Source organism: Canis lupus, chromosome 24, assembly GCF_011100685.1.
Source record: "Canis lupus familiaris isolate Mischka breed German Shepherd chromosome 24, alternate assembly UU_Cfam_GSD_1.0, whole genome shotgun sequence".
NCBI classification, from domain to species: domain Eukaryota; kingdom Metazoa; phylum Chordata; class Mammalia; order Carnivora; family Canidae; genus Canis; species Canis lupus.
The window spans coordinates 1244709-1316797 of record NC_049245.1 but is presented as its reverse complement, the minus strand read 5'-3'; the positions used below and the strand labels follow the sequence as shown (position 1 = coordinate 1316797).

Sequence of the window (72089 nt, the reverse complement as noted above, 5' to 3'; positions counted from 1 at the left end):
ATTTTAAAATGTTGCAGAACTCATGATAACATTTTCCTTTTTTTGATGGTTGCTAAAAATACAACTATCTGGGTTTTGACCTTTCAAAAGGTAATAATGTTGAAACTACTAATTTCTCTCTCTCTGCCTCCATTCAGGGGTTCCTGTGAAAAGTCATTAACTCCTGGGGAGTAGATGAAGGTTCTGAAGAAGGTTGCAGAGGAGCTGCTAATTATAATTAGCAAAGGATCGGGTCTGTTAGGAAGTGTTGGGCTTGTTGGGCTCCAAAGGGGATACAGTTTCCACAAAAATCACAGAATGCAACAAAATGCACTTAGAAACATTATATTCGAGGAAGTGAAGTATATAGGACATAAGTTCACAAATATTAAACTATTCCCTTAAGCATGCAGGTCTGACAGATTTCTTTCAAAGCACATCCTGACATCCATTATCATATTTAAATCTGATCAGACTAAGTCTGACCAGAAAATCCATCCGGGATACTTCTGCTTCTGTGACTATTCATGTGTGTGATAGACATTCAGAAAGTGCTACGCAAAAACAGGCCACCCAGAAGTCTTTGGAGTCACACGGATGCTTTGGGGAAGCCACCCAAAACCCTTAATGAGTATGACTTGTATTTTTACAACCTAGTTTTGGAAGTCTGAATGACTGAGTCTGAAATATAGACGTATCTGATAAACAGTGAAACGTCAGAGCATTTACTGGTTAGTTGCAAGGTGACATGCCAGCAATGACATAAACAAGGGGGAAAATCAGTGTCATAATTTGAGAGGATTTTATAGAAGTCTTGGCCTCATAGATTTAGTGATATTTAAGATGCTGGCTCATTAGTTTGTATTCTAGTTCTTTAAATAAGATGATGGGCATCTCCTCTTCCTATTCCACCTCTACATTTCTGCCACTGCCCTGCAGAGGGACCCTTCTTCCTTGGTCAGACAGCCTCCCTGATATGAACCCAGAAGTCATCTGCATCTTCAGAATAGCTTCCTGACTTTTCCTACGAGATCAGCATCTCAGAACCCAGAGGATCAGTTCCATGGTTCTTGTTACCAGATTTGTCCCCTTGTGTCTGCTGTGGACCAAAAAGGACAAGAGAAGTGGCTGCTCACAATTTGTTGAGTACAACTGGACAGCTTTCCCTAGACCTCATCGGAAAAGGGGCTTCCAAAGACCAGAGGATAAAATAATTCTATCTTTGCTTTTCAGTCTTAACAATCTGTTTCCATGGACTATTTTTCAGAAGGCTTTAATAATCCATATCCCTTTTTTTTTCATCCTAACATCCCAGAATAATTAGAAGACTGCAGTCTCTTGACATTTAGTGACCTCAGATTTTTCCTAAATTTGCCAGAAAGATGATTTTATCTGATATATTTTGTAACTTGCCAGAAAGATATTTGGTAAATGATTTCTTTGAACTGAAATTCTTGAAGGCAAAGCATTATTGAAGACATAAATATGCTTTAGGATCCTTTTGCTAGAAGTCATCAGGCCCAACAAATCTAATGGTCTGCCCCATGAGGCACTCAAAGTGTTGATCCTCAGCAATCAGGGAACGTGAACTCACCTGAAAACCAAGAGCAGTCTAAATGTGAACATCCATTGACCGGAATTTGTTGCATGCCTGCTACAAATACAGCTTGTGCTAGGCACCTGATCCTGAGGACTAGTCCTAACTCCTCCGAAGGAGTCAGAACCAGCACACTTGACCACTTAGAGCATTGGTCAAGGGGTCCCAGGATTGTCTTGGATGAAGGAGTGAGACTCTCATCCCAGGAGCTGTAACCTAAGAATTAACAAGAAGTTGATGCTAGAGGATGCTACTTTTGTACTTTTTCCTTTTATGGGGAATCTGAATTTTAGCTCAGCATTTTCTTGGTTTACTGAATGATTATTGGGCTCCTGGAAAGTATAGTATAAGCCAATGTTAAAAGCAAAATGAACGCTGTCCCCAAATTGCAGCTCTGGGGGTGTCCAAGGTGTCAATTGGGAAGAATGTGTCATGACACAGATGTCTACACATCTGGACTACAGGATCCATTTTAAAGTATAACAGGTGTCAGCTTGCACATAGCAGCTCTCAGACTGAGATCTGAGGTTCCCTTGAGCCCACACAGGATCACTTTGTGTTCTCCTTCCCTGACTGGCTGGTGCAAGTGGAGCATGAGGGGAGTGTTGTGCCCTCAGCTCCATGTGGGGCTGCCTGCCCAGGCCCTGCCTGTCTCCTCTCAGCACCATGATGTTGCACACTCCCTGTGAAACACCCCTATTTGCTGGGGGTAGCACCCTCACCTCCTATCTGGCCACAGTCACTTTTCCATGTTAATACATAAAATGCAATTGGCCTTGGTGTTTGTGATTTTGTTTTGCTTTACAGAATCTGGGCGAATGTCCTAGCTTCTTCTCTGTTGTTGGCCATTTCTAGACCCATGTTGAAAAGTCAAATCCTCTTCCCCATCACCTCTGACTTCAGAGGAATTGAGCCCTGTGCAAAAGACCAGCAGTGAGAGACATGCACGGCACATATTCCTGCTGCACTCTCACATGGAGCACTTGGGGCTTCTTGGAAAAGAGGGACATTGTTTCCCATGGAAACAGTCGCTGGCTTATGAACCGCCTCTGGTTTTGGTGCTTAGCACACATCTCTAATTTGCACTGTGTACGAGGTTCCAGCATGACACATCAGGGAACCCCCGGCCACCAGCAGCTCCTGACTCTGTGGATATAGGTAGGCAGCCGGGTTGGCCTTAGACTGCCATTCTCAGAACGGGCCAGGCAGCTCTGTAGCGGAGCCCAGAGGCTCCAAGAGTCCCTACAGTAACACCCCATCAGCTCCCTGGGGTCTCGAACAAACACAGCCTTCTTAGTCAAGGAAATAATGCTCCCCTTGTGATGCAAAGCCCCCCATTGGGACTGTGAGGCACTTCCTGGCCTCACTTTGAGCACAGCTGTCTGCAATTCCTCCTGCAAAGCAGTGGCAAACTGGCGGGCCTGGCTGGGCTCAGGTGGGCAAACAGTCATTTTGAAGAGAGACACACATGGCCAGGGATGTGTATTCACCCCCTCAGGAAGTGTCCAGGTTCCATGCTGCTCTGTGTGGCATAGAGATGCAGATTTCCTCTCAGCCTCCAGGTTTCAAAGCCAGAGCTGGTTGGAGACTTTTCAGAGCTTCACACCTGAGAACAGCTCCTTCCAGAAGGAAAGATTTTCATGGATTCTTCAGGGATGCTGGCTGAACTCTGGCTCTGAGTCTCTTCAAGGAAAGCATCATTTGGGGGTGGGGGTAAATGCGAGGGTCTGAGGCTTTTATGACTCCATCCCAGCAGTGACTATTCTTCTTGACATTCGAGGTGTACTTCCTAATTTCCTCAGTGACAGTGACAGCTTCATTTGAAGAGTTTCGCCTCTACTCCAAGCCCCTTTGCTACATATACTTCTTAAAAGCAAAAGAAAACAAAAACTCTTGCATCACTCCACATGATTTACAAGATCCTGATGTAGCCTTTTATTATGTAAAAACCAAATAGAAATGATTTCCTCAATAACACCTATTCGGCCTGCAGGTCTGAACAGCACGTCTTCAAGGGTCTTCCCACTGTCTGGCCCCAGATAACCATTTCTTCCCATTCTGCAGACACTGCATATTACACAGAGCAGAACCTAGTTGGGTTTGCCTGCTGCTGGTTCCCAATGCCTAACTTAGTGTTACACATAGTAGGCCTTTTGTATTTGAATCCTCCTCTCCTGTAATACACTTTTAGGATCCTCAACAGGAATTTTTCTGCTCCCAGGTTCGCACACATCTTGTGTCCCGGTCTTCCTAGCCAACACTCAGGACCCCTGACCCCTGACCCTGGGTTTCCACTCCAAAGGAGCCATATCTTTGAAATTCAACTTGTCTTTTTCTTTGAAAACTTTTCTATTAATATAGACTATGATATCTTTTTCCATTTTCATATATATTTTTATTGGTTATCGTATTGTACAAATTAGTCCAATTTTTAGTCCAATGTTTTATTTTTTAATGGTCTGTATCAAACAGTTTTCTACTCTGATATCCTGGTGATAAATATTAGAAAAATGTGTAAGTATGCACGTGTATATGACACCAGACACCATATAAGCAAATAGTTGCTGCATTATCTCAAATTTCTTAGTGAATGTGCCAAGTCTATTCAATTGAAATATAACCTCCCAGGGGAGAGAAGTGATGTTTCTTTTGTGACTGTTAGTGCTTAACCTTGTTTCAAGAGTACAACGTACCATAAACTAATGTTTTTGAATATATTTGTGTGTTGGTATTATATGGGAAGAGAGTTTGGTGTTTCCTACCAAGACTCCATATTGACTAGATGTCCGTGATTCTTAGTCTGGATGTGACACAATCTGTCCATGTGATGCTGTTAATATGCTATTATTATGGAAAGGTGATCATTCATTAGTGGCAATCTATGTGAAACTACATTTCCCATGTTCCCTTGCACTTAGATGTGATCATGTGATTGCGTTCCACCAACAATATGTCAGCAGAGTGGATGGCCATCACTTTCATGTAACTCCCTCCTCTTCCTTCCTCTGTGGGTTGGATGTCCACTCTCAGGGTGACCTTGAAAGTCACATGTTGAAGATGACTGAGCCAGTGTGTGGAGCAGAGCACTTTCTGTACTCAACTCCATCTTTCCTCTATCACCTATCAGTATGGCTTGGTTTGGACCTCATGTGAGTGACAATGATCTTCAGTTGCATTATGCCAAGGTCACATCAGCTGGTACTTGTCATAAGTAATACACTGTGGGGACCCTGAGGGCACAGATGCTGGAGAAAGCCTACCATCTTCTAGGCATTGATTTAGAATGTTCAAAATGTCTTTGTGTTTTACATTACCCTATAGAAATCTTTGCCTTTTGGTACCCATGAATGGACAGCATCTCAAGATGTCAGAACTACATACAGGACTTTATGTTTACAGGATGTTGCTGATCATTCAGTCCAATTTGTCATTTTCAGTCTTGAGACAAAACTCTTTTTTTTTTTTTTTTTTTTGAGACAAAACTCTTCCATATGATTTAGTTTGGCTATCAAAAAGAAAAAAAAAGAGAGAGAAATTTTACTTCCTTATTTGACAATTGAAATATTCTTACCTGTAGCTTATGTGATGCTATTTCTAACATTGCCACCTCAGTTCATTTGAACTACTCATTCCTCTCAGCCTCAAATTCTCTGCAGGGACTGAGGGAAAGATCAGAGGGAAGAGGATGTGAGTCTGAGGGGGAGGTTCTATTTTGGCCCTGTGGTTGGTGTCAAAACTTATCATCTGTTGACTTTTGTCCCCAAATAATTTCATGTGACAGATACGTTTTTTTTTTTTGTTGTTGTTGTTGTTGTTGTTTTGCTGGTGCTTGGGGATATAGATTGGCCTCTAAAAGAATTAAATTACTAACTGATCCTTGAAACTTAGTGGAAACTCTAGATAAAATTGTGAATCAACAAACATGCCCCCAGCATCTTGAAAAAGTAAGGCAGGATATTAAGTCCTAAGGGAGTTCAGTCAACGTTGTCAATCAGTCAATGTGATTTCCAGCTCAAAGACACTACAATCAGGCTGAAAGATACACAGGAATAGCCTAAGTGCTGTATCATCCAGTGTTTGCTGTATTAGAAACCAAGCCAAATGTAGAGTTTAAAAACAATAAACATTACTTATTTGTCAGGTTCTCTCAGTTCCTGGGCAGTTTAACCAGTTTAGATAAGCTCAGTTGGAGTTGGGTGGTCTAGGATGGTCTCACTCAAATGTCTGGTTTAATGTCACTTGGAATAATAGCCATGTGTCTCCTATTCTCCAGTAGGACAACCCGGTCTCATGCCTTTGGTGGCAAAAGTATTCTGAGTATCAAAAGAGGCAAAGCTGCATAAAAGGACACAATCAACAGAGTGGAAAGGCAATGTACAGAATATGGACAATGTACAGATTTGCAAATCATGTATCTGATAAGAGATTAATATCCAGGATATATAGAAAACTCTTACAATTAGACAGCCAAAAAGCAACCCAATTAAAAACTGGACAAATGACTTAAATATACATTTCTCCAAAAAAGATATACAAATGTCCAGTATTTAAAGTATGTAAAAAGATGCTTAGCATCACAAATCATTAAAGAAATGCAAATTAAAACTTCCATGAGGTATCACCTCACATCCATTAGTATTGGCTACTATCAAGAAAACAAAACATAGTGAGTGTTGATGAGGATGCAGAAAAAAATTGGGACCTCTGTGCTATAGGTGGGAACATAAAATGGTGCAGCTGTAATGAAAAACAATATGGTGGTTCTTTTCAAAAATTAAAAATCAAAGTAACATGTGATCCTGCAATGCTACTTCTATGTATATTCCCCAAATAATTAAAAGCTGCATCTCTCCCTTTTTTTAAAGGTTTTATTTTTTATTCATAAGAGACACAGAGAAAGAGAGAGGCAGAGACATAGGCGGAGGGGGAAGCAGGCTCCATGCAGGGAGCCCAATGTAGGACTCGATCCTGGGACCACAGGATCATGCCCTGAGCCAAAGGCTGATGCTCAGCCACTGAGCCACCCAGGCCTACCAAAAGTTGGATCTCAAAGAAATATGTGTACACTAATATTCATGGTAGCACTATTCACAAAAACCAAGAGGTGGAAGCAACTCAAATATCCATCAGCGGGTGAATGGATGAACAAAATGTGGTGTATATAGACAAAGGAATATTACTCAACCTTAAAAAGAAATGATATTCTAACACCTGCTGCAACTGGATAAACCTGGAAGACATTATTCAAAATGAGATAGGCCAGTCATGGAGGACAAATAGTGTGAGTCAAACTCATAGAAACAAACAAGCAGAAGGATGATGCCTGGGACTAGGGAAAGGGGAGTGGAAATTACTGTGTAATGGGTACAAAATTGTAGTTATACAAAGGAAAAAGTTCTGGAGATTGGATGCACAACAATGAGAATGTACTTAACACTACTGAACTGTACTTTCAAAATGGTCAAGATGGTTAAGTGTTAATGTGAATGTATTTTACCACAATTAAAAAAAAAAAAAAGAGTCCACAATCCAGGACACAAGCACTTTTCAAGTATCTGTTTATATTACATTTTCTAATACCTCTTTGACCAGAGCCCTTTGCCCAGTCCAGATTCAAGAGGCAGCAAATGGGTTCTGCTTCTTGATGGGAGGAGTTGGGTTGTGATGGGGTATAATCCCTGGGCTGGTGAATTGTGGGGGCTGTCTTTTCAAACCATCTGCCACCTTGCTATGAGTTCATGGAAAGGGGGAGGGCAGGGCAGGGCAGTGAGGAATATGAGCTTTGCTTTGAAGAAGGTTGGCTTTCAACAGAGGGATGGAGTAGAGTGACAGGCAGCCAGGAGCAGCCTAGAAAAGAGATGGTGTCTAGACTGGAAAAGGAGCAACGTCAGTGCCACTGGCAAGAAAGGATGGAGTGAGTAGCAAAGCAGAAAGATGGGAAGATAGGAAAGCAACCCACCTCAGCAGGCTTTCAACATCAGCAAGAGGACATGCAGACTATCTGAAGAACAGCATTTCCCAAACTGCATGCTGTCTGATTTCATTAAGTATTTTAAAAAGGTTTTTGTGATTAAGCACCTTTGGGTATGTGTAGTGACTAAAGGGGTTTCTTCACTGCAGGACTTTGGAAAGACTATATTATTATAATGTGCTTTTGCATATTCCCAAACAAAGTGATGCAGTAGAAGACGTCTACCAGACACACTGGCATGTGTTCCATTGAACACCATTTAGAGAACCCACAGCAGAATCTGGGCACCTGTGAGCCAGAGAATAAGTGACTGTTTTAATATTATGCAAGTTTTTATTAGTTCCCTGAGGGCAGTCTCTTCTGTGTGTCATCCACCACTGTAAGCCCAGGGCCTGCAAAAATGCCTAGTATATAGTAGGTGCTCATGAAAGAGGTCATGTTGCCTGTAGGATGCCTACCTTTCTAGACTCTGTGTAGGTGAAAAATTAGGTTCAGCTTTTCTGCCCCCACTTCAGCTGGTACCTTTCAGGGCATTCTCCCTTGGAAGGTGGGGTTGAGGAGGGACCCACTAAATAAAGTCTTGAGAGCTTTCCCATGTCTGATGGCGATAATATCAGCAGGACAGGATGGATGGGCTTTGCACTTAGATATAATGAGGTGATCCGCCGGTGGCTTTCTCAGAGGTCCAAGTGGGCAGAAGCTGTGGGCTGGAGGATGCAGCTTAGAGGACAGTTTTGCATGTCGATTAGTAATTCTTTTTTAAAAGTTTAAATTCAAGTTAGTTAACATGTAGAATATTATTAGGGTTCAGGGTAGAGTTTAGTAATTCATCAGTTGCATATAACACCCAGTGCTCATTACATAACATGTGCTCCCTCGTGCCCATCACCCAATTGTCCCTTTCTCCACCCACCTTTCCTCCAGCAGCTCTCAGTTTGTTCCCTAGAGTTAAGTCTCTTATGATTTACCTCTTTCTCTATTTTTATATTATTTTATTTTTCCTTCCCTTCTCCTATGTCCATCTGTTTTGTTTTTTAAATTCCACATATGAGTGAAATCCTATGGTATTTATCTTTCTCTGACTGGCTTATTTCACTTAGCATAATACCCTCTAATTCCATCCATGTCATTGCAAATGGCAAGACTTCATTCTTCATATCTTCTTTATCCATTCATCTGTTGATGGACACCTGGGCTCTTTCCATAGTTTGGCTATTATGGACATGGCTGCTATAAACTTTGGGGTGCAGGAGCCCCTTTGAATCACTATGTTTGTACCCTTTGGATGAGTCCCCAGTAGTGCAATTGCTGGGTCATAGGGCAGTTTTATTTTTAACTTTTTAAGGAACCTCCACACAGTTTTCCAGAGTGGCTATACCAGTTCACATTCCCACCAACAATGCAAGAGTGTTCCCCTCTCTCTACACCCTCACCGACATCTGTTGTTTCCTGACTTGTTAATTTTAGCCATTCTCACTGATGTGAGGAGGCATCTCATCATGGTTTTGATTTGTATTTCCCTGATGATGAGTGATGTTGAGCATTTTTTGATATGTCTGTTAGCTATCTGTATGTCATCTTTGGAGAAATGTCTGTTCATGTTTTCTTGACTGGGTGTTGTTGTTTGTTTTTGGGGTGTTGAGTTTGATAAGTTCTTTATAGATCTTGGATACTAGCCCTTTATCTGCTATGTCATTTGCAAAGATCTTCTCCCATTCTGTATGTTGTCTTTTAGTTTTATTGTTTCTTTTGCTGTGCAGAAGCTTTTTATCTTGATGAAGTCCCAATAGTTCATATTTGCTTTTGTTCCTCTTGCCTCTGGAGACGTGTCTAGCAAGAAGTTGCTGCAGCCATGGTCAAAGAGGTTGCTGCCTGTGTTCTTCTCTAGGATTTTGATGGATTCCTGTCTCCCATTTAGGTCTTTCATCCATTTTGAATTTATTTTTATGTATGGTGTAAAAAAGTGATCCAGTTTCATTCTTCTGCATGTGGCTGTCCAGTTTTCCCAACATCGTTTGTTGAAGAGACTGTCTTTTTTCCATTGGATATTCTTTCCTGTTTTGTCAAAGATTAGTTGGCCATATAGTTAGTAATTCTTAAGAACGCTATAGAGGAAATGAAAAGACAAAACGAAATAAGGCATGTTATATATATTAAATAATGGAAGAGTTTCCCTCTCCTCTGTAGACTCTCTAGAAGGCCTGCAGCATCTCACACTTTCCCCTTTCCCTTCTCCATGGTCTGTTTGTGAATCGTGGGAGAATTCATTAGGAAGATGGCAGGACACTCTATCTGGTGAGCGCTCACACACAGGGACTGCCTGGTCCAGCCTGTCCTGAAGGGCTTTATGTCATATTTAGGCAAATTTGAAATAAGTGCCAGGACAGGAGACTTGGATCAGCTCTATGGAATGAATCAGTCTTCTTACAGATTTGGGGGCAAGTAAGGATAAATCCACCAAGAGACAGGAACAGACAGCACACACAGGAGGGAATATAAATAGTCACCACTTACAGGGAAGTGTTTGACCCTCCCAGTTCTTGAGAAATACAAATAAAATCATGAGGAAATATTCTACACAAAATTTAGTTCCAGTAATGGGTGGCTAGGTCACAGATGTTCATAGTTGCGCTGTTTTACCATAGAACAAAAGGTCACATGTAATCTAAACATGTTAAGTTCAGTTAAATTATGGAAACTGTTAAGTAAATTACAGCATTTTTTACTTGGTAGCATATTATCCAACTTTGATAAATAATAAATAAGAACACTTTAACACAAAGTGATGTTATTTCAAAAATAGGGAGGCAGAACAGAAGCTTGTGTAAACAAAATGTCATAGATGACATACATGTACACCTGAAGCTAGGATAAAGCTAGAAATACAAGTCTGGATGCTGGGCCAATGGGAATATGAGCAAACATATTCTATGTTAGGGGTGGTTAAGAAGCAAAAGAAAATTTCTTAAGCACCTTCTGTGTGTCAATTTGCCAGTAAGCTGCACTTAGTCCTCCCAGACCTATGGGTTAGGATATTATGATTTTTCTTTTCATCTTATAATTACATATTATTAACAATAATCATGACACTAATTATTATGGATTGAATTATGTCCCACCCAAATTCATATGTTGAAGTTGGAACTCACAAAACCTCAAAATGTGACCTTACTTGGCAATAGCATCATTGCAGATATAATTAGTTAACTTAAGGTCATACTAGAGTGGGGTGGGCCCCTAAACCAATATGACTGTTTTCCTTATAAAAAGCCAGGACCAGATTCTCCTTCAGAAGGAACCAAGCTTGCCAATACCTTGATCTTGGACTTACAGATTCTAGAACTTCGAGATAATAAATTTCTGTTGCTTATGCCACCTACTCTGTAGTACTTTGTTACAGCAGCTCTAGCAAACCAACACAGTAGTAATCACAATAATAGCACCTAGCATTTACTGCATCATCTGCAATGTCAAGGACATTCAGTGTGCAAATAGTGTCATCCTTGCAGAAAGCCTGGGAGAGGCACTCTCAACTCTGCTTAGGGGTGAGGTGCCCAGGGCTTACAGCTCATTGGTGGTAAAACTATGATTTCAAGGTGGCTCCAGAAACTGTGTAGGGTCTTAAATGTTTCTGAGTCTTGAAAGATAAGCTTATCATCTTACCATCTTATGGGTTGAGAAGCAACCTCTTCAGCTGGCTCTATCTTCCTTTCTGGTTGGGTTTCTTAGAAAGGGATGACCCAGGTAAACTGAGGGTTGCCTCCACGGAGCAAGGGGTGTGGCAAGTCCAGGGTTACCCCAGCACAACATGTAATTCTATCCCATATTCACATCACTGAAACTCTGAGGCCTGTCCATCCCACTGAGAATGACCCACTACAGACAGGTCAGTATGAGGGAAGTTTGTGTCTGTCGAGGCCCTAGCAAGTCACAACCCCTTTGGATTGCTTCTACTTGTTCTGTGCACCCTCCTCCAGTGTCCTAGAACTTTTCCGCATGGCACTGAAGCTCTTCTTCAGAGGACAGCTCTTAGGCCCCCAAAGCTGTGGATGCCATGAGATAGTCTGTGGATCATGTATTTAGTTACATCTCTGTTATGCTAGTCTAGACCACAATCCCAGACCAAGACAATATCTGAACAATGGATTTGCCACAGGAGAGAGGACCCAGGACACCATCTCTCTGTGTCCTCTATACTTATAAATGGCAAAATCAAGTAAGAAAATGATCAAGGCCACCCTGGAGGGGGTGAAAGAGGGGTGATCCACAAGGCAGCATCAGCCAGTGGCAAGGGAAGAGGATGTGAGAAACAGTGGTGCCTAGCAGCCCACTCTGTTCCTTATGTGGCCTGCATCTAAAAGAGCTGCTACCCAGTTAGCTCCCCAGAAGTCTTGCTCAGATATGCCAACCTCTTGAGAGTTCCAGTGGTTACCTCTGTAAAATGGCAAAGCCTGGATTTTTTTTTTAGCTTTATCATCAAAATCCATGGTGGCCTCCACTTAGTTCAGTATCCTTTTCCATGGTTCTTTCTTACACATTAAGTTGTCCCACTGTTTCCAGAAGGAAATGTCCATTTTACATATCCTCCACCATGCTTCTACTCATCTACTTCATCTGCTTAGGAAATCAATAATAACAGTGTATCAGTTAGCTATTGGTACAGATCAAAAAGTCCTAAATTCAGTAGCTTAACATAGCAATCACATGGTACTGCTCATAGGTCTCCTCCACATGTCCACTCTTCAGCTAGTTGATCCAAACTGGGTTTCGCCAGCCATTCTGCTCCAGACTGTCTTGGCTAAAGAGGTGTTGCTTCGGGATCCCTGGGTGGCGCAGCGGTTTGGCGCCTGCCTTTGGCCCAGGGCGTGATCCTGGAGATGCGGGATCGAATCCCACGTCGGGCTACCGGTGCATGGAGCCTGCTTCTCCCTCTGCCTGTGTCTCTGCCTCTCTCTCTCTCACTGTGTGCCTATCATAAATAAATAAAAATTAAAAAAAAAAAAGAGGTGTTGCTTCTCGGTGCTGGTATGTGGGTTGGCAAGTGTAACTCTGTCCCATGTGTGTTCACTGTGGCTGAAGGAGCAGCAGCAACTCAGGGGGAACTCCTCTCATGTCAGTGGCAGAAACATGAAAGTAGAAACGCAGAAGAATCCTTCATCCTGGCTCCAAACTGGAAAACTATTCCCTCTTCTTTCAGGTTCTTGGTCAAACCAAGTTGCATGCTCAAGCTCAAAGCCAAGTGGCAAATGTGTCCCACCTACCTCATCTAGACAAGAGTGCGAATAGGAGTGTGGGAGGGCAGAGGGGAGATTTAGGGACAATGCTATCTGCCACAAGGGGTAAGATGGTAATAATAGCAGCAAAACATAGGACTGCAGGTAGTAACAGATGTTCGTAAATACTTACCACATATCAGCCCCTGGAATTACTGGGTTACATAAATTGTTAATCCTCACTGCTGCCCTACAAGAGAGGAATTCTTGTTCCCACAGAACTGCAGACTAGGCAATGGGGTCACCTAATGGTTCCTAAACTCCCTGAAAGACACATAGTTATTAAATGACAGGGTCTGGATCTGAGCCCAAGATTTGAAATCTGAGGTTTGTTCCGAAGGCCAATCTGTGGCAAAATCCTACCTCCCCTTCAAAAATCTCTGTCAAATTTTGACTTCTCCATGAACCATTTCTTGATCCAGCATTGTTATGCCTGCACACTATGTTACACAATATTGCAGATAAAGATTTTCATTTTAAAATGTGCTCTTTCCTTGTTGGGTGTTTTAATGGAATTCAGTCTAATAGAATTTCCCAACAGGCAGGTGGGTGATACACCAGACTCTACACATGAATACCCCATACTGGAAGTCCAAGAGAGATTCAGTTGCTTTTCACATCTGATGCCATTTGTCAAACAAAGAAGACCTTTCGCACAATTGGAATATGTCCACCATTTTCATCGTCCCGATGTTAGAGGAAAGGGCCTGGGATTGTTAAGAATGAAGTGCTTATCTAAGGTGACTGAGCAATCATCACAAGTACCAAACAATGCTGATGTTCAGCCAAGGGGGCTCCCCTGGACTCCTGGCCACCTGAAACAGAAAATACTTCTTGCAGGCTAGAATACTGGTGCCTTTTGTTTAAGTGAGATCTAAGTCACACCCTTGGGAGAGAACTGGCACAGCCAAAATTTATTGGGCCCACCTGGTGATCCTGAACATTCTATTTGGACAAGTCACTTACTTTTTGAACTTATGCTCTTCAAAAATTCTTTTAGAAATGTCAAGGTGACTGGTGTATTAAAAAAATGAGCCAGAGCAAACAAGGATGACATTCTTTTAATTCTTTTCCTGCTAGGTCATTTTCTCCTTAACATCTAGCTCTGTGTACCATCATCTTCCATAATAGACCTTCAGCCTACTCAAAGGTCCACACTTCAGGGAAATTGTAAAGTAGGTGAGGTTTTTTAATCACTTGACCCAGATACCCCTTCACCTTTTCTCACCAAGCCTCTGGCTGATGTTTAGACTTGAAGACTTAGAAAATGAGAAAGTCATGCTGGCAGCTTACCTGTGCTGCACCTGCTAAAGAACAAGAACAGAAATCACTAATGGTGGCCTCATACACTGGCCACTGGGGTGGCGATATCCAGCTCTTCATTACATCTCACCTGCGACTGCCAGGTCAGCCTCACTCTGTGGCCATGTATTGCCAGATTTGCAGTGTTTGCTAGCTAAGAAATGCCACTTTGAGTTTAGAATCTGGTTTTGGCATATTTTTTCAGTGAGTGTGTCTATGCATCACATCGATGAAGGTGGTGATCTGAGGGTTTTGTCATTAGGTTAAATCATATATATTTGCTATTGTTCGATTATTTTTAGTCTACAGAAATAATTTTTCTGTATGGTTTTACTTAAGGAATTGCTTGCTTTCATGACTCCACAATGAAAAATAGAAAGAAGTATGCATAGCTGACTTTTGAGAAACTATGTTTTCTGGAAAATTCCTAAATCCAATTTCTATATACTGAATGCAATTTCCCTCTCAAGCATAGAAAAATCAGTCACTTCAGAAAACTATTTGCTCCCTAGATATTACAAAATCACACTTAGGAAAGAAATTAACGTAAAAGAAGACTGATAGAAAATCAGGACGCAAACTAATCATCATTTCTGAAACCCTGAACATGAAGCAGAATTTCTAGAAGTGGCAACATAAATGTCTAAGGAAAAACAATTGTTTAATTAAGAAAACCTGTTGCATAGAAATACTACCTTCCTACATATTTATAGGACAAATTGAGGTCTGGGGTATATTCCTGGGTGTCTTCAGATTCAAATGAAAATTTAAAAAATTTCCATTTTAATTTTCCTGATAACACAGAACACATAAGCTGGCATTCCTCCACAACTTCAGAGCTTCACTGGTCATTAAGTCTCTGTCACTGAGTGTGGCCAGAAGCCAGGCTATGGGGGGACAGACAGGCTTGTCAGTGAGACAGAAATGGCTATAACTCAACTGTACTGGCTCATCTATCCCAAAAAGCTGACAGTAGCCGAGGCATATTTGTGGCATGTTTGTGTTTGTTGTTGCTGTTGATTTTTAGCTAATAGCTTTCTCAGACTGTGGCTTTGTATATGTCAACTTGCAACAGATCCCAAGTAGTAATAACATACAGAATATGAGCAAAAACTTGTCATTATATGGTATTTTCTGCTTTTGAGTACTGCATTCTTTAACATGTCATTAGAGTTGATTGATCCATCAAAATAAATAAATTCCTAAAAGAAATAAAAAAGTTGAAAGTGACAATGATGGCATAACAAAAGATGTCCACCATTCTTAATGGCAAACAAGACAGGAAAGCAAATAGTAAATACATCTTTCTACACTTAAATTCAACACGGACAACTTTGTTTCACCCAGATACCATCTATTTTGGTAAATTCATGTGGGTAATTTGAATTTATTCCTCTTAAAGTTTTGGATGTGATAAATGCATAAATTTGTTTGGCTGTTATCCATTGTTATATTCATTTCATAAAAATCTTTTCTTTTTTTTTTTTTAACGAAAACTTTTTCTTTACAAAAGGTTGGTGCTTTTTCCAGGTTTGGTGAGCACTATTGCAGAATTACAGCCTTGAACCAACCTCTGGTTTTTCTGGTGGGTCCTAATACTGAGGAAAGAGCTGGATTGGGGTGATCAGTAGGAGTCACAGAGGAGACAAGGCCAAGATCTCTACCCCAGGGGTGGAGGAACAGGTTCACCTCTTCTGCCTCTGGCGGGCACCAGCACCAGCAGGTTGGGTTTCTGAGAGCTCAAGAAGTGTATTCTTGAGTTTCAGGCTTCCAGAATTGGGCAGGGAGGTGCTATCCCCGGGAAGGGCCGTTGGCCATCTGTCTGGGATGGTCTACAGAAATGCTCCATCTGGATTAACAGGGAGAAGTCAGAGGCCTTACTTCCTGGATGGCCCTTGGCCCCAACCTGTTCTGACTTACACCACTTAGAAACTCTTTCTTTGAAAAAGTGAGCACCTTGTGTCTGTGGCTGTGCAAGGAGTCCACTTTGGAGCTGCGGTCCACATTTAGCAGGCCATACTTTTGGCCTAACACAGCTGGGGATGCAGCCCTTTTGCAGGAAAATATAAATTGCAGAATTTCTTGGTGGGTCAAGCCAAACCCTCAAAGACAAGTTCTGGATAAAGTAATCCATTACATCAGGGGTTGGCAAATTGTGATTCAAGGACCAGTTCCAGTGTACTGCCTGTTTTTCTAAAAAAGTTTTATTGGTACGCAGCCACACCCATTTGTCTTCATTTTGTCTGTGGCTACCTTCCTACTCTAATCACAATTGACTGGTTGCTACAGAGATCTAATCTACGGCCTGCTTAGCGTAAACTGTTTTCTTTCTAGCTCTTTACAGAAACTGTTTGTTGGCCTCCACATTACAGGCATTAAAGGAAAACAGGTCCATGCCAGGAGACCCTGGGAGCATCCCACACAATCACAGTACACGGTACTGTGTACCCTTCCAGCTCTGGCTCCCAGGTTGTGAGACCGTCAAAAGCTCTTTGAGCTCTCCTTGCAAAATAACATCAGACTTTGCAAAAGGAATGAGAGCAACCAAGTGACTGTTTTTTCCTAGAGGTTATGTGGGCTATGGGGCTACTAGACCAAGTTCGAGTGCCTTCTGCCTCGGTTGCTACCTGAGTGAACCCAGGCACTTTCCTGACCCTCCTGCTCTGTGACTTGGTTTCCTTCAGTGTAAGATGAAGAGAAGTAAATGCTTGTCTCATTGCATTTTTATAAAGAGGAAATAAGAAGTTCAGAGTAAGGTATTTAGAAACTAGCCTGACACATATTAAGTATTCAGTAGACTTGAGGATTCCTGAGTTCAAGGGATCCCAGAGGGGGCACTGTCATTACCATCCATTGGAAAAGGGAGTTGCAATCCAGAGATAAGGTGATCCTCTCCATCTGTGAGATAAAACTTTCTTACTCTGATTTTACAGATAGGGAAAACAGAGATAAAACAGCCCAGAGGTTCTGGAGCTCCGACTTGTCCAGCACCTTGTCTGCCCCATGGAAGGCACCAGTGCATGCCCTCCCCTGCTACACGTATTGATCCACTCTGGAGAAATGCAGCACTTTGGGGTCCTACTACTGAGGAGTTCTGGAGGAATTCAAGTAGAAAATGCCTCTGGCACAAATTCTCCCACTGGATTAGTTGATTTAAGCCAGAGCTTCCCTGGCTGGCCCCCTTTTCTTGGGTCTGGTATTGCAATGGGTCCATCTAGTGGTCAAAGGCAAGAATTTCCAACCATCAGGCCTCTGGAAAGCAGCATAGCCAGAGACCCCTTCCAGTCTGTGTCCGGTCTAGCTGTCCACCAGCTCACCAGGTCAAGGGACAGGCAAACTGGCCAGATACTGGCCTTGGGGCTACCTGGCAGTGGGCGTGTTTGCAAACGCACTAAGGAAGGACATTTACAGTGACCAGTGCTCCCTCCTCAGACAGGTGCTCCTCCTTTCAGAGCCTCTGTATATGAGGTCAGTCAGAGGCAATTCACCCAAGGGGACATTTGACCATGTCTGGAGATGACTTTGGTTGTCACCAATGGGAGATGCTACTGGCATCCAGCGGGTAGAGGCCGGGGATGATGCTTACACCATGCAGCGCACGGAATAGACCCCACTACAAATAACAATCCAACCTCTCCTGTCAGTTGTGTTATCTGTCCTTAAGAAACCCAACTGTGCCCTCCTTATAAATGGGACTGCCATGTTGTGTAGGCAGGAGGTTTGAGTGAGGCTGTGCGTGCTCAGAGTCTTTGCATATGTTATTCCTTCTGCTCAGATGGCTCTTCCATCTTCCTTATTCCCTTATCTCATATTTTCCCTTCAACTCTCAGCTCAAGAGCACATGTGCAAGGAAGCTCATCTGGTCACCTCTGCCTCTTTGTTTCTTTCTGGTCTCTTTACAGACAGGGAGACAAGGATTGTGGGGAAGATGTTTATTTAAGAGGTGACCCCGGGACACACGTGGAGGGGATAGGGAAGAAACAGCAGTGGTAGTGGCATTCGGGGCAGTGAAGGGGAAAGTAGTGAGCAGTTATTACCTGAGCAGCTGAGGCCTTATCTCCAGGGAGGGGAGTGCAGACCTATGTTAGGTGAGCCTCAGAACTATCTCCCTCAGGAGGAGAAACCTGGGGTATTTGTCCTCCAGCTTCCATCTCTCATGGGGGAGGGCTGATTCTGTGCACTGCCCCCCACTGTCGCCCTGTCCGTGTGCTGGCAAGGAGTGACAGGTGCATACTAGGCGTTGTCTGCCTGGGTTCACTTCTCCGACTGAAGCTCTAGAGATCGGCAACCGGGGGCCTGGCATGGTTGAGTGCACAGCTGTGCTTGGCAGCTGTGACATCACCATGGAGGCAGTTCTAGCTCCTTGCTCTCCGTGGCCACATCATCAGGGCTTCAGAAATCTACGATTGTTAAGTCATATCCCCAGCTAGACTGGGCTTAGTTTGCTTAGTAAGAAAAGCAATATTTTTGTTGAATTTCACATATTCTACGAAGTAATGAATTAACCTTTTTGAAATCACAAAGGGGATCACAGCAGGAAAATGAAGCCATAGCTTGTCCGAGCGAGTTACTGCACACAACCATTGGAGATGGGGACGGGGGAACTGGGCAAAGGAGCGGAACACAGGCCGTGAAAGCATTCAGTACTGATTGCAAACACGGCAGGACCCGCCAGTAATAAAATGGGTCAACTCCCCATCTCAGTGTGGACGGATTCTGTGGTGTGTGGAATGAGCTCTGACTTAACAAGCTGGATTCTGAGAGGGTTGAGCTGTCCCTCGCCCTGTTGCTATGGGGGACAACTTTTAGCGACAGAGAGCTAACCAAACAGCATCCATAGACAAGTGGCCAAGACAAGGTAGGTGGAAAGCTTATAACTCTCTATCTTCAGTGACACAAACACACTCCTGATTAATTGGGTAAACAGAGTAAATGACCAGATGGGCTGGCTGAGGCTGTAGAAAATCATACTGATATCAAGCAGGATGAATAATGTCCCTGACGTCCTTTGCTCAGGCTTTTCCCATTTTGTGAAAAGTGGAAAATCCGATAAACATTGATGAAGCACCTATTGTGGCCATGCCTTGAGGCCGGGACATCTGGACTTGAGCAGGAAGGAGGGACATCTGGCGCACATGCTACACCTCCCCTCCCCGCCTCTCCGTTCCTCTGCACCATGGAAACTGCATTTCTCATGCAGCAGAAATGGTAGGTTCAGCCAAGGGCAGGTACTGGCAGACATGGGCTGGTGGAGAAAGGCCCTTCTCCCTGTGTCTTCCTGTGTCATGTGGCATCTCCAGCAGTGGCCCTCCCGACCGTGGCTTCTGCTCCTCCAGAAGGTCCCCTCTCTTTGTCTCCCTGCTGTCCAGCCGAGAACCTGGGCTCTGACAGCACCACGTTGTCCTTCCGCTGCGCCTGCGAGGGATGGCATCAGTTCTTGGCATTATTAATACCTGGATTTGTCACTGTTTCTTATTTCACTCCTGAGCTCACCGCCCCACCCCCGGCCCCCGGCCCCTGTGTGTCGAATTCCCTGTATTGAATTCTCTCGGCTTGAAATAGCCAGTGTGGTCCCTGTTTCCTGGGAGATCCTTCCTTCCCTTCTAGATGTGTTTCATATCTTGTTGCTCTCTGTCACATGGCTTCAGACTCCCCCCTGTCCTTGATGGCCCGAGATATCTATTTCCTTCTTACTCCAGGGCCTTTGCACTTGCTTTCTCTCTGTGTTGTGTTCTTGTTCTGGATCTCTTGGTGGCTGGCACCTTCTCATTCTTCAAATTTCAGCTAAAATGCTATGCTCTCAGAGGCCTTGACTGATAACTCTGTCTGAAGCTGTCCCCCCACCCCACCCCCACTGCAAGTTACTCAACTTTCTTTCAAGTGGCCCTGTTTACTTCTTTCAAATTATGTATCACCATCTGTAATGATTTTATTGACTTGTTTGTACAGCTACTTATCTGTTCTCTGCACTAGAACATAAGCTCCCTGCTTCCAACATTTAACCTTGTGCTGACACAGAGTAGACATTGAAAAAAAAAGTTGAGTGAATGAATGAATGAATGAATGTGTGTTTTGAAACAGTTTGAATCCAGGACAAAATCAAAAGTGAACAAGTTTTTAAAATGGTGTGTTTCATCAATTTTGGAAATAAATCTGGAGCAAGGGGGCATAAGTGTTAGAGTTTGTGAAAGGATCCTCACAGATACTCCTTCTCTTCACTGCACCAGGCCTGTGCTTATAATGGAGAGAACAGTGTTTCCCTGCCTTTTAGTGTATGGTATTCTCTGGGCTAGAATCCAAGACAGTCACTCTCTGGATGGCAGTAGCTACCCTCCTATTGATGCTTCAAGGGTTATAAGCATCTCACTGCAAAGAAAGGTCATGCTGCTTGTCACTTGGTTGGTCGATCAAATCTGTATCCTATGAGCCTGCCTGAGTTCACCCTCATCTAGGAAATATGTCTCCAGCCCACCTTCCCAGCTCCAGCCCTGCTCCTGTCTTCTCTGCCCCGGGGCTTCCCTTGCCACAGAAACTGGCATCATTGCCATAGGGTTGAATGGGGGCTATGAGGTGGAGTGGGGTAGGACTGAGTGACAAAAAGACGTAGCTCCAACTCTCCAGTGGGATGATTCCCAGGTGCGGCCACCATGCTTTCTCAAACATGATTAGGCTCCCAGCGACCAGAGTGGTCACCTGGTCACCTGCTTACTGACACCTGGTCATGCTCTTCCTCAGCTGCCTGTCTCTTTTCCCTTCTCCTTCATTTGTGCTTCCTGGACCACATCTCAAATAACCTCCCTGCACCCAATTCCCTGTCTCCAAAGTGAATAGAGAGTCCAATCCCCATTTTCTTTTTTTTTTTTAATATTTTTTTAAATTTTTATTTATTTATGATAGTCATACAGAGAGAAAGAGAGAGAGGCAGAGACATAGGCAGAGGGAGAAGCAGGCTCCATGCACCGGGAGCCCGACATGGGACTCGATCCCGGGTCTCCAGGATCGCGCCCTGGGCCAAAGGCAGGCGCCAAACCGCTGCACCACCCAGGGATCCCCAATCCCCATTTTCTTAGCAGCTCTTCCTCTTTATTCCCTGTAAGGATTTGCTTCTGTGGAAAAGGTGGGTAGACAGTGAGCACTTCGCTCTCCTGGCTCACCCCTGCTCACTATATTCCTTACCAGGAGAAAGAATTGGCATCTGGAGAGTTCGTACATACCTGGACCTCTAAAGTAATGGTTTTCCAAGCATATGACAGGCCTGCAACAGCAGGAGCAGTGTTACCCAGGAGCCAGTGAGAGATGCAGTGCTTGCCCCTTGCCCCTGGGGGCTGAGAATCAGAAACTGGAAGTGGGTGTGCTATCACAGGGTGCTGACCAGCCCCCAGGGATCCTAAAACTCGCTGTCATATGGAAAGCAATGCTCCAAAGCCAACTAATCAGAACCAGATGTGCAGGTCATAGGCAGCTTTCTCTGCTTCTAGCTATTGGGGAAAGGTTTGGGTCCCTGATTAGTGCATGAAGATTCTCATCAGTTATGGCAGATGCCCTTGTGCACACTGATTTCTTCATATTAGATAGCCAAAGTGACTCTCCGTGTCCTAAAGCAGATGCTGGCAAGAATAGGGGTTTGGGAGCCAGAAGCACCTGTGTGACATTCCGCCCCAGTGGAGTGAGTGGCATCCCGTCAATACTCTGTGTATCCTTAGGATACTTCACACTCTGGGTGACCCTTCCAGGTGCTTCCACTCTCAAAACCAGCACCTGTGTTTCATTTGCTTGTCTTGCTTGCATGGGGAGCTGGGACAGCCCTCACCTAGTGACAGATGAATTTGAAGATCAATGAGTCACTAGGACTCACAGGATTCAGAAAAGCCATCATATCCGTAGTTACATTTTGTTACAGTGCAAGGACACGGATCCAAATCAGCACCTAGGTGGGTGCAGGGGTGCAGGAGAGCTCCAAGTGATGTCCCAGTGGCACTCCATGGTCAGTGCTTATTCTCCCAGTGATCACGTGTGGAGTATTTGCTGACTAGGGAGGCTCACCGGAGCCTTGGACTGTAGGGTTTTTAGTGGTGGTGGGTCACATAGACACAGGTGCCTGCCCACGAGGCTGACCTTAATCTCCAGACTCCCAGAGGTCAAGCTGATACTGTGTGATTGAAGGCCCCCACCATAAATCACACTGCTAGCACAGACGGTCTGGCGTGGCCCAAGGCCCCAGGTAAACAAAGGCACTGTACCAGGAATGACATTCCAGTGCTGAAAGGTTACTTTTTAGTTGCTTAGCAAGGGGCATATCTTTCTCAGCAAGCCCAAGTCTCCAGTGTACATCAAGCATAAAATGCTCCAGCTCCTGCTGAGGGGGTCTCTGCAGATGTGACCAGAATGACCCTGTCTCCAGTTTCCTTTACACCGGAGCCAACAGTAGCCTCAGGGACCCACATTAGCCCTGCCGGTGGCTTAGCTCTTTCCCTGCTGGGTCTCCCCTCCCCCCTTCCCTCTTTCTGAGCTCTGGGAACGTTTCCTAACAAGTCCCCCCATACTAATGTACTTCTGGGGATCCCCAAATAAGATTCTGCAGGAATCTGCCAAGTTCTAAGCTTCCTTAATTTTCTGTATTTCATTAACCCTCTTGTGTAACTAACCATGGCTTTGAAAGCTGCAGGTACACACTTTCTCCACACCTCACCCCTGCAGGTACAACTCAGTCATGTTGACACTGACGACACTTTTTGCTGGCTTTTAGTCAGTGCTCACATAGGCCACTACTTCCTGAGGTCTCCCCACACCAGTACCTCTCCAGGAGTCCCCAGGGGCAGTTTGGTCCCATGTGGTCACCAACATCCTCTGCACCAGGCCATTTCTTCTGGGTGCCACTCCCATATCTCTGCACCTGCCACCTCCACTGGGAGCCGTGGATCCTCAGGCCAGTACCCTTCATGTTGGAAGCAGAGCCAGCTATTGGGTACATAAGGCTGCCTCTGGCCTCTCTGATGGGTGTCACCCTAGTACAGGCAACTCCAGTTCCAAGGTCTTTCCAGACTCATTCTTGCATCTGGCCTCCTCCCCAAAGCCGGCCATGCCCGCCATCCACACTCTGATGGTGGGCCCCTGTCTTTTTCATTCTTTTGCCAATAACTTCTTTAAAGGCCCAGTGTGGACTGGATCTCATCTGGAACTGAGAGCTTCACAAAGATGGTGGCCGCAACTCTCTGTCCTCGTCCTCCTGTCATCTTTCCCTCTCCCTCTGACCCATCTGCCTGCACTAGGCAGTGTGCACCTGCCCTCTGCTCACTCTTCCCGGCAGTGAGGGCTTCCCCATGCAGCTTCTGTTCCCAAAAGGATCTCTTCCTGTCTTCTTAGGGAATGACAATACTACCCCGCTTGTATGCTGCTTCATAGTCAAACTCCCTTCAACCCAGGAAATGCATAGGGCAGGACCACCTCTGACCGAAGGTGGGCAGGTGAGTGTGCTGCTGTAGGAGCTTCCTAGGGCTGCTGCAACAAGTTTCATGAACAGGGTGGCTTAGAACAGCAGAAAGGTAATGACTCACCCTTCTGGAGCCTGGAAGTACAAACTCAAGTTGTTGACAGGGTCATGCTCCCTCTGGAACTTGTAGGGGAGAATCTGTCTTTGCCACTCCCTAGCTCCTGGGGATTGCCATCAATCTTGAGGATCTCTTAGTTTTTAGACACGCATGGCTCCAGGCTCTGCCTTCATCTTCACATGCTGTTCCTCACATGGCCATCTTCTTATAGTAAAGACACCAGTCATTGGATGGGGACCCACTGTGTTGGAGTATGAGCTCATCTTAAATGATCACATCTATGACCCCCTCACTCCACATAAAGGCATATTCTCAGGTTCTGTCGATTGGAACTTCAACAGACCTTAGGTAGGGAGACACAACTCAACCTGTACCACTTGCCTAAGGTTCTAAAGCTGGTGAGGGGAAGTTAAATTGCAGAGGTGAGAACATTACTCTCTGGATCTGAAAGAGTGTGTTGTCTGGTGCTAAGATGGTCTAGGTGCCAGTGGCTCCTGAGGCATCCGAATACTGAGGAGAAATCCGTTTTGACATCCAAAAACGTATGCTCTAGTCATTTGTTGTCTTAATAAAGTTTGTTCAAGGAAACAGCCCACACCAGGTGGTCACAGGAGGAATTTGATACAGGGAACTAGTTACAAACATGATGGAAGTCAGCATCCCAGAAATCAGTGATAGCGGCTTATCAAACTAGAGCTGTGGAGCCGCAGCACAAGGCAGTGTTAGCAGAACCAGGGCCAGGGTCTCCCAGTGGCCACAGCACCAAGATGGGGGCACTCTGGTCTCTATTAGAAATTGGAGGTCAGGGGTCAAGAGGAGGGTGAGAAAGGCTGGGATTGGTCCCTTCCTCTTGGCTTATCTCCTGGCAGAGCTTCCCGTTGGCCAAATCTAAATGGAACCCAGTTGAGAAGAGAAATTAAGAAATATGGTTCCCAAGCAAAAACTGTGGGATGGATCTCAGAACAAACATGTATATTTTATTATCACTCAGTGAAAAAAGGCAACGAAAAAAAGACCTAATATGAATTTAGCAGCACTTAGGGTGATTAAAAAAAACAACAAAAACACCAAGAGCTGTATACACTCGTAAGGTATAGTGCCAGTGTGGGAGGGGCACATTATTTGTACAGTTTATTCTCAAAAGCTTGGTAGGCGTGTGCTGAGGCCCTGGCATTAATTCTGGGTCCCTCTATTCCTCCCCAGGTAGGCAGCCAGCAGTCTGGTGCTCTCTTGACCAGGGGAGAATAAACAGCCAGAGCACCTCGTCCTAACAGCTGAAGATGAGGTCTAGAACAGAAAGTATAATCCTCTTACGTGTCCGTGATATTGATGACCTTTGAAAACCTGATGAGCTCTTTTAATTACCAGGGACCCTTTCCACATTAAGCTGGTGAATAGTGAAGTGTAATTCATCTTCTCTGTGTGTCTGGGAAATAGTTCTCATTCACTCCTCTGTCTGTCCTTTGGCGACAGTGGCTGCAGGGCCTCGCACCATGTCAGGGCCATGGCCTTCCCCGGCCCTCACCTTTGTGCTGCCCCACCTGGGGGAACAGGGGGCGTGCACCGGATTTTGTGAGCCAACGCAGAGCCCAGGTGTGGAGAGCGAGGACCCCTTTCCTAGATTGTCCTGAGAGAGCTCTTTGAACAGAGGTGTCATTTTCTCTTTGAGGCTGTAATTAAGCCACATAGCTCCCTGGCTGTCAGGCAGCTGGGTGTTTCCAACAGCCCCCTGAAGAGCCGGTGAAATATAAATGCAAAGATAAAGCCCCTCACATTTTGACTGTTTTGAATCCTGTCTTATCCTGAGCACCGGGAGTGAAGCCCCACACACAATAGGACTGCATATGACCTTGGGGATGGGATGACCCTTGGTATCTGGATAGTTGGCTCACTGTCTCATGTAGGCACAGAATCTGCAGCTACGTGCTGGTCTGTGTACGCCACCCAATGGCTCAGTGGTTGCCTGACAAACGCTCCCAGACTCAAGTGCTTGTTATCCAAACAGCAGACAGGACTACAAGGTCCCAACTTTGAGTTCCTGGAGTCACACATGATCAGCCCTGAGAGCCCGTGCAGAGAGCAGGAAGGCCACAGAGAAGACCTTTGTTCAGACCAGTGCTAACCTGTTTTCTTACTCCACCATCTGACCTCCTATTGCATAGACCAGACCATGTGTCCCACTCTTACTAACACGTCAGCAAGAGCTTCAGAGACCATGGTTAGCCTAAACGGCTGCTGCAATCCCCCCACTTGTCACTGACCGGGCAGGAGGTCATGGCCCAGGTCAGAAAGGAAGCCTGACTCTGTTCCTCAGTTTCTAGGGGGTGTCACTGAGGTTTGCTTACTGCAAGGTGATCTATGCCAATAAAGCAATGTACAGAGGCAGGTCAGGAATAAATCATGTTTAAGGCAGAATAGTTTTATAAGCTCCCTGCTCCACCGGCGGCCTGCACCAGCTGCAATCAAGCAGCGTGAGCAGCGGAGGGCAGCAGAGGACGTAGTTGTGAGGTGGCGTGGTGCTGACCCAGGCTCCCCACCCTGCGGGAAAAGCCCACAGACCTTGCAGGGGCCAGTTCTGCCAAGATGCAAGCCTTACCTCTTCAACACGTCCACTGGGCATTTGACCGGTGAACCGCAGGTCAGGCCCAATAAAGAAGTAGGCTGTGCGAACAGCCTCCAACTCCGACTAAGGGGAGACAATTTACAGGTGTTCTCTTATCCCACCCATGCGGCCAGGGAGTGGAGCAGCAGCCTGCTGACCCCCATGCTGGACAGGCCCCCTGTCCCTCCTACAACTGCTGAGAGTGCCTTGGGTCCTCAGGTAGCTGCTTGGTTTTTGAAGATGAAGAATCTCATCTTAGAATTCCCCAAACCTCTAAATTGTGCACCTAGGAGCTCTGGGTCCTTCATGCACCTGCTCCCCAAGTGCTGTCTGTGATTCAGGATAAGTGGGTGAAATCAGATTGACCTACTTCCTCCCCCACCCCTAATATCAGTGCTGAGATGAGCGCTGTGAAAATACCTCCAACATGGAGAAGAGAAAAGATGGAATGGAGGTGCAAGCCCGTGGAAAGAAGAGGGGCATACCTTGAACAGCCTTCACTGGGTTTCTCCCCACCTTTATTGAGTTATAATTGACAAATAAAATTCCATATGTTTAACACATACAATGTGATGATATGATATACACACAAACTACAAAATGATTATCAAAATCAAGTTAATTAACACATCCATCGCCTCACATAGTTTTTTTTTTTTTCCTTTTTTTCTTTTTTTGTAGTGGGAACACTTGAGATCTACTTTCTTAGCAAATTTCTACTCTCTTAGCAACTTTCAAGGACACAACCCAGTATTGTCAACTAAAATCACCAGAACTTACTCTTTTATAACTGGAAATCTGTACCCTCTGACTGACATTTCTCCAATTCACCCAACCTCCAGTCTTTGGTAGCAACCATTCTGTGCCATGTTTCTGTGGGATTGGCTCTTTAAAAAAAGCAATTTTACATATGAGTGACCTCATACTGTATGTGTCTTTCTCTGCCTGGCTTACTTCACTTAGCATGTCTCCAAGTTCGTCCATGTTGTCACAAATGTCAAGATTTCCTTCTTATTTCATGGCTGAATAATATTCCATCATATATATGCCCTATCTTCTTTATCAGTTCATCCATTGATGGACATTTAGGCTGTTTCCATATCTTAGTTACTATAAGTAAAGGCTTTATTGTTTTTTTACTTTTTTAAAAAAAGTTTATATATATATATATATATATATATATATATATATATATTAATTTCTACACTTAACGTGGGTTTGAATTCATGACTCCAAGACCCAGATTTGCTGACTCTTCCAACTAAGCCAGCCAAGTGCCCTCACTGTTTTTTATTTCTGTAGATGCTGCTGCCCTTGACTGGGCATCAGTGTTCCTAATGACCTACAAGGCACACAGTATCAGTGGGATCTCAGTCCCTTACGGAAACCCACAATTCACTCAAGCTATTTTCTTTTCCCTTCCAGATTTCATATTTTTCCAGGCTGACACCCTTTCTGCAGCTTGCCCAGCCTTCTCTCTGCCTAGAAGGAGGGCCTGCCTAGTCCTTACCTCCATGACCCTCTTTTGATGGCTGAATGGCCATTTTGAGGCTGTCTTGTTCTTTCTAGTCCTTTCTTGTCGCTGTGGCCATGCGGTAGCAGGGCTGTGAGATGGTGAATCAGAAGCTCACTGGCTTAGAGTAAGATGGATCTTGATGCTGGTCTTGATGCTCTGGAAGAGGCTTGCACACCTATTTCCTGGGGTTGGCTGTCCTTCCCGCAGCCCAACTCCCTCACCACCCTACTCTTGCCTGGGATACCCACCCTTACTGGTTTCATTCTGCCTAGGTCACGGGTAACACCCTCTGTTGCCTGAGCCCAGGATGTCCTTCTACCTCTCAAGGTGTTCCATGTACACAACTAATGGGGGTGTGGCTGAGTAGGAGGGGCAGCTTCGAACCTCCTTTTGAGACTTCTGTTTCCTGGAAATTCACAGAATTGAGCTGAGGTCTCTGTGGCAGAGGCCAGTCAGGGGTGGGCCCCAGATCTGGGGAAAAGGAGGCCCCAGTGGGAGGTGGGGAACCTGAGACTCTACACTGAACACCTCTATCTGGCAGCAACAATGGTCTGTACTTCCTCTGCAAAGTAATTCCAAAACCATTTCTAGGCTACCCTATCTTCAGTCTTCAAGTAAATAAACTCTTGAGTTCAATTGTTCAGGTTATTTTTCTATCTTCGATCCCCTCATGTCACCCTTTGGACAAAAGCAACCCTGAGACATTACTCTGTGGATTCTATGCCATCATCATGCCCATGGAGCAGCTTGAGGATCACCCAGCTCTTCAGGTAAATGCAGGAATTGCCAAATGTTCACTCCCTCCTAAACAGGGAAGAATAGCCATGCTGGTTCAAGAGTGCACCAGAAATGCAGAGCAATTGAGATGCTTAGAGATATGAAACCCAGGAAATATTCCATTAAAAATGGCACACTCTAAGGCAGCTCAAGCTCAAAGTAAATGAAAAGTTCAGGCTGGGATAATCCCACCAAGATATTTGAGAAGAGAGCTATTTCCAGATTGACCATACCTGACCTCCAGTTTTGTTTCTCAATGCAGTAGGGACCAGCTAAGCAGCAGGAGGAAAGAGGAGGATCTGATAACATTTAAACCCGAGTCCTTTGCCCACATTATTCCCAAAGCAAGAACCCTCAACTACTGTTGCCTTCACACTCTCCTCCAGATCACTTCCCTTCGTTTTAGGCCAGCCGCTGTACCAGAGCTTTCTGCCATGGTGGAGATAATCCTGCTCTGCATTGTGCAATATGGTAGCCATCTGCGGCAAATGGCTATTTAGCACTTGAAGGGTAGTCACTGCAACTAAGGAAGAAATTTTTAAACTTTATTTAAGGACAGTTAATTTAAATTTAAAAATTAAAATGGAACTAGCCATGCTATGTTGTAATGGAGGGTACTGTTCTATTTTCAGATCATTAAAGATCCAGACTCGCTGTCATTATCTCCAATATTATATGTGCTTTCATCCTTCATGATTTCAGTGTGCTCATATGTGATCCTTTCCACAAGCTGGGCTTTCAGTTCTTTTCCCTCCCCCACTCAGCTTTATTACGATGTAACTGACTGTAACACTGTGTAAGTTCAAGGTATAAAAAGTGTTCATTTGATTCACTTATATCTTTTTTTAAAAATTTTTTATTGTAGTTCAACTTGCCAACATATAGCATAACACCCAGTGCTCATCCTGTCAAGTGCCCTCCTCAGTGCCCATCACCCAGTCGCCTCAACCCCCAGCCCACTTCCCTTTCTACTACTTTGTTCATTTCCCAGAATTTGGTGTCTCTCATGTTTCGTCATCCTCACTAATATTTTCACTCATTTTCTCTCCTTTCCCTTTATTCCCCTCCACTAATTTTTATATTCCCCAAATGAATGAGACCATATAACATTTGTCTTTTTTCGATTGACTTATTTCACTCAGCATAATACCCTCCAGGTCCCTCCACGTCGAAACAAATAGTGGGTATTTGTCATTTCTAATGGCTGAGTAATATTCCATTGTATACATAGACCACATCTTCTTTATCCATTCATCTTTCGAGGGACACTGAGGGTCCTTCCACAGTTAGGCTATTGTGGACATTGCTGCTAGAAACATCGGGGTGCAGGTGTCCCGGCGTTTCACTGCATCTGTATCTCTGGGCTAAATCCCCAGCAGTGCAATTGCTGGGTCGTAGGGCAGGTCTATTTGTCACTCCTTGAGGAACCTCCACACACTTTTCCAGAGTGGCTGCACCAGTTCACATTCCCACCAACAGTGCAAGAGGGTTCCCCTTTCTCTGCATCCTCTCCAACATTTGTTGTTTCCTGTCTTGTTAATTTTCCCCATTCTCACTGGTGTGAGGTGGGATCTCATTGTGGTTTTGATTTGTATTTCCCTGATGGCAAGTGATGCGGAGCATTTTCTCATGTGCATGTTGGCCTTGTCTATGTCTTCCTCTGTGAGATTTCTCTTCATGTCTTTTGCCCATTTCATGTTTGGATTGTTTGTTTCTTTGGTGTTGAGTTTAATAAGTTCTTTATAGATCTTGGAAACTAGCCCTTTATCTGACACGTCATTTGCAAATATCTTCTCCCATTCTGTAGGTTGTCTTTGAGTTTTGTTGACTGTATCCTTTGCTGTGCAGAAACTTTTTATCTTGCTGAAGTCCCAATAGTTCATTTTTGCTTTTGTTTCTCTTGCCTTCATGGATGTATCTTGCAAGAAGTTACTGTGGCCGAGTTCAAAAAGGGTGTTGCCTGTGTTCTCCTCTAGGATTTTGAGGGAATCTTGTCTCACATTTAGATCTTTCATCCATTTTGAGTTTATCTTTGTGTATGGTGCAAGAGAGTGGTCCAGTTTCATTCTTCTGCATGTGGATGTCCAATTTTCCCAGCACCATTTATTGAAGAGAGTGTCTTTTTTCCAGTGGATAGTCTTTCCTGCTTTGTCGAATATTAGTTGACCATAAAGTTGAGGGTCCACTTCTGGGTTCTCTATTCTGTTCCATTGATCTACGTGTCTGTTTTTGTGCCAGGACCACACTGTCTTGATGACCACAGCTTTGTCGTACACTGAAATCTGGCATTGTGCTGCCCCCAGATATGGTTTTCTTTTTTAATATTCCCCTGGCTATTCGGGGGTCTTTTCAGATTCCACACAAATCTTAAGATTATTTGTTCCAACTCTCTGAAGAAAGTCCATGGTATTTTGATAGGGATTGCGTTAAACGTGTAAATTGTCCTGGGTAACATTGACATTTTCACAATATTATTTCTTCCAATCCATGAGCATGGAATATTTTTCCATCTCTTTGTGTCTTCCTCAATTTCTTTCAGAAGTGTTTTACAGTTTTTAGGGTATAGATCCTTTACCTCTTTGGTTAGGTTTATTCCTAGGTATCTTATGCTTTTGGGTGCAATTGTAAATGGGACTGACGCCTTAATTTCTCTTTCTTCAGTCTCATTGTTAGTGTAGAGAAATGCCACTGATTTCTGGGCATTGATTTTGTATCTTGCCACACTGCCAAATTGTTGTATGAGTTCTAGCAATCTTGGGGTGGAGGCTTTCGGGTTTTCTATGTAGAGTATCATGTCATCGGCGAAGAGGGAGAGTTTGACTTACTTCTTCTTTGCCGACTTGAGCCTTTTATGTCTTTTTGTTGCCTGATGGCTGAGGCTAGGACTTCTAGTACCATGTTGAATAGCAGTGGTGAGAGTGGACATCCCTGTCTTGTTCCTGATCTTAGGGGAAAGGTTCGCAGTGTTTCCCCATTGAGAAAGATATTTGCTGTGGGCTTTTCATAAATGGCTTTTAAGATGCTGAGGAATGTTCCCTCTATCCCTACACTTTCAAGAGTTGTGATCAGGAATGGATGCTGTATTTTGTCCAATGTTTCCTCTGCATCTATTGAGAGGATCATATGGTTCTTGTTTTTTCTCTTGCTGATATGATCAATCACATTAATTGCTCTACAAGTGTTGAACCAGCCTTGCATCCTGGGGATAAATCCCACTTGGTCATCGTGAATAATCTTCTTAATGTATTGTTGAATCCTATTGGCTTGTATCATGTTGAGAATTTCTGCATCCATGTTCATCAGGGATATTGGTCTATAATTCTCCTTTTTGGTGGAGTCTTTGTCTGGTTTTGGAATTAAGGTGATGCTGGCCTCATAGAACAAGTGTGGAAGTACTCCATCTCTTTCTATCTTTCTGAACAGCTTTAGGAGAATAGGTATGGTTTCTTCTTTAAACGTTTGATAAAATTCCCCTGGGAAGCCATCTGGCCCTGGACTCTTGTGTCTTGGGAGGTTTTTGATGACTGCTTCAGTTTCCTCTCTGGTTATTGGCCTGTTCAGGTTTTCTATTTCTTCCTGTTCCAGTTTTGGTAGTTTGTGGCATCCAGATATGCGTCCATTTCTTCTAGATTACCTAATTTATTGGCGTATACTGCTCATAATAAGTTTCTAAAATCGTTTGTATTTCCTTGGTGTTGGTGGTGATCTCTCCTTTCTCATTCACGATTTTATTAATTTGAGTCCTTTTCTCCCTCCTTTTTAATAAGGCTGGCTAATGGTTTATCTATCTTATTAATTCTTTCAAAGAACCAACCTCTGGTTTTGTTAATCTGTTCCACAGTTGTTCTGGTCTCTATTTCATTGAGTTCTGCTCGAATTTTTTTTTTTAAGCCTGTTTTTTGTTTTTACTGGAGGCTCAGGTGGCATATGACAGTTCATAAAATGGCTTCAGAGGTAGGGGCTGGGGTTGTTGGGAGGGGGAGACAAAAAATAAACTGGGGTGGGAAATAAAACAACCAGGAGGAGGTAAGAGCTGGCTGGTTCTTTCTCAGCCTGATTAGGGGAGGGAGCTGGTGCCTCTGAACAATAGGATGGATCCCTTCCTTCACCCTTGGTGGGGGAGAGAGGAAAAGCAAAAGGCTGTTGCTTCGGACCTCCTGAGTCTCAAGGAAAAGGGGAAAGCCGGTGTTCTGATGTCATGAATTCTGGGAAGGGGGAGGGGGTGCTGGGCCGGGTAGAGGGCAGCTGGAAAAACTGGCAGATAACCAGATGGTAGCCCTGGGGGTCCTTCATGTTGGAGTCACTCCAGTATGGTGGTGGTGGTGGGAGGTCCCCACTGTTGATGGGGGCCGAGGTCTCCTGGGCTGTGGACTGCCTGGGTCCTGGCGGCTGCTGCTGCCGCCGCCGCTGGAAGTACGGACGGTTTCGTGGGCACTGGGGCTCAGGCCGGGACCATCAGTGGGGCCTTGGCTGGGCTTGGTCTCGCCATCCCACCATCCCAGTGGTAGGCTGCTGGGGTGGCCTGGGGCGGAAAGGCCTTCGGTACCTAGGCCGGAACCTGGGAAGGGGACCCGCTCATCTCCTTGCTGTTGGTCTCCCTCCAGTGGAGCTGTCTCTGTGGGCTCTACCCGGTCGGTGCCCTCTATAGGCTGCTGCTGGTTGAGGGGCCGAGGGCCTCGCACAAAGCGCCGGCGGTAGAAGAAGGGAGGCGGGTGCCGCCGCCTGGGCCTCTGCCCAGAGTCCTCAGCTCGCTCCCCCTCGCTGCCCGGTTCTGTCCCACCTGATGGAGCCTCTGCCACCATGGGTGGCGGGGCAGCTGGACGGGGCCGGGGGATGAATCGGCGGAACCTGCGACGATTAGGGGCATAGCTGCTGCCCTTCACTGGCACGCCCCCGGGCCCAGGTACGTTGGCAGCTTCTGCACCCTTCTCTCCCTCCACGACATCAAACTCCACGTCCCCCCATCTCCGACGCTGCGCAGGAACTTCCTGGGGTTGCTCCTCTTAATGGCCGTCTGGTGAACAAAGACACACTCCTTGGTGTCATTCCTGTTGATGAATCCGTAATGATTCTGGACGTTGAAACGAATTCTCTTCTTCCGCTGGGTGTAGGATCTATCTGCTGTTTTTTCTCCAGCTCCTTTAGGTGCAAGGTTAGCTTTTGTATTTGAGTTCTTTCCAGGTTTTGGGTGGATGCTTGTATTGCGATGTATTTCCCCCTCAGGGCTGCTTTTGCTGCATCCCAAAGATTTTGAAAGGTTGTATCTTCATTCTCATTAGTTTCCATGAATCTTTTTAATTCTTCTCTAATTTCCTGGTTGACCCTTTCATCTTTTAGCAGGATGGTCCTTAACCTCCACGTGCTTGAAATCCTTCCAAACTTCTTCTTGTGATTTAGTTCTAGTTTCAAAGCATCTTGGTGTGAGAATATGCAGGGGACGATCCCAATCTTTTGGTATCAGTTAAGACCTGATTTGTGCCCCAGTATGTGGTCTATTCTGGAGAAAGTTCCATGTGCACTTGAGAAGAATGTGTATTCAGTTGTGTTTGGATGTAAAGTTCTGTAGATATCTGTGAAATCCATCTGGTCCAGTGTATCACTTAAAGCTCTCGTTTCTTTGGAGATGTTGTGCTTAGAAGACCTGTCGATTGTAGAAAGTGCTATATTCAAGTTTCCAAGTGTATTATTATCTAAGTATGTCTTAACTTTGGTTATTAATTGATTGAGACACTTGGCGGCTCCTGCATTCAGGGCATAAATATTCATGATTGTTAGGACCTCTTGTTGGATAGATCCTTTAAGTATGATATAGTGTCCCTCTTCATCTCTTACTACAGTCTTTGGGATAAATTTTAGTTTATCTGATATAAGGATGGCTACCCCTGCTTTCTTTTGAGGACCATTTGAATGGTAAATGGTTCTCCAACCTTTTATTTTCAGGCTGTAGGTGTCCTTCTGTCTAAAATGAGTCTCTTGTAAACAGAAAGTAGATGGGTCCTGCTTTGTTATCCAGTCTGAAACCTTGTGCCTTTTGATGTGGTCATTAAGCCCGTTCACATTCAGAGTTACTATTGAAAGATATGAATTTAGTGTCATCGTAATACCTATTTAGTCCCTGTTTTTGTGGATTGTTTCCTTGGACTTCCTCTTTCTTTTACAGGGTCCCCCTTAATATTCTTGCAGAACCGGCTTGGTGGTCACATATTCCTTCAGTTTCTGCCTATCTTGGAAGCTCTTTATCTCTCCTTCTATTCTGAATGAGAGTCTTGCTGGATAAAGTATTCTTGGCTGCATGTTCTTCTCATTTAGGACCCTGAATATATCCTGCCTGCCCTTTCTGGCCTGCCAGGTCTCTGTGGAGAGGTCTGCTGTTATCGTAATGCTTCTCCCCATAAAAGTTAGGGATTTCTTGTCTCTTGCTGCTTTAAGGATCTCCTCTTTATCTTTGGAATTTGCAAGTCACTAATAAATGTCGAGGTGTTGAGAAGTTTTTATTGATTTAGAGGGGAATCTCCCTATCTCCTGGATCTGAATGCCTGCTTCCCTTCCCAAGTTAAGAAAGTTCTCAGCTATGATTTGTTCAAATACAGTTTCTGGACCTCTGTCCCTTTTTGCGTCCTCGGGAACCCCAATTAGACATAGATTTTTCCTTCTGAGGCTATCATTTATTTCCCTTAACCTGTCCTCATGATCTTTTGTTTTTCTCTTTTTTACTCAGTTTCCTGCTTTGCCATCAACTTGTCTTCTATGTCACTCACTCATTCTTCTACCTCATTAACCCTCATCGCTAGGACCCCCAGTTTGGATTGTGTCTCATTTAATTTATTTTTAATTTTGGTCTGATTAGATATAAATTCTGCAGTCATGAAGTCTCTTGAATCCTTTAGGCTTTTTTCTAGAGCCACCAGGAGCTTTATAATTGTGCTTCTGAATTGGCTTTCTGACATTGAATTGTAATTCCAATTTCGTAACTCTATGGGAGAGAGGACTGTTTCAGATTCTTTCTTTTGTGGTGAGTTTTTCCTTCTAGTCATTTTGCTCAGTGCAGAGTGGCCAAAAACAAGTTGAACTGGAAAAAGGAGAAAAGGAGAGAAAAAAAAAAAAAGAAAAACAAGGAGGGGGGGACAAACAGAAAACAAAAAACAAGGGTGAGTATCCTCTGATTCTATATACTGTAAATCCCTCGACTTCCCCTGAAACTTTCCAGTGCTGCTTGGTCAATAACTTGCTTTTCCCCTGTCCTTCCAGCTGGTCTTCTGGGGGAGGGGCCTGCTGTGCTGATTCTCAGGTGTGTGCTCCTCGGGGAGCTGCCCTGCCCCCTGCCTGGTGCATGGCTCAGTGGGAGCTGTTTATCCTGTGAGGCCCCTGCTCAATCCCAGGTACAAGGTGACACCAGGGGAACAACAGTGGCGGTGGCCAGCTCTCCAGCTATAGAGTCAGCTCCCGCAGTAACTAGCACAGCTCTCAGTCCTCAGGGGCCTGGATGCTCCGGGGCGGGGGGCGCCAATCTGTACAGCTCGGGGGCAGGAGCATCCTCGCTGTCCTGTGTCCTCCCGGCCTCTGCCTGTCCCGGAGGGAGCGCCGGATCCTGGGCTGTGTCCCCCGGGGCCCTGGGCTCCGGGGCCTGCACTGCTGGAATCGCGCTCCTGGGGCCGCGCAGCCCCCTCCAGGCGGAGCCACCGCCTGAGCCACCCGAGCTGTTTCTGAGGTCCCGCGCTGCAGCCCTTTAGGGAGCTCGGCCGGGGGGTGTGGCGGCTCTCCCTGGGGTACGGGTCCTCAGTTGGTGCCCCCGGGAGCCTGAGGGCATCCCTGCTCCCCCCCCCCCCCCCGGATCCTGCCCGAACTCCCTGTGAGCGCCTTTCCGCCCGGGAAGGTTGGTGCAGCTCCTGCTTCTCCGGGATGGGGCTCTCCTGTCCTGGGGACACTCGCCCCGGCCTCAGCCCGGCTCCTCGCGGGGCCCCTCCCCCTTGGATGCCTTTTGTTTCTTTATTTCTTCCCCCCCCTCCCCCCCGTCTTCCTACCTTGATAGAAGCGCGAATTCTTCTCACTGTAGCATTCCAGCTGTTCTCTCTTTAAATCTCAGGCCGAATTTGTAGGTTTTCAGGCTGATTTGAAAGTTATCTAGGTAAGTTGGTGGGGACAGGTGACTTGCACCTGTCTTCCACCATCTTGGAAACAAGCTGATTCACTTATATCTTGCAACATGTTCCCACCCTAGTGTTAGAGGACACCTCCACCATCTCACATAATTATCATTTCCTTCCCGTGGTGGGAACATTTCATCACCACTCTTGGCAACATTCAAGTATATAACACTCAAATGTTCTATCACTATACTATAATCAGAATGCTGTACATTAGATCCTCAGAACCTGTTGATCTTATAAATGGAAGCTTTGTCCTGTATGTCCCCATTTCTGCCACCCTTCAGCCCCTGATAACCACTTCTTCACTCTCTGTTTCTTTGAGTTTGGCTCTTTTATATTCCACATATAAGTGACACCATACAATATTTGTCTTTTTTTTAATTATCTCACTTTGGCATCAAGATCCATCCGAACTGTCACAAATGGCAGGATGTCATTATTTCTCGTGACAGAATAATATTCCATTCTAATAGATATTCCATTAATTAATTATAGATTTATAATATATGGTATATATTATCAAATAAACAATTGATTATATAATTATTATATATTATATAATATATTATAGAATGATATTCCATTAATTAATATATAATATTTCCTAATATTCCGTTCCATTTCCAATGCGTGTGTGTGTGTGTATATACACACATAATGATGGAGTGAACATGGGAGTGCACATATCTCTTTGAGAGCCTAATTTAATTTTCTTCAAAACAGTATGCCAGCTGGAATTGCTGGATCATATGGTAATTCTATTTTTAACAAGAGTTCCCTTTCTCCACACCCTTGTGAGCACTTGTTTCCTCTTGTCTTTTTGATGACCTTGACCCTTCCATTCTTGAACCCCTCTCCTGCATTGGCTTTGTCCTCTACCTACTTTCATAGGTTTGCTGAAGACATTGCTTCATTAGTAATAACTACAGCTCTGCCATCATCTTATTTGGCAACACCTGTATTCCTAGAATTCCAGCAATCTTTGAGGACACTGGAACATGAATTCTATTGACCCTACCATCTTGTTGGTGGTACCTTGTTTTACCTTGTTGGTGTTGAATCTTCTTCCAATACTGTTCTCTTCTTAAGCTTTGTTCTGGGATATAGGTGAGTTAAGGAGAGAGTTTGATCCCTTAGGAGAGAGCTTGATCCCTTAGGGTCTTACTTTCAAGTGAGGCCAGAGCAGCCTAACTTTACCCTATTATTGAGGCAACACCCTTGTGAGCCTGTGAGCAGTGCCCTGTGTGTTATGGCACTTTCTACTCTGGGGTACTCTCCTGACACTCAAGTATATTCTGCTGAAGACTTAAGGGCACTCTGTAGCTTTCTAGATTCTCTCTCCCAGCAGCTATCCTTTTGAGGACTCTGCTCTACAGAGACTCCAGCTGTGTTGACCTTCCCAGGCCCCCGCACCATCTCCTCATCTCCAGAAAGTTGCCAGGCTCTGTCCAGGGCCTCCCTTCTTGCGCCGCACCCTTGACTCTCTCCAGGAAGTATGCTGGACAATTGTAAACTCAATCTGTTGGTTTCTCATTTCTCAGGGATTCCTGCCAATGCTGACTGTTTTCCAGTGTCTAAACACCATTGTTTGAGAATATATATAAATGGAGGAGGTCCAGATTTTTAGTTATTTAAGATGAGAGGGTAAATCTTGGCCAGCAGACAGAAATCCTCATTTTCCCTCTTCCTCACACCCCTCCTTACTCAGTTTAGACCTCATGCTCAATCACTGTAGACATGACCTTGTTCTTTGCTCTTTTCTTCTTCTAGCTTGACAAACCATAGTCCTGGTTAAATCCAGATCTCTGCCAATCCCTGTTTGCCTCTGCAGATGAGCACACCTGCATAGAAATACCTACCATGGCGGCAGCTTTGTATTTAAATTTATGGCTGTGGACACCTGTGGACCATTCATGCTGCCTGACAAATACATTGTCTGTCTCCAATCCAATCTCTAAATGGCCACACCAAGCCTTCTTCTCAAAGTCCAAATTTTCCACCACCATCTTCTCTCTCTCAGCTTCCAACTTTGTTGGAAAATGTAAGCCACTAGAGTCATTTCAAAGACAATCCGTGCCAGTGTCACTGACTTACGCTTCCCTGCACTCAACCTGCTTTCTGGCCTCTTCCAGAGATGACCACCCTCCCCTCATTAACCTATCTCTTCCTCTGTGCATGAGGCCTCAGTTTCTCATTTCAAAGGACTTTACTGCAGTGATTCTCCTTTCTCTCTCCCACATCATCAGGTGGTTGCCTTTCATTGGATCATTCCCATTACTCAGAGTTTCTCTCATCTTAAAGGAACTCATGGCCCTGCTTCCTCCCCATTTCTGTATCATTTATTTGCTCTCCTTTTGAAGCAAAACTCAGTGAAAAACCTCACTGCCATTAATCCATCTCTTCCCACCTTCTCTTGATTCCACCCTTATCAGGCTTTAGCTGCCAATACACACCTAAAAATGTTCTCATCAAGGTCACTGTGACCTCCATGTCACTAAAGCCAAAGGTCAATTCTCAATTCTCATACTATTGACCCAGGAGCATTGACTTAATAAGTATTTTCTTCTCTTGGAGACATTTTCTGCCTTGGCTTCTAAGACACCACATGTACCTGCTTTTTTTTCTCAGTCCCCTTACTGGTTTCTCCTCTCGTCCATGACCTTGTTTTGTGGAACACCTCAGATTCAATCCTTTATCTCTTTACCAATACCTTCCCTTTTGATGATCGTATCCTGTCTTATGGCATTATACTGCATCCATGTGCTGCAACACCCTCCCTCATTTACATTTTTAACCCAGACTGTTCTTCCAGCTCAAGACTCATACACCCAACTGCTTACACAACATCTCCACTTGGATGCCAAGGGACATCTCCAGCTCATCATGGATGAATGAGAATTCTGTCCCACTTATCCAGTGCCTTCTAACTCGTTTCCTTGCTTCGATCCCTATTCCTTCATAATGTATGCTCAACATGGCAGCTAGAATAAGCAATCCTTTTAAAATTTAGGTCAACAGCATCCGTCCTTTGCCAATAACTTCAGTGCCTCCATTTCATTCAGATTAAAAGACAAAGTCCTTGTAGTGGCCTGCAGCCTGCTGATCTGGGTCCTGTGACTACTCCACTGTGTCCTCTGACTTTCCTTTTGTTCATTTTGTTGTGTCTGCACTGGCCTCTGTGCTCTCTGAAACATGCAGCCATGCTCCCTGCTTAAGGCCTTTGCAGGAGCTGCTCTCTGCCCAGAACACTTTCCCCCCATTTATCAGCCTGGCTCACTCCTTCAAGTCTTTGCTCAAATGCCACCTTCTCAATGAGGTGATCTGATGGTTCCACTTAACTCCATAACTAGCCTTTCCTTGTGCTCTGACCCACCTCCACTCTGCTCCTTGCCATTTCCTACCTTCCTTCCTTCCTTCCTTCCTTCTTTCCTTCCTTCTATTCCTTCTTCTTCTTCTACTTCTTCTTCTTCTTCTTCTTTCCTTCCTCCCTCCCTTCTCCTTTCTTTCTTTCTTTCTTTCTTTCTTTCTTTCTTTCTTTCTTTCTTTCTTTTTCTTTCTTTCTTCTTTCTCTCTTTCTGAAGTGCTCCTTGCCATTTTCTAGATAATTCACTTGCTCATTATGTCAATGTTCTTGTCTCTAATGGCTAAGATATAGGCTCAATGAGGCTCCAAAGCCTGATTTTGTTCACTCATGTCTCCATGTGCATAGAACACTGTCAGCACACACAAATACTTGTTAAATCAATGTTGGCTGAAATTCCTATTCCTTTTGTTCAAGTTTATGTGTATGTGTGTGTGTTTCAGTTGTTCTTAGGTTCCTGTTGCTCATTTTAATCTGATTTGACTTGGACAAAAGTATTTAGGTGAAGAAAAAGAGAAAGTGATTTCAGTGATTTTGGACCATAAACCTGACTTCAACCTGAAAATCATCATGCCAAAGAGTCTGGGTTTAAGACCAGTGATTATAATGTCCTACCTTTCCTGGACCAAGATATCACCAATGCCATCTCACATTAGGATGGCAAGAGTTAGTTGTGAGATCCAGTCAGGCTCTGTGCTCAGTGCAGAGTCTGCTTGGGATTCTCTCTTTCCCTCATTCTCTGCCCCTCTCCTCACTTGCACTCACGTGCTCTCTTTCTCTCTCATAAATAGATAGATAGATGATAGATAGATAGATAGATAGATAGATAGATAGATAGATAGATCTTTTTTTTTTTTTTAAGTGTGGCAAGAGTGTATTGTTCTTCCTATAAAGGCAACCAGTGTCTGTCCCCTCTCTGTCCTTTGGGCCACAGAATGGTCAATGTCTTCCCCAATATGACCACAGTACAGTCACATCATTTAAACCCCAGTTGATTACCTCTCAGCTTTTGATTTAAAAGTTCAGTCTCCTATCTTTTCTCAGCTTTCACTTGACAGTTAATGGAAATGAGTTGTGTTTCATTGTCTGGACTCTACTTTATACTTTGAGTATTTCCCACCTTTATTTGCTTAAAAAAGTGGAACATTAAGTGGCTCAGCTGTGCTTCACACATGAAACCTGTGCACCCATAGGCATCACCTCTTCTGCTTTACCCCAGTTACCATGAATGCAACTATGTGTGTGCACAGGCACCTGTCCCACAAAGCCATTAGCAACCTTGAGATAAGATTCTTTGAGGCAAGTTTGTAGCATTTAGACCAGCACATACCTTTTGTGGCACAAGTGAGAAGCTGTCACATAATGAACTGGACAATTTAGCAGCAGTGGTAGAGTCAGTGCTTTAACATACACCATACACAGTTAGGAAAACAATGCCCCATGATTGCACTAACATCTTTGCCACAACTATTTCTCTGCTTATTCTCCTTGCTAGCTTTCCCTCTTTTCATCATATGAATTGGCAAATTCAGTTTATTCTCTCCTTGCCAGAAGGAATTCAGTGCCCTTCTAAACTTAAATAGCTATGTGATTTACCTGTGGGAAGTTCCTCTTCCAGAGTCTTTTTTTTAAGTTTTAATTCCAGTATGGGGGGCTCCTGGGTGGCTCAGTGGTTGAGCATCTGCCTTTGGCTCAGGTCATGATCCCAGGGTCCTGGGATCGAGTCCCACATCAGGCTTCTTGCAGGGAGCCTACTTCTCCCTCTGCCTGTGTCTCTGCTTCTCTTTGTGCATCTCTCATTAATAAATACATATTTTTTAAATTCCAGTATAGTTAACATGCAATGTTATATTAGTTTCAGGTGTACAATATAGTGATTCAATACTTCCATACATTTCATGATGATGTTCATCTCAACAAGTGCACTCCTTGATCCCCATCACCTATTTCACCCATCATCCCACCAACCTCCCATCTGATAACCATCAGTTTGTTCTCTATAGTTAAGAGTCTCTTTCTTGGTTTCTCTCTCTCTGTGTCTCTTTCTCTTTTTTTCTTTGCTCATTTGCTTTCTTTTAAAAAAATATTTATTTAACATTTTTAAAATTTAAATTCAATTTGCCAACATATAGTATAATACCCAGTGCTCACCCCATCAAGTGCCCTCTTCATTTCCCATCACCCAGTTATCCCATTCCCCCTCCAACTCTCCTTCTGCAGTCCTTTGTTCATTTAGCAGAGTTAGAAGTCTCTTATGGTTTGTCTGTATCTCTAATTTTTCCCACTCAGTTCCCCTCCTTTCCCTTATAATCCTTTTCACTATTTCTTATATTCCCTGTATAAGTGATATCATATAATGATTGTCCTTCTCTTTGATTGATTTACTTCACTACTTCACTCAGCATAATACTCTCCCAGTTCCATTCACGTCAAAGCAAATGGTGGGTATTTGTCCTTTATTTTTTTTTCATACTGTTTTCTTTAAAGATTTTATTTATTTATTTATTCATGAGAGACACACAGAGAGAGGCAGAGGCATAGGCAGAAGGAGAAGCAGGCTCTCTGTGGGGAGCCCGATGGGATCACGCCCTGAGCCAAAGGCAGATGCTCAACCCCTGAGCCACCGAGGGGTCCCTCCATACTGTTTTCCACACTGGCTATATCAGTTTGCATTCCCACTAACAGTACACAACGTTTACTTTTTCTCCACAACCTCACCAATACCTATTGCTTCCGTGTTGTTGATTTTAGTCATTCTGACAGATGTAAGGTGACATCACATTGTAGGTTTGATTTGCATTTCCTTAATGATGAGTCATGTCAAGCATCTTTTCATCTGGGTGTCTTCTTTGGAGAAATGTCTGTTCATGTCCACCCATTTTTAAATTGGATTTTTTTGGTTTGTGAGTGTTGAGTTGTATTATTTCTTTATATATTTTGTCTTCCAGTCTTGAAGGTCAATATTAAAAATATTTTCTCTCTGTGGTGAAGACTGGACCCCAAGGTGTCCAGACAAGGACAGAGAAGGAGCAGCTACAGGAGGATGGGATCGACCTCTGGCCCATGCAGGCACCTTTGATAGGCACATTAGTGTATGCATGTGTATACATGGGCATATGCATGTTGCAGGCATGTACACATGCATATATGTGTGCATGTGCTTGTGTGTGTGTGTGTGTTCAGGTATTTGAATACAGCAAAGGGGTAATTACATCTGAGGAGGCAGGCAGGGTCCCCTTGCTCTTCAGGAGAGACTGTCACTTGATACCAAGTATGTAGGGGTGGGAGGGTGGGAATGCTAGTACCAGCAGCTGCTTTTAATAATGCCTCTCACCTCTGCTGATTAATACATTTGTCAAAAGAAAAGGGAAATGGAAATGCCCCCCAATGCTGGGAGTGGGATAGGATTGGTTGAGATGTCCAACCTCAGATTAATTATTAGTGGTCTCATGTCCTCTCTTGGGCTCCAGATACAATAGAGTGATAAGGGAGGAGACACATACACAGATTTGTCTTGCCCTTTCTATATCCAGCTGGGCCCAGAGCCAGCTATATTTTGCTGGCATTCAGTTCCCAAGGGGGTTGGAGCATGGCTCGTTCCCAGCCAAAACTCCCCAAAGGCACCAGCAGTTTACAGAAAAGCCGGCAAACTGCAAGCTCCATCAAAAAAGGCACCAGAGACCAAAGTAGTTTTCCACCTTCAAACAAAAGCAAGCAGAACCTGAGGCAGATTTGGGTTTGCTCTACCCAGAAGAAAGATGACAAAGTTAGCTCAGGGAAGAGATTTCCCACAGCCCAGAGAATGGACAGGGCCCTGGGGACAGACTAAATAAGTTTGGACACTTAGGTCTGCATAGATGAGTGTTGGATTACACTAAATTGCACATAAGAAGGATAATGGAAATAGCTTATTCTCATTGTACCCCAGAACAATAGAACTGGTAATTATCCCAGGAAGTTTCAAAAGAATTCTTTTCTTTCAAATCCAACAAGAGTTTTTGAATTTTAGGGTAGAGGTAGTTCAATGCAATGTTTTCACTAAAACCAAAACAAAACAAAACAAAAAAACAAAAAAGTTTCCTTCTTCTCCTAGGTATATAGAGAGATGTTATTTCCACCTCTTCTGTGGTTGAGGGTCACATGACCAGTGGGATGTGGGTGCAAGTGATGTAATTTGACCCCCAAACTTTCTGTGAGAGCTCCGTATTCTCTCTCCCATCAAAGACAGTCTTGTGGAGCTGCTTAATAGGATAGCGCTGCAAGGTGGAAGGCCTCTGGGTCCTTAAATGATTTTGTGGAGCAGAGCTACTTCTTCCCTGCCAAGCACTCACTGGGTGACAGACAAGACTGTTTCCTAGTGCATGAACCCTAGGGCACCATTAATAAGGTATGCAAACTGGGTTTGCTTAAAACAACAGAAATATATTGTCTCACATTTCTGGAAGCTGCTCTGGACCATATTATTGTCTGGGAAGGCTCTAGGGGAGGATGCTTCTTTGCCCTTTCTTGGCTTCCAATGGTTGTGGCAATCCTTGGCATTCATTTCTGGGTTTGTAGTTGGTCACTGTAACCTTTGTCTGTCCATTGCATGATGGTCTCTCCTTGTGTATCTTTCTAGGTGTCCAAAATTCCATCTTCTAGCAGACACCAGTCATGAATTAGAACCCACCTTAGTCCTGTATGACTTCATCTTAACTTGATTTATATCTGCAAGAAACTATTCCCAAATAAGGTTGCAGTCACAGATACTAGGAGTTAAGACTTGAACATATCTTTCTGGGGGACTCCATTCAACCCACTGTAGTATCTAAAATTTGGAGCTTGTTTGTTATAGAAGATGGTATTATTTTCTCTGACTGATACAAGTCTGGTATTGGTCCCTGCTGAGAAGAACTTTCTCCAGGAAACCCTTCTTAACCTCTTTCCTAAACATAGACCATGTGCTACTTTCACAGTGGATTCTTCACATTGCCTAAATTTCTCTTATTATTTTATTTATTATGCTGAGCTATGATGTCTTAATTATCTATATAAGTCAGCTTTTTGTCTCCTCTGCTACACTGTTCATGTCCTAGAGGCAGGAACTTCTTGTTCTTCATTGTATCTCCTGTGCCTGGTACATAATATATTTCTTAATAAATTCTTTTCAGGTAAACAAATGGATGGTGTGAGGAGGGCTTGGATGCTCTGGCACAAGCAGAATTAGTCTGACTTTCTGCCTTTAATTTGTTGTAGTCCCTAAAGGTCTCCTTGTTGCCAAATCCACAGGCTTATTCTCACTTCCCTTGTCTTTCTTGTTTCATGTGCCAGAGTTGGATGTCCTTGAACATCTCCCACATATTAATGATGTTTTAAGAATCTGGCTTTCTTGGGTTCCTGGTTCTCAGCTTATTATCAGTTCCTTCTTAAAAACTGCTTGTTTCTCATTTCTATTTTGACCCCTTGCCTATCACTTCAAACCCCACACCTCTAATAGAAAGTGTTTCTTTCACTCACTCCATTGGTAAAGATGGTTGGTTGAATTGACTTGAATTCCTTCTTAATCCATCTCCCAGTCCAGAACTTGCTTCATAGTGGCCACTCATCTCAATCAAGTCCCCCCACATGGACTTGAGAGCTACCTGGTCCTCCCCAGTTTTTCCAAGAATTACCACATCTCAGGATGTTAGCTAGGAGGTGCTCCCTACAGACCCATCAGGAGCCCTCAGGGATGGCAGGACCCTAAAGGTAGCCTTGTTCACTAAGCCATGCTTAGTTTTAAAAGACAACTTAAAAATTAGGCTTTATTTTTTTAGAGCAGGTTCATAGCAAAATTGAACGAAAGTACAGAGTTCCCAGATACCCTCTGCCTTCATACATGTATAGCCTCCCCTACTATTATGGATTGGATGGTTATGTCTTCCCAGAATTCTTATGTTGAATAGTCTACATTACATTTTACAGGTTATGACAAATGTACATTTACCCACCATTATAGTATCATATAGAACGGTTTCCCTGGCCTAAAAGTCCTCTGCAGTCTGCCTATTTCTCCCTCCCTCCCTTTAACCCCTGGAAATCACTGAAATTTTTACCTTCTCCATAGTGTTGTCTTATAGAATGTCATATAATTGAACGTGTAGAGTATGTAGCATTTTCAGATTGGCTTCTTTCACTTAGTAATGTAAATTTAGGTTCTTGCATGTCTTTTCATTGCCTGGTAGTTCTTTTTTTTTTCCCCACTAGCATTGAATACTATTCCCTTATCTGGATGTACCAGTTTATTTATCCACTCACCTAGCAAAAGACATCTTGATTGCTTAAAAGTTTAACAATTTTGAATAAAGTTTTCACATTTAAGTTAAATTAAACTAAATTAAATTAAATTTTTTTTTAGATGGGAAGGAGAGAGAGAGAGAGAGAATTTTAAGCAGGCTCCATGCCCAGTGCACAAGCAACCCTGAGATCATGACCTGAGCTGAAATAGACTCTGATGCCTAACTGCCTGAACCACCTAAGTGCCTCACAATAATGAATAAAGCTTTTGTAATCAACCATGTGCAAGTTTTTATATGGACATAAATTTTTCCTTTGGATGAGCATAAAGAAGTGTGAATTTTAAAAATTATTTATTTATTTATTCATGAGACATGGAGAGAGCGGCAGAGACACAGCAGAGGGAGAAGCAGGCTCCCCGTGGCGAGCCGGATGCAGGACTTGATCCTAGGACCTCGGGATCAGGACCTGAGCCAAAGGCAGATGCTCAAGCCACCTAGGTGTCCCAAGAAGTGTGATTGTTATATTATGTGGTGAGACTATGTTTAATTTTAAAGAAACTGCCATACTGTCTCCAAGGTTGCTATACCATTTTGCTTTCTCATAAGTAACAAATGGGAGCTCCTGTTGTTCCACATCCTCACCAGCATTTGGTGGTGTCAATGTTCTGGATTTCAGCTATTGTAACAGGTGTGTAGTGGTATCTCATCATTGTTTAATTTGCATTTCTCTAACGACATATGATGTAAATCATGTTTTAACTTGCTTACTTGCTGACTAAATATCTTCTTTAGTCAAGTGTTCAGATCTTTGGCCCATTCTTTTTAAAGTCAGTTTGCTTGTTTTATCATTGAGTTTTAAGAGTTTTTATATATATTGCCTAACAGTCCTTTTTCAGATCTGTCTTTGGCAAATCTTTTCTCCCAATCTGTGGCTTGTCATCTCATTCCCTCAACATTGTTTTCACAGAGCAGAATATATTTACATATTATAATTGCCTTTGCTTCTTTGTAAAAATTGGTTGACTATATTTAGGTGTTTATTTCTAGGATCTCTATTCTGTTCCATGGATTTGTCTGTTCTTCCACTAATACCACAATGTTTTGATTACTGTGGGTCTAAAGAAAGACTTGAAGTCAGGTAAAATTAATCCTATAAATCTGTTTTTTTAATGTTTTCATATGATTTTTTTAATAATAAATTTATTTTTTATTGGTGTTCAATTTACCAACAAACAGAATAACACCCAGTGCTCATCCCGTCAAGTGCCCCCCTCAGTGCCCGTCATCCATTCACCCCCACCCCCCGCCCTCCTCCCCTTCCAGCACCCCTAGTTCATTTCCCAGAGTTAGGAGTCTTTATGTTCTGTCTCCCTTTCTGATATTTCCCACCCATTTCTTCTCCCTTCCCTTATATTCCCTTTCACTATTATTTATATTCCCCAAATGAATGAGAACATACAATGTTTGTCCTCCAATTGACTTACGTCACTCAGCATGATACCTTCCAGTTCCACCCACGTTGAAGCAAATGGTGGGTATTTGTCGTTTCTAATGGCTGAGGAATATTCCATTGTATACATAGACCACATCTTCTTTATCCATTCATCTTTCGATCAGGCTCCGTCCACAGTTTGGCTATTGTGGACATTGCTGCTATAACCATCGGGGTGCAGGTGTCCCGGCGTTTCATTGCATCTGCATCTTTGGGGTAAATCCCCAGCAGTGCAATTGCTGGTCGTAGGGCAGGTCTATTTTTAACTCTTTGAGGAACCTCCACACAGTTTTCCAGAGTGGCTGCACCAGTTCACATTCCCACCAACAGTGCAAGAGGGTACCCTTTTCTCCGCATCCTCTCCAACATTTGTGGTTTCCTGCCTTGTTAGTTTGCCCCATTCTCACTGGTGTGAGGTGGTATCTCATTGTGGTTTTGATTTGTATTTCCCTGATGGCCAGTGACGCGGAACATTTTCTCATGTGCATGTTGGCCGTGTCTGTGTCTTCGTCTGTGAGATTTCTCTTCATGTCTTTTGCCCATTTCATGATTGGATTGTTTGTTTCTTTGGTGTTGAGTTTAATAAGTTCTTTATAGATCTTGGAAACTAGCCCTTTATCTGATATATCATTTGCAAATATCTTCTCCCATTCTGTAGGTTGAAATCTGTTTTTTTTTTTTTTTAATTAACTTGGCTTTCCCTATAAACTTTAGAATCAGTTAGCCAACTTCCATAAAATAACTTTCTGGAATTTTGATTGGGGTTGCATTGAATCTATAGATCAAGTTGGAAAGAACTGATATCTTGACAGTATTAAATCTCCCTAAGCATGAACATGGAATATCTCTCCACTTATATAGTCTTCAAATTTATTTATTTCCTCTTTTTGTATATTTTTTATTGGAGTTCTATTTGCCAACATATAGCATAACACCCAGTGCTCATCCTGACAAGTACCCCCCTCAGTGCCCGTCACCCAGTCACCCCATCCCCCCACCCACCTCCCCTTCCACTACCCCTTGTTCGTTTCCCAGAGTTAGCAGGGAAACCTCATGTTTCCATCATGGGTGACCATCATGTCACTCTCTTGATATTTTCCACTCATTTTCTCTCCTTTCCCCTTTAATCCCTTTCACTATTTTTATTTCTTTCATCAGAGTTTTATAGTTTACTTCATATAGATCTTGTACATATATTGTTAGATTTATATATACTTCATTTTTTAAGCTAATGTAAATGGTAATGTGTTTTAAAATTCAAATTCCACTTCTTAATTACTGATATATATATATATATATATATATATATATATATATATATATATATATAAACACAATTGACTTTTGTATGTTAACCTTGTACCCTAAAATTTATAATCACTTACTAGTTCCAGGAGCTTTTTTGTTGATCCTCTCAGATTTTCTGCCTATATAATTATGTTATTTTTTGTGAACAAAGACAGTTTTAGTTCTTCTTTCTCACTCTGTATGCCTTTCATTTTATTTTCTTGTCTTATTGTATTACAAGGACTCCCAGTGTGATACTTTGAAGGAGTGATGAGAAGGGAAATCTTTATCTTTCTTGTTTGTAATCTTGGTGGGAGAGCTACTAGTCTCTAATCATTATGTGTAACGTTAGCTGTAAGTTTTTAGAGAATTCTCACGTATTTCTAGGTTTTCTGTGTTTTTAAAAAATCACAAATGGGTATTTAGCATTTTCTCAAATGCTTTTTCTGCATCTATTGATATGATAGTATGTTTTTTCTTCTTCTTTAGCTTGTTGATATGATGGAATTGATTTTCAAATGTTGAACAGGTTTGCATGCCTGGAAGAAACCTCACTTTATTATCATGTACAGCTCTTTTAATACACTTTTGGATTTGCCTTGCTAACACTTTGTTGAGAAGTTTTCATTATCCTTCATGTATATATTGGTTTGTTGTTTTCTTTTTTTTTTTTTTTTTGAATGTCTTTGTCTACTGTTGGTATCAGACTGCCCTCCTAGAATGAATAGGGAGTATTCTCTCGGTTTCTATCTTCTGAAAAGGATTATAGAGAATTGGTAGACTTTCTTCCTTAAATGTTTGTTAGAGCTCAGTAGTAAACCCTTCAGGGCCTAGTTTTTTTCTGTTGTGGAAGACTTAAAATATTCATTCAATTTTTTAAAAAACATATTATTAAAGTATAGTTGAGATACAATGTTATATTAGTTTCAGGTGTATAATATAGTGGCTTGACAATTCTATATATTACTCAGTGCTCACCAAGATAAGTGTAGTCACCATCTATCACCATACAGTGTTATTGTATTGAGTATATTCCCTATGTTATACTTTTCATTTATGTCACTTATTTATTTATTTTATAATTGAAGTTAGTATCTCCTAATCCCCTTCATGTATTTCACTCATTTCCCCACCTGTCCTCCCCTCTGGCAACTCTCAGTTTGTTCTCTGTATTTAAGAGTTTGTTTGGAGCAGCCTGGGTGGCTTAGAGGTTTAGCACCTCCTTCAGCCCAGGGCATGATCCTGGAGACCAGGGATCAAGTCCCATGTCAGCCTCCCTGCATGGAGCCTGCTTCTCCCTCTGCCTGTGTCTCTGCCTCTCTCTCTTTCTCTCTCTGTGTCTCTCATGAATAAATGAATAAAATCTTAAAAAAAAAGAAAATGGATAATTTCCTAGCTATAAAAAAGAATGAAACCTGACCATTTGTAACAACATAGATATACCTAGAAGACATTGTGCTGAATGAAATAATTCAAAGACAAATACTACGTGATTTCATTCAATGTTTTTAATAGATAAAGATCTATTAAGATTTTCCATTTCTTCTTGTGTGAGTTTGGCAGATTGTGTTGTTCATGGAATTGGTCCTAGGTAATAAATGTGAGCATAGAGCTGTTTATAGTATTCCTTTACTATCCTTTTAAAAATATATTATTATTATTACTATTATTATTGTAGAGAGGGGAAGAGGGAGAGAAAGAGGGAGGGAGAGAGAGAAGGGGGAGGGACAGACGGGGAGAGAGAATCTTAAGCGGCTCCATGCCCAACATGGAGCCAGATGCAAGGCTCAATATCACCCCCTGAGGTCATGACCTGAGCCAAAATTAAGAGTCAGGTGCTCAACTGACTGAGCCACCCTGGCAGCCTTACTATTATTATTAATCTTCATATCTGTTTTTTCTTTCTTTCTTTCTTTCTTTCTTTCTTTCTTTCTTTCTTTCTTTCTTTCTTTTTCTTTCTTTCTTTCCTCTCTCTTCCTTCCTTCCTTCTTTCTTTTCTTTTATTTTCTCCTCTTTTATTGAGAGAGAGAGAGAAAGAGAGCACAAGACAAGCATAGTGGGGAGAGCAGAAGGAGAGGGAGAATCTTAAGCAGGTTCCACATAGAATGTGGAACCTGACAAGCAGCTTGATCTCACAACCTTGATATCATGGCCTGAGCTGAAATCAGAGTTGGACATGTAACCAACTGAGTCACCCAGGTGCCCCTATTTTTTTTTTTGTAATATAACACTCAATGCTATAAATTACCCTTCCAGTACTGCTCTTGCTGCATCTCACAGATATTCATTAAGTTGTATTTGATTTTCATTTAGGTCAAAATATTTGTAAGTTTCTCTTGAGATGCCTTCTTTGACCCATGTGTTATTTACAAATGTGTTGTTTTACCTCCATGTATTTTGGAATTTTCCAGTTATCCATCTGTTAATGATTTCTAGTTTAAGGCCTTGTGCATGGTATTTGGGGTAGTGAAGTAAGAAATAAATGTATTTGGTAAGAAATGAAGCCCATTGACGCTGACCACAGCTTCTTTGAGTGATATTAGGAAATAACTTCTGAATACCTAACTCTATTAGGTATTTATTATTACATAACCAATTATTCCAAAGCTCAGTTGATTTAAACAGCAAATATTTATTATCTCTGTGGTCCAGGTATTCAAGTATGGCTCAGCTGGGTGCCTCTGACTCAGAGTCTGCCATTAAGCTGCAGTCAAATTGTGGGCCAGGACTGTGTCTCATCTGAAGGTGCAATGAAGTGGGTGTGGGTTGTTGGCACGTTTGGCCCCTTGCTACATGCATCTCCTCATTGGATTGCCTTAATATACATAACTGGCTCACCCAGGTTGACCAACACAAGAGAGAGGGGATGAGAGCCCCAAGAAGGACATCATAGTCTTTTTACAACTTACTCTTGAAAGTGATACTCCACCACTTTTGCTATATTCCATCCATTAGAAGTAAGTTACCAAGTCTGGCTATGCTCATAAAGAGGTTATTGCACAGGGGTGAGAATGTTAATGAGAGCCATTTTAGAAGTTGCCAGCCATAAAGACCATATGTCTACTTGCACACTCTCAGTCTATATCTTTCAGTGTCTGTCCTGGTTTGGTTCCTCCTATTCCTCTTTTGGTTTCCTTCTATTCCCTATAGTGTTAGCACAATGCAATCCAAAAGCCATCAATTGGGACCAAGCAAGTCTGATAAAAAGTTGATGAGATACATGTTATTTACATGGTCAAAAATACTCCCCTCATTATACACACATATTACAAAGGGGGAAAAAAGTAATTTTACAATGGAGAAGTCTGGCAGACAGTACCTCAATTAGTTGAATAAAGTTAATATCACCAGTAATAGAACTAGTTAAAATCACATTCCACTTGATAGGATGCAATGAGAACACAGCATCACTTATGTGATGTTCCTGCCAAAGATGAGTACCCTGCATTTAATTATGAGAGAGCATTAGACATATACAAATTAGTAAATATTCTATAGTCTATACTCTTCAAAATGACAGAGTCATAAAAGTCAAAGAGATATTAAGGAACTTTTCCAGATTGCAAGCAACTAAAAAAAAAAAAAAACATGATGACTAAATGCAACATGTGATTCTGAATTGGATCCTGTTTCTATAAAAACCATTATGGGGACAATTGGTGAAGCCTGAATGAAGATTAATGACTAGATGGGGCAAAGTACCAATGTTAATTTCCTGATTTTGATGATTCTACAGTGGCTAGTTAGGAGAATGTCTTTGTTTATAAGAGAGACACATTACCACACTCAGGAGTGATGGGGCATCATACCAGCAACCTACTCTTAAATGGTTTCAGGGAGAAAAAAGAGCTCTTTGTACAGTACTTGTAACCTTTCTGAAAGTTTGAAATTTCTTTAAAATGTAATGTTTGAATTCCCCAATTAGGATGGAAAATTATATGATTACTCCACTTATGGATATAGGAGTTCCTCTAAAAACTTCTCCATACTCGTTATTCCCATAAACACTAATTCATCCTTTTGGCCATGTATTTTCCTCTGGAGAAAAATATTTTCCAAAGCAACACAGAGGACACAGCTCTAAGACTGAGCTTGGAAATGCCAAATATAATTAAACTCTCCTAAGCACAGGAATTAGAGAAGCAAGATAAAAAAAAATTCTACATTTGGAAACTGAATGTATATTAAGGAGAAGGTGGAAAATATTGAATTACCTGCCAAATTCTTAAGATTTTGGTTAGTTTAAAAATAGAAATCCTGGAGCACTTGGCTGGATCACTCAGTAAAGGCTGTGACTTTCAGGGTCCTAAGTTTGAACCCCATGTTGGGCATAGAAATTAGTTAAAAACAAAAACAACATAAAAAAGATTAAATAAATAAAATAAAAGAAGAAATCCTGATCCTTAGTGAGACTTTACAATTTAAATTATGCTCAGGTGTTTCCATATTTAGACTATGAAATGGAAACAAAAAACTTTTGTACATACCACCAAAAAATCTGCCAAGTACCATCACTGAAACCTTTTATTGAGGTAGGCTCTCAAAAGATTATGGGGACAAGAGTAGGTGTCATAGTCAGCAAGAATTCATAGGGAAAACAGTAAGAGGATCTAAAGTGTCATGGACCTTGAAATAAGGATTCTCTAGAACAACAGAAATACTGAAACCCACATGCATGGAAATGGACCAAAGAATGGAAGGAATATAAAAATGAATAAAAATTTACATTTTTGTGAAACTACTATAAAAACTATCCAATGCTTTCATTATATAAAGAATACAAAAATTTGGGAGTGGGTAAGTGATGTTTATAACTACTAAAATCTCTTGGGTTTAAGGTCACAAAGCCATTCAGGACTTCAGACAGGATGGTAGGTGTCATGCTTCCACTCCTCTATGTGGCCAGGACTTCTGGCTCTCTGCTTCTCTTACTGCATCTGGCAGTTGCCCAGTGGGAACACTGACTTCTACATGTCCAAATAGACCATTTTTAGTCTTCATGAGTAAGAAGCATGAAGGTCAGATGCAACATTCCCCCATTGATATAATCAAACACATGTTCTCCTCAAATCTAAAGTATTTGACATACTCTACAGCCTAGGCTCTGTTGATTCTGGAAACTACACCAAATGCAGTTTTAAGACATGAGATACTTCTTCTCTTATCTAGGGTCACTCTTTGTTCTTTTCATATTTTCCCCTGAAGCTTTGGTAAGCTCTGTAACCTTGTCTGTGATGATTCATATCCTAAGTAGTTTTTCTTTTTTCATACATTCCTTAAGTTATATTTTCAAGGAATTTGTTTATATCTACTAAGTTGTAAAATTTATCATCAATACATTAACCATCATATTGCCTGATGGTTCTTTTGGTGTCTGCAGGATCCATTATGTCTGCAGTTTTCTCTTTCATTCCTGATGTTAGGAATTAGAGTTGCCTCTTTTTTTCTTGATCAGTCCAGGTATGGACTCATCCTATAACATTTTAAGTTCATGTTTAATTCAGACTATTTATGTCCTTTTGCTTCTCTTGAAATGCAAGTTGGTTAGGAGCCAGTGAATTCACAGGCCCAGCTGAGGTCAGAGCCAGAGGAGGAGGTATGGGTGCAGGCAAGGTCAGAGGCAGGATCTATGGAAGGTGGGGAGGCTGATAAGGAGGGAGCTCAAATGACTCAGAAGTTGGGTGGGTGCAGATCAGCGGGCAAAATAGTCACAGCTATCCACCCTTCCGCAGTTATTACAGGGATACTTCCTGGTAATGTATTGCCAAGGACCATTTCCCAGCACATTCTGCCGAAGCCTGAGGAACTGACCACTTCTGCTCTCCAGCTGTATATTAAACTCACAAGAGAGTCTGGAATGTGGAGCTATATATAGAGAGTGTATGTTTCTCTCTAACATGGGAAGGAAGAGACATATAACAAGACTTCAGAGACGGTGAAAAGGCTACATTTTTATCAACCTCTATTTGTGTAAACCAAAGTTCCCTCTGACATATTTGCATGATGGGTAATTCTTGGTTTCCAATTCCCCACAGCAGCATGTATTATTTATTATTTAATAAGAAAAACACACATTTTGTTACTATTTCTGCTACAGTTTAGTGAAACAGAAGGTGGTAAACATAAATAAAAATGCCATAAATGAATTGTTGATATTAAAAATAAAATAATAAAAAATTAAGACCATGCTGAAAACCAATGAAAAGCAAAGCATGAAACCATGAAACCATAACCTTTTTTTTAAAAAAAATAAGATACTAAGCACTTCCTTTTGACCTTAGATCAGACCCAGAATACAACCTTGTCTGTACTCTTGAGCACAAATAGGGAGTTTTTAAGACTTAGCTCTGTTTTTCCAATGACCACATTCTTACTTGGGTTATGCAGTTGACACCACATCAGCACAATTTGGAGCTGTTACCAGACCTTCAATGGAAATACATGGTAAAACATAACACATTTATTTAAAAATGAGAACCCTGACTGGATAAAAGAACTAAGGGGATAGTCTACCCAATGTGATTCACAAAAGGCTCAAGCTCCTCCAGCTTAGGAAATATGGGTACAGAGGAAGGACCAACCTCCCCATTCCCCCTGATATTCTTGATTTGGCCACTTGCATTTCAAGAATACTTTGTTCCTGGTTTTAAAATGGGAGCCTAGTCCGTCTCATTTTTGTAAGACAAGATCTCCAAGTGATAGACCATCTTGTATTGGGGTATGATGTTACACATTCAAATTTAACACTGTCACTTGGGAAATTTGACTGAGTGGGGTGGAATTCCTCCTTTTCAGGGCTCTGGAGCCCTTTGTGAACTAATGATGGCAGGGACCCTTGCTTCATAGGAAGGCACAATCAAACATACAAAATATGACTTCCGGTTACTCACCAATCCACTGAATCTGATGCTTCTGGGCAGTGTTCCCAAAATAGGAATTCTGAAGGGGATTTGAGGGATGCTCCAAGGTGCTCCGTCATTAACTGCTCTGTGCTCACCTATGTTTAGGAGTAAAGCTATATGTTTTACTACATTTTACTTTAGATCTTCCAGAGCCTTCTCTGTGTTAATATTCATGCAGAATCTTATCTTTTTTTATTTCCCACACATCTTTTCTCCACTCAAGGAAGTATGGTCTTTGGCCACACCTCCCACAAGGACACAGTTTCCTGGCTTACAGCAGAAGCCATGCAAACATCTTCATCTGGAAAAGGCACACAACAGAGATGCCCAGGGGAGTGGAAGATATAGGGATGGTAAACTAATCATATCCTGCCACATCCTGTTCAAGAACAAGGGAAACCAGGATGGAGACTGTGATAAGCCAAGGTGAATATGTAACAATTCCAGGGTGGTCCCTTGGAGGAAGACTTAGCTCTTGGGGCCCTAGGGAGAGATGCTTCCTGCCAGCCTTAGGGAGCATGCTGCAGAAAGTGGTGGCTATCTCTGCCTGCCTTTGACCCTATAGATGGTCAGATATTCTGTGAGGGATGTGTAGGCTAGGGAGGCAGTGCCATTACATGATTTCACATACCCAGTCACACCATTTCATGTACCTGCTGCGCACCTCACAGCATGATGAGGCAAAACTAGATTTTGTTTTAAAATCAAATTTCATTTTTTGTTTGTTGCTATGATTCTTTTGGACCTTTTCCAAAACCAGATTAAAAACAAACCAACAAATTTTTCTTTTTTTAATAAAAGGAAAATTTCCCAACACAGAATTGAAAAGAACAGTGCAATGAACCCTTGCACCCCTGGTCAATGTGACCCCAACCTGTGCCTTCTATGCCATCCATGCTCCTACTCCCAGACTCTCCTGGGTTATTTTGAAGCAAAGCCCAAACAAATATGATATCATTTCAGTCTTCAAGATGAATCCCAACAGATGAAGGCATAAACAACACATCATGAGATTCCATTTACATACATAAAACATAATAATTACTTAACCTTACATAGTATTAAGTCAGTGTTGTCATTTCTTGATTGTTTCATGAATGTCTTTTTATAGCAATTTTATTCAAAACAGTATCCAAACAAATTCTGCATATTACTTTCAACTTATATATCTCCTCTTTTTTTAACTGAGGCTTAAAATAAATGCAGTCAGATACACAGATTTTAGTTCCATAGTCTAGTGAATGTCTTTTATACATGTCTAGAGTCACATGATCACTGCTCAGATCAAGCTGAAGGGCATTCCCAGCTCCCCACTCCCTCCTGCTCCTTCCTGTCTGCCCAGAAGGAAGCTATAGTCTGGGTTCTCTTAACACAGTTTTTTTTTTTTCAGGGTCTTCAGGTCCATATAAACAGAACCGTACACACAGTATGTGCTCTTTGGTATCTGGCTTCTTTTGCTCGATGTCATGACCCTGAGATTCAATTATTTTGGTTTTTTTGTTTGGTTTTGTTTTGTGTGCCTGTACTCTTCTATGGAAGAGGGCTCAGTTTGCATTACTTATGGGTTATTTCTTTTTTTTAACAGCTTGCAAGGCCATTCTTTTTTTAAAGATTTTTAATTTACTTACGATAGATAGATAGATAGATAGAAGCAAGCTCCATGCTGAGAGCCTGACGTGGGACTTGATCCCGAGTCTCCAGGATCACACCCTGGTCTGAAGGTGGCGCTAAACCGCTAAGCCACCGGGGCTGCCCGATTTGAGTTATTTCTACATCTTGACTATTATTGATACCTATGAATAATGCTGCTATAAATATCTTTGTCTATTTTTTTGTGAGATAAGCTTTTGTGCAATACCTGGATAGTAAGGTGGATGTGGTTTAGTTTTCGGAAATGCTTCCAAACAATTTTTGAAAGTGTGCGAATTCCCATTAGCCCATATCTATACAAACATGTGGTATTTATTTACTTTTAACCCATTTGGATATATTATTTTGTGAAATACTTATCTGCGTACTTTCGGCCATTTTTTAAGAAGTTGGGCAGTTTCTGAGGAATTTGTATAGTTTTTCTCCTAAAATATCATGAGAAAGATTCACTTATAGTGGACTAGAATGGAATGAATGGACAAGGAATGGACAGTTGAAGAGAGGAAGAATAGACATTAAACACATTGAAACTGCTAACAATGCTAACAATCTCTAAATCCCTTTATTACATGTAGAAAACATGGTTAAGCGATGGGTCTCTCACTTTCCAAAGGAAACCCATCTTGAGAAACAAGATGAGCATAAAAATAATAAAACAAAATGACTCAGTGACTTACAAGCATAATGGAAAATTTTATGATTTTTGGAAAGACACTATACCAGTGGATGATAATGGACATTAAAGGGGAGCCTGGCTGGCTCAGTCAGAAGAGCAGGCATGAATTCGAGCCCCATGTTGGACATAGAGATTACTTAAATAAATAAAAATAAATAATAGGCATTAAATTAAATTTTCTTTAAAGAGTTAAAATTAGGAGAGGGCTGAAGTGGCTATGTAGAACTGCTCTTTGAAAACTAGCACATGTTCTACTTTTTGTGTGCTACAATAGGGCTCACAGCCCCATAGATGACATGAAATAATCCTTTCTTACCCAGGCTTTAGAAAATATTTAGAGAAGATCTCATGAATCTCTTCACAATGACCTTTTTGTGTTTAAATTTCAAGTGATCATTTCCTTAAATTTTCTGTCTTATCAGCCTGATCCAGCCTCTCCCTAAGTACCCCATCATTTGCCCCACCTCCTCTATAGCTGACTTGGTAGCTTAGCAGAGGACTGGTCCCCAAGGGTGTGGAACTTCCTGCCTTGGGGGCCTTGCCTTTTCTGAAGGAGTAAGGCCCTCAGGAGGGGAAGCAGGAGGCTCTTGCAGCTAGTGGAGTTGCCACTGCTAAGGACATCTATGCAGGGGGAACCTGGCTAGGGAGGTGCTGGGAAGGTGCCTGCGGGTCCATTCACTGTGGCATTCCAGCCACAGCTGTCCTAAGGTAGTGCCAACCTCAGCTCAGTCAATCTTGTAGAGTGTTCAGGCCTGGCTGAGAAGGGTGCCCACTGGCAGCTGAGGGCTGCCTAAGGGCTTGGCTATGGAGCCTGCCTGGTGCACTTGCTCCAGCCCTGCCCATTGCCTGGGGTGGTGCTGGGGAATCGCTTGGAGAGTGTGGAGGGAAAATAAGTGGGTTCAGGAAAGAGAAAGGGCTCAGAATGTGAATAAGAAGTTACCAGAACAGGAGAGAGTCTACAGGGATAAGTCACAATAACAGCCAGGTATTGGGCTTCCACTGTGGACCTAAGACGTGCAGGTCTGAAAGTAAGGAAACTGTGGTCTTGTGTGGGGGAATATTGCCAAAGAAGTCATCACTTTAAGATGGGATATAATCAAGGGGATTCCCTGAAAAACTAGAAGCACTTTATGATCAGCAGTAGAAGAGCTAAATCAATTGTGGGATAGTCTTACTATGCACTTCTAGGAAGCATTTAAAATGAGTTTCAGAGACTTATAGTCACAGAAAAAGACCCATGAGACACCCCTAATACATACACTCTTTAGTAAGAATATATATATGTATATATATAATATGTGTATAGGCATTTTGTTATACTTTTTTATAATTTATATATGACTCTGAAACTATGTAGTTTCAGATTGTCTAATTGTTATGTAGATACAGACACAGGTGCTGGTGTAGGTGCAGGTATAGATACAGGTAGAAGTACAGATAGAGGTACAGGTAAACACAGAAAAAATCTGGAAGGGAATATTCACTAGGGTTTAGGAAAGGAGGATTGAGATTAGGTTTATTTCAAAAGGGAATTCAGCATTGCCAAATATTTAAATGTTTACAGAGTGAATGTATGAGTGCACTATTTGTTTCACTAAAAACCAATCTTAATTAGATATTTCCATTTGGGGAAAAATACAGGATTAAAAAGACAGTCTGTGGTGCAAATTGAATAAGAGAATTGTACAAATTTTGAAGATTTTCTGTGATTTCTTGGTTGAAAATTTCTGATTTCCTGTGTAACTTCCCATTCATTCCCTCATTCAGATTAACAACCTCATTTACTTCTGCAAATTATTTGAAGTTGCTTACAAAATTTTCTGCATATAGCCCTTATAATTCAACATCAAAATAAAACAGACTATTTTATACGTGTGTGTGTGTGTGTGTGTGTGTGTGTGTGTGAGCTGTCTATCCACCGTAAATATATGGCCGGTGTCACAGATGACAAAAGGTACTGACTCAGCCCTGAGTATGAGCTTCCTGGTAGTTGAAAGACAATCTTCTGATAACACAAATGAAACACAAAGTTTCATTTAAAGAGTAACATTTTTCCCCACATTGAATTCAATGAGGAGTTTATTTAATAGACCATGATATCAACTTTATTGGGTAGAACACTGAGCAATATCTTCATGGTTTTCAAGGTTTATTAATAATATTTAACTGGATGGTGCATTTAGATTTAGGATGGTGGCTCTCAACCCCACAAGTTGCCATACTTTCTGTTGATAACAAATATAGCATCTCTGGTACTATCTGGAAATGAAATTAATTGATAATATATAACACACTGATCTTCATAAGTGCTCTAAGTGTAATATTGGAGGGAGTAAAGACTGCGGTGTGTAATGAAGATGACTCCCGTGTGTATGTGCTGAAATGTTAACACACAAGATGAGGAACCAGTCAGTCTGTGCACTAAGGTTAGGAAACCATCTGACACCCGCGCCACCAGCATGTTGTGTCAGCTTCCTGAACAAGGCAAGTGTTTTGTTTTTGTGTGCTTTTTCCAAAACATTTGAAAAACTGTAGATCAAGCTCTGAAAGAAAACAAAGTCATCTCCTCTCCATTCACACAAAATTGGATATCTTGGAAAACTCAATGCATATTAAAACTGTAACAAATATCTTATTTTTTTTAGGTTTTGAGATAAAATTATTATAAACTTTTTCTTACATAGTTAATATTCTGGGGGACATCGCCAATATTTTGGGGGACTTGACACAGATACTTATTGATGTGAGAACTTCTCATGTATTAAAAAGCATTTGACAACCATGGAGTCTTCTCTCCAAAGCCAAGGTTGCCCCCACTGCCAAAAACACTTCCAGAAATTTCCAAAACACCCCCTGGAGAGAAGTACTGTTCCCACTGAAAAACACTGACTAGAGCAGCTGATAGGACTAACTGAGGATCTTAGATTGAAGTCTCCCAAAAACCAATGGGGCAAGGCGCTGTGTGCAGGGGCGTATGTGGTATATCATTCCAGGGAACAGGAGGGGGCATCACTGTGTGATTCTTCTGGGACCTCCCAAGGGAAGTACAGAGTGTTATAAATTGGCTGGAAGGATAGGAGGCAGAAGTATTTATGCACCAATTTCTGGCTTCAATGGTCAAGGTATTGCCTGGAAGCGCTGAGGTTTACACACTTCCAGGCCTGCCTGTGCACAAGCGGAGGGTGCTTAGCTCTGGCACACCAGGACACTGTTGTTTGGAACTGAGTCAGCCCACAGAGCACTGGGCACTCTTGTTGCAGGAGGTTGAAGGCATGTTGGTCACAGTATGGAGACATCTAATGTGCTTATCTAAGATGATCTCAAGCTTTCTGTTCACATGACATGCAGTGACTTCAGGGAGGCTTTGAATGGGCCATTTAATTGAGCTAATGTGGAAAGTTGGAAAATTTCAGACCTGCATCAACACAAAACCAAGGTCATTCTATAATAAAACACATGCTATGAGTAAGCGTTGGTAATGGTACATTGGCAGGAGTCATGGCCCCGGGAATAGGAATATAATTTGCTAAGTATTTGTCAAATTATATGCGTCAGAGCTCTAGTGAAGGAATTGTAGATTTTCATAGCAGGAAAAGGCTGGCAGGAGTTGAAGAGGGAGATGGATGGTGACCGAGAGGAAAATAACAAGGGCAGGATCATGGCAGAAGATGGCAGCCACACTGGGAAGAGATTGACACCTACTCCCTTTCAGAGACTAGAGTATCCAGACAGTGAGTCACATTGCTCTGGGAATTGGATGAATGATAAAAACAAAAACAAAAACAAAACAAAATATTTAAAAACCTATATGATTCTTAGTAATATTATCCATGATTGTTTATGGACACATTATGGATGCTTCCAAATGAGTGGGAGCATTATGTAGAAATGATAACTTCTCAGTAGCAACTATCAAAGAGAGAAGAGAAAAGAGAACAGGTGTTTGGAATCACTGTGTGGACAAAACCTGAGTTAATTACTGTTTTGCCACTGCTTTATTGTGCTCTTTAAGCTTATGCCTTTTAGTTACTGAACTTTGTTTAGAAACTTTGAATTTTTGAGTTTCTGTTAATCATTTTGATAACAAGTGGATTCTAAAAGTAAAAAGCAAAGGCAAAAAATAAAACAAAACAGCACCCTCACACACACACACACAAACACACACACACACAAAATCCTGTTTTATCAGTGTTGTGGTGTGAGGGCTCTAAATCCATTAGCAACAAAATAACTCATTACCTTAACCATTTTTAAGTATATAGTTCTGTGGCATTAAGTACCTTCATATTATTGTGTAAACATCACCACCACCCATCTCCAGAATATTTATCATGTTTCAGAACTGAAACTCTGCAGCCATTAAACAATACCTCCCCATTCCCCACTATCTTCAGTTCCTGGCAACCACCATTCTATTTTCTATCTCTGTAAGTTTGATTACCTAGAGTAAGTGAAATCATATAGTATTTGTCTTTACCAATTAATTACTTTGGGCAGATGTAAAATTTCAGGATTTTTTGTTTTATTCCTATATACCAAATAGTCTCTTTTTTGTGTATATTCATAATGTGTTGATATTGAAATGAATCTTAAAAATTAGTGGTTAACAAATAAAAGGTGTACGGATTGGGAGGAAGCAATAAAACTGTTTTTATTGCAGATGAAATGTCAATGCTATAAATCCAAAAAACCACCACCACTACTGCCACAGCAATATCTCCTGGAATTAATAAGTAATTATAAGTTTGCAGGATACAAAGTCAATATACAATATACAGAAGTCAATCATTTTCCAATATACCAGCAATGTACAAATAGAACTTGAAGTTAAGAGCACATTACCATTTACATTAGCACACAAAAATGAAATACTTAGGTATAAATCTAACAAAATAAACATAAGATCTATATGAAGAAAACCATAAAATTGATGAAAAGAATAAAAGAACTAAACAAATGAAAAGATATTCCATATTCATGGATAGAAAGAGTCAATATTGTTGAAATGTCCATTTTTCCCAACTTGATCTATAGACTCAATGCAACTCAATCAAAATCCCAGTTAGTCATTTGTAGTTATTGACAGACTGATTCTAAAGTTTACAGAGAGAGGCAAAAGACTCAGAATATCCAACTCAATATTGAAGATGAACAAAGTTGGAAGACTGCTACTACCTGACTTCAAGACTTACTATAAAGCTATAGTAATCAGAACAATGTGGTATTGGTGAAAGAACAGACAAATAGATCCATAGAACAGAAGATAGCCCAGAAATAGACCTGCATAAACAGAGTTAACCAATCTTTGACAAAGGAGCAAAAGCACACAATTTGAGCAAAGATAGTCTTTTCCACAAAAGATTGTGGAAAATTGGACATACACACACACAAAAATCTAATCTAGACACAGACCTTACATCCTTCACAAAAATTAAATCAAAATCATAGACCTAAATGTAAAACACAAAACTATAAAACTCCTAGAAATAACAAGAGAAAATCTAGGTGACCCTGGAAATAGTAATGACTTCTTAGATACAACACTAAAGGCACTATCAAAGAAATCATTGATAAGTTGGATTTCATTAAAATAAAATACTTCTTCTCTTTGAAAGTGTCAAAAAAATGAGAAGACAAGCCACAGACTGGGAGAATATACTTTGTAAAACACACATCTGATAAAAGACTTCCACAAAATATACAAAAAAATTCTTAAAAATCAACAATAAGAAAATTGAACAACCTGACTGAAAAATGGTCAAAAGATCTGAACAGCACTTCATCAAAGAAGATACACAAATGACAAATAAATATATAAAAAGAGCTTAACATCAATTGGTATTAGGGAAATGTGCATTAAAACAATGTACAGGTTCCACTATACACCTACTAGAATGGCCAACATCCAAACCAATGGCAATACCAAATTCTGATGTGATTATTGAGAAATAGAAACTCATCCAGAATACAGAATTTCAAGCCTTGAAAAACATTTGGCAGTTTCTTATAAAACTAAACCTATTGTTCCTATATAATATAGCAATGCACTCCTTGGTGTATACCTACATGACCTGAAAGCTTAGGTCAACACATAAGCCCACACATGTGTGTTTATAACAGTTTTATTTATAATTGCCAGAACTTGAAAGAAAGAAAGATGTGTTTTGGTAGGTGAAAGCATGAATGGTGGCATCCAGGAAATGGAATAATATTTAGCACAAAAAAGAAATGAGCTATTAAGCTAATTTAGGTTTATCAATTATTGATAGAAGGGATGTGGTTGTGCATGGGTAGTTGCAGATGATATACGAGAACTCTCTGTACTTTCCTACCAATTTTGTTGTAAATCTAAAACTGCTTCGAGTGATGACATTCTGACTTATGCTTCAAATCATCTACATGCAGTCTCCAAAATCTGTATCTGTCCCTGATCTAAATCATATGCTTGACTTACCATGTATATCTATGGGGAAAATGTCTACAGTGCTCCAAAGAGAACTCCAGAAGTGTTCCCCAAACCTACTTAGAGCCTATTTCATCTCGGCCAACAATATCTTAACGTTATTCACTTGGCTTGAGACAAAATTCTAGCAGCCTCTTTGAATTCTCTCCTTCTGTCACAACCAGGAAGATTTCCTTTGTCTACAGATACTGATATCATGAATCTATTGCTTCTGTGAATTCTCAGTACTCTTGTTCAAGCTTTTGGAATGTCCTGCCCTGGACAAGACTATAGCTCCCTAACTTGTCTCCTGTTTTTGGTTCCTTGACCTGGACATTTCATTCTCTACATAGAGCCAATATCGTTTTTTTAAAAACATAGACCATCTTACTTTTTCCTACCTTGGACTTTCCAACAACATCCCATACATCTTAGAATATGGTCCAAGCACCTAAGTACCTTATCAAGGCTCACTCTACTTGATCATGCCCACCCTTCCAGCCTTGCCTCCTGTTGCCCTATCACCATGTTTCAGCTTCAGTGGCTTCCAACACGAGGCTATACATACTCTTCAGCCTGATACTATTTATTTCTTTGCCAAGGGCTGTCCTTGCCCCCAACTTTTGCGGAGCAAACTCCTTCACATGATTCGGATCTTAGCATATATGTAAAGTCATCAGAGATTTAAAGTCCATTTAAATACACAATAGCCAAACTGTGGAAGGAGCCTCGGTGTCCATCGAAAGATGAATGGATAAAGAAGATGTGGTCTATGTGTACAATGGAATATTACTCAGTCATTAGAAATGACAAATACCCACCATTTGCTTCAACGTGGATGGAACTGGAGGGTATTATGCTGAGTGAAATAAGCCAATCGGAGAAGGACAAACATTATATGGTCTCATTCATTTGGGGAATACAAATAATAGGGAAAGGGAATAAAGGGGAAAGGAGAGAAAATGAATGGGAAATATCAGAAAGGGAGACAGAACATAAAGACTCCTAACTCTGGGAAATGAACTAGGGGTGGTGGAAGGGGAGGTGGGCGGGGGGGGGGGGTGACTGGGTGACGAGCACTGAGGTGGGCACTTGACGGGATGAGCACTGGGTGTTATTCTATATGTTGGCAAATTGAACACCAATAAAAAATAAATTTATAAAAATAAAAGGAAGGTGAAGGTCCATGTACACACATCAGGATGTTATCACTGGCAGATGACCAAGAGTTCAGGTGATTTCTACACTTTAGAAATCAATTGTATCTTGGTTGTAAGCCTATTTATTCAAAGGAAAAAAGTTAGTTTTTTGTCACACATTTAAACAAAACAAATGGCAATTTGTTATTTTATTCAGTAACTTCTTTTTCAACCTTGCCAAGTAAACATTGAAGAGATGCTCACAATTCTCAGATTGTGTGAACATGGGAAGCAGAGCTACCATTACGTAGCGTTCTAAACATTTCTCAGCTTCACATTTATCACCTTCTACTCCCTAGAAAGGCATTTGAGATTCTGGAGAGACAGGCATGTGGTAAGTGTGGCTTGCTCTTTGCTTTTCCTTTATTTGAGGCATAAATTCATTCCTTGGCTAGATGCCATAGGTTACTGATTCTGTGCATTACATTGAATTTCACATGGAATAGAAATGAAACTTATGAAAACATTTATAGAACATGAATGCTAAAATCTCATAGGTGTCAGATAACCTACAGCCGTGCCAGTGGTGCAGTGCTCACTGAAATGGATAGGTTTTCATGGCATCACCGGCCATCTGCAAGGGAACTCTATAAAAGGAAAGCTTCTAGAAATAACTGTAATCAGACTCGGTTACCTTGGATTTGTTTTGTTTTGTTTTTTCATATGATTTTCCTTTGTGTGGGGAAAACACAAAACACAAATTTGTGTGTGTGTGTGTGTATATTTTTTTTTATTGAAGTTTGATTTACCAGCATATTGTATAGCACCAGTGCTTATCCTGTCAAGTGCCCTCCTCAGTGCCTGTCACCTAGTCATCCCATCCTCCCACCCACCTCCCCTTCCACTACTCCTTGTTTGTTTCCCAGAGTTAGGAGTCTCTCATATTTTGTCACTTTCTCTAATTTTTCCCACTCATTTTCCCTCCTTTCTCCTATAATCTCTTTGAATTCTAGTTAGTTAACACACAACGCAGTATTGGTTTCAGGAGTAGAATTCAGTGATTCATCACATGTACAGTACCCAATGCTCATCACTAGAAGTGCCCTCTTTAATACTCACCATCCATCAACCTTCAGTTTGTTCTATATCATTAAAAGTCTCTTATGATTAGTTTCTCTCTCTCTCTCTCTCTCTCTTTCTCCCCCCTCCCATATGTTCATCTGTTTTGTTTCTTAAATCCACATATGAGTGAGATAATGTGGTATTTGTCTTTCTCTGGATGACTTATGTCCCTTGGTATAATACACTCTAGCTCCATGTCATTGCAAATGGCAAGATTTCATCTTTTTTAGTGGCTGAGTAATATTCCATTATATATGTATACACACACACACACACACACACATACATCACATTTTCTTTGTCCATTCATCAGTCATTGGATATGTGGGCTCTTTCCATAGTTTGACTATTAATAATGTTGCCATAAACATCAGGGTGCATGTACCCCTTTGAAATGATTTTTGTAGCCTTTAGATAAATACCTGGTAATGCAATTGATGGATTATAGGGTAGTCTTATTTTTTGCTTTTTGAGGAACCTCATTACTGTTTTCCAGAGTGGCTGTACCAGTTTGCATTTTAACCATTCTGATAGGTGTGAGGTGGCATTTCATCATGGTTTTGATTTGCATTTCCCTGGGGATGAGTGATGTTGAGCATCTCTTCATGTGTCTGTTGGCCATCTGGATGTCTTCTTTTTTGGAAAAATGTCTATTCATGTCTTCTGCCCATTTCTTAACTGGATTATTTCTTTTTTGGGTATTGAGTTTGATAAGTTCTTTGTAGATCTTAGATACTGTTTATCTGATATGTCATTTGCAAATATCTTCTCCTGTCCTGTAGGTTGTCTTTTAGTTTTGTTGATAGTTTCCTTTGCTGCAGAAGCTTTTTATCTTGATTAAGTCCCAATAGTCCATTTTGTCTTTGTTTCCTTGCTTCCAGCAACATGTCTAGTGGGAAGTTGCAATGGCTGAGCTCAAAGAGGTTGCTGCCTGTGTTCTCCTCTAGGATTTTGATGATTTCCTGTTTCACATTTAGGTCTTTCATCCATTTTGAATTTAGTTTTGTGTATGGTGTAAGGAAGTGGTCCAGTTTCATTCTCTGCATGTCTTAGATTTGTTTGTTACTGTTTTTCTCCTTTTATAAATTGTTCAATTCCTCTTATCTGGTGATGATCAACTACTGGACTTGTCATTTTATCGCAATGAATAAATAGTAGGAGTTAAAAAAAAAGAATATGCTCTTTGTTTTTTTTTAAGTAATAAATTTATTTTTTAATGGTGTTCACTTTGCCAACATACAGAATAACACCCAGTGCTCATCTCGTCAAGTGCCCCCATCAGTGCCTATCACCCAGTCACCCCCACCCCCCGCCCTCCTCCTCTTCCACCACCCCTGTTTCATTTCCCAGAGTTAGGAGTCTTCATGTTCTGTCTCTGATATTTCCCACACATTTCTTCTCCCTTCCCTTATATTCCCTTTCACTATTATTTATATTCCCCAAATGAATGAGAACATACAATGTTTGTCCTTCTCCGATTGACTTACTTCACTCAGCAAAATACCCTCCAGTTCCATCCATGTTGAAGCAAGTGGTGGGTATTTGTCATTTCTAATGGCTGAGGAATATTCCATTGTGTACATAAACCACATCTTCCTTATCCATTCATCTTTCGATGGACACTGAGGCTCCTTCCACAGTTTGGCTATTGTGGCCATTGCTGCTAGAAACATCGGGGTGCAGTTGTCTCGGCGTTTCATTGCATCTGCATCTTTGGGGTAAATCCCCAACAGTGCAATTGCTGGGTCGTAGGGCAGGTCTATTTTTAACTGTTTGAGGAACCTCCACACAGTTTTCCAGAGTGGCTGCACCAGTTCACATTCCCACCAACAGTGTAAGAGGGCTCCCTTTTCTCCGCATTCTCTCCAATATTTGTGGTTTCCTGCCTTGTTAATTTTCCCCATTCTCACTGGTGTGAGGTGGTATCTCATTGTGGTTTTGATTTGTATTTCCCTGATGGCAAGTGATGCAGAGCATTTTCCCAGATGCATGTTGGCCATGTCTATGTCTTCCTCTGTGAGATTTCTCTTCATGTCTTTTGCCCATTTCATGATTGGATTGTTTGTTTCTTTGGTGTTGAGTTTAATAAGTTCTTTATAGATTTTGGAAACTAGCCCTTTATCTGATACGTCATTTGCAAATATCTTCTCCCATTCTGTAGGTTGTCTTTTAGTTTTGTTGACTGTATCCTTTGCTGTGCAAAAGCTTCTTGATGAAGTCCCAATAGTTCATTTTTGCTTTTGTTTCTTTTGCCTTCGTGGATGTATCTTGCAAGAAGTTACTGTGGCCAAGTTCAGAAAGGGTGTTGCCTGTGTTCTCCTCTAGGATTTGATGGTATCTTGTCCCACATTTAGATCCATTCATCCATTTTGAGTTTATCTTTGTGTATGGTACAAGAGAGTGGTCTAGTTTCATTCTTCTGCATGTGGATGTCCAATTTTCCCAGCACCATTTACTGAAGAGACTTCCCTCTTTTGGATAGTCTTCCCTCCTTTATCAAATATTAGTTGACCATAAAGTTGAGGGTCCGCTTCTGGATTCTCTATTCTGTTCCATTGATCTATGTGTCTGTTTTTGTGCCAGTACCACACTGTCTTGATGACCACAGCTTTGTAGTACAACCTGAAATCTGGCATTGTGATGCCCCCAGCTATGGTTTTGAATATGCTCTTTGAAACTTCTCTTACATCCCTAATATCCACAGTGCATCAGGCTTTCTGAATATCCATAAGCATAGAAAACAATCCTTTTTGAAAAATTTTTTTATTGGAGTTCAATTTGCCAACATATAGCATAACACCCAGTGCTCATCCTGCCAAGTGCCCCCCTGTGCCCATCACCCAGTCAGCCCCCCCCCCCCCCGGCCCACCTCCCCTTCCACTACCCCTTGTTCATTTACCAGAATTAGGTGTCTCTCATGTTTTGGTAGGCAACAATCCTAAATGGCATCTGATACTTATTCAACAAGTTTTCCTTTTTTCAGGTAGAGTATATTTGGGAAAACTTTGATGGCTTTTACGTGATGAAGTCAAGGATAATTTTCATGTTGTATTTATTTTTTTCTGAAATGTCCTGAACTTTGAAGACTTAAGGAGTAATAATGAGAATGGTAACATATCACCTCAGCCTCATGTCCTTTGATTTTCAAGCTGAGTACATATGTCATTCCAGGGAGGGGGAAAGAAAAAAACAATGAGAACCTGGTCAATAGCGTAGAAAAGCATTAATGTAAGGCTCACATTCAGATTTTCTGACTTCCAGTGGATGTGCTGTTTTCATGGATTTAATAGTTCAACCTGCATCTAATGGGCCAGGATGGACCCCCCACACACACACACACATCTCACTTTATCTATTCATTAACAGATTTGACCAATATGTTAGGGGAAAGCACTCAAGGTGCCTGGTGACCTTCCCCACAATCTCACCCAATTTTTATTGACTTGATTTCCAACTGAGAAATTTCTTCCTTTAATTTACAGTTTTTGTTCCTGCTTTATAATGAAAATGTTCCGGGGAGAGGTCATGCATACAGTCTTATCAGTCATCTACATGATAGTATAGAGTAATTCATTGGATTTCTTCCTGAGAAGAAGCCAAAGGAAGGTGAGAATGGAAGGGCCCTGATGCCTTTGTGTGTGTGTGTGTGTGTGTGTGTGTGTGTGGAGAGAGAGAGAAAGAGAGAGAGAGAGAGAGAGAGAGAGGAGAGAGAGAGAAGGAGAGTACAGGTGGCTAGTACTGAGAAAAAGAAAATAAAGTTTTATCAAAAACTAGTTTGCATTGTCTCTTCCTCTGTCCCAGAAATACAACTTGGAGCTACTTGATTAAACTTCAATTTTTTCCTTTTATGGTGTGACCATTCCAGATGGATGTATCTTGATATCTTGGTATAATCCTATTAGTTAATGCCAGATACATCATAGAATGTGAAGAATGAAATACTAAGAAGTGTCATTTCAGATGAGGATTTAGTTAGTTTGCTTTGCTCTTGATTCACTTTGGTTTATTAACAATCTGCCCAGACCCCCTAACCCTACAAGCATTTAAGCAGGCTGCACAGGTGAAGGAAGACATCAGGAGAGGACAAAGGCAACAGCAATGTTGCTAGTTTGTATTTGAGATATGGATAGCTGCTTTGTCAAGCTCCAATCCTTGATGAAGGTTAGCACCATTAGGACTACATTCTAAGTGTTGACTTTAGACCATTTCTTACTCACCCTTCATGTGGAATCCATCACTTATAGAATCCTATAGATTCTTCCTCCAAAGGAACTCTTCATGACCTTTAACTCCAATACCACATTGGAAAATAATATGCCCATTTACTCATGACTTTTCTCTTGGATAACTGTCAGACTTTTCCCACAAGGCCCCTGCTGGGAGATTCTTTTTTTTCTCAAAATAGAAGCCTCCGGGAAGAGAAGACCCATCAGACAACAAGTTCATTGTAAGTTAGAAACAAACTCAGAAGTAGTTGACAGCAACCAAGTATAGGAATGGGATCTTGAACAGATTCCTGGTAGAGAAAACTAGACTGTCTGGAGGGAAGGAAAAGTGCGCACTTATGGGAGTGGTAAGAGCAGGAAAAGAAAATGGTAATTCATCTACGAGTTTACCAAAACCAACATAATAATAATGCCAACATAATCTGCTTAGGAGTTTAAGAAAATGATCTTATTTTTTCTGCATCTAAATGGCTGTCTTATCATCGAGGAACTTACTCTCATCACTGCTTCTCAACTACTCTGGATACTTGGGGCAGGCTTTCCAAATCAGATCATGAGGTAAATATTTGCATGACAAGAATACCAGCATGCTTCTCTATGAAGCTCAAACTGAGCTTCCTTCGTAGCTGGGCTTCAGTTTCTCCTTCAGAGGCAGGCACTGTCTGCTCTCTGCATCAACTAGAACTTTTCTGGAAAGCACACAATGCAGTTTTAAAATCTTTACAATAAACACTTGATTTCAGCTCAGGGTGACTGCAGGAAACCCCACATCCAGATCCACACAACCAGGTAGCACTGAAAGAGAAAATTATTTGAGCTACAA

General features: G+C 42.0%; 1 pseudogene; it reads right to left on the bottom strand.

Annotated features, from left to right (window-relative positions):
- Positions 1-32624: 32624 nt before the first annotated feature.
- Positions 32625-38718, bottom strand: LOC485741 (annotated as a pseudogene).
- Between the last annotated feature and the right edge of the window lie 33371 nt (positions 38719-72089).